Source organism: Danio aesculapii, chromosome 21 (genome assembly GCF_903798145.1).
Source record: "Danio aesculapii chromosome 21, fDanAes4.1, whole genome shotgun sequence".
Classification (NCBI taxonomy): Eukaryota; Metazoa; Chordata; class Actinopteri; order Cypriniformes; family Danionidae; genus Danio; species Danio aesculapii.
Window position 1 is genome coordinate 6,747,964 of NC_079455.1, and position 60,948 is coordinate 6,808,911.

General features: G+C 38.4%; 1 protein-coding gene across 1 annotated transcript; it reads right to left on the bottom strand.

Moving 5' to 3' along the window:
- Positions 1 to 19,304: 19,304 nt before the first annotated feature.
- Positions 19,305 to 55,377, bottom strand: slc34a1b (solute carrier family 34 member 1b). The gene is made up of 10 exons (XM_056447051.1): positions 55,257 to 55,377; positions 54,953 to 55,096; positions 51,814 to 51,925; positions 51,521 to 51,716; positions 45,551 to 45,643; positions 45,386 to 45,464; positions 44,454 to 44,621; positions 32,366 to 32,482; positions 27,982 to 28,106; positions 19,305 to 20,083 (listed from the first exon to the last, which is right to left on the bottom strand). The coding sequence occupies exons 1-10, from the start codon at positions 55,375 to 55,377 to the stop codon at positions 19,526 to 19,528; spliced, it is 1,713 nt and encodes a 570-aa protein (XP_056303026.1). The 3' UTR covers positions 19,305 to 19,525.
- Between the last annotated feature and the right edge of the window lie 5,571 nt (positions 55,378 to 60,948).

Sequence of the window (60,948 nt, forward strand, 5' to 3'; positions counted from 1 at the left end):
GACGTAGCTGCTCATCAGGTCCGGATGAATGACCTAAAGTAGGCATTAATGCAAAGCATGAGGGCGTGGCCTGTGAGTCTCATCACAGTTTGTTTTATTTTCTGATTGGCCCATTGTCCACCAGGGTTTTACACTTGTGGAATTCACATGAGAACGAAGAAACTGGTGACTGAGGCTCATGGTAAGTCCATTTATATATGATTTCTTATTATTCTAATAAGCCTTGGTATACCCAGATTTTCCTTATAAGGCACCTTTAAAATGTTTTTAATTGGCATCAAGTGTTTTGTGCATTGTTTATGTGCTTCACATGCATTCGCCTGCTGCGCTTCTCTCATTTTGAGGGAGTGCTGTGCGCCTACATTTGGAAAAAGCTAAGTGCAGAAAGTAGTGCCTGAGCTACAAGACTGTTGATAGAATGTGGTTACCAATAGCATTAACAATTGTGCAGCATGTGCTCTGTTGGACAGAAGAATGCAGTGTGTTGCACTAAAAGCATGTTCTAAAACTCTTTATCTTTGTTTTGTTTTGTTTTTTTGGTGCAATAATTATCTCTTTTTTGTTTATACTGTATTTGTCTTCTTATAATTTTCTCTAGACAAGTGCTGCTTTGCAGAAAGCTCTATATGGAGCTAGTCTGGGTGCAAATTATTAACCTTGTGTATGTGGGTGCTCTCTTAGAACACACCAAATTCACTAACAGAAGAACAAATTTAAGTACAATCTCACATGCGTACACACATGTGAGACCATCGCTATAAAAATAAAGATGTAAAGGAACAGTATAATGTTGGGATCACTTTTAGAATTTTTTTTTCTCAGCTAATAAATAATAAAACACCGACAGCCAGTCAGAATCCATTAAAATATAAAGAGCTTGTACAATAAAGCTGCAGACTACACAGAATATGATCACTTCATTTATTTGATTAGATGTATAAATAAAATAAAGATTAAGATTCACTGGTCAGATGATTTAGAAGCACACTGAGGACATCTGCTAGTTAGGAGTGAACCACATAAAATAATTTACCTAAAAATAAACAGATGTTTATTGAGAGTTTACTGTTACTTAAAGTGACATTTCTGTTATAATTTACTCACCTTTGTGTCCAAATCATCAAATCATGGTCTTCATTTTCTTTCATTTGTGAAACACAAAATAAGCTATTGTGAGAAATATCCAGTGTTGTTTATATCTATACAGTAGAGGTAACCAAACTACAAAATGTTCCTCTTGTATACAGTATTATCACTATTATGATCACTGAATTAATATATATATATTTATGCTGAAATTTAAGAGATTTTGAAGAATGTGCGTTAGGAAACCTTTTTTCAGACACCAAAAAAGTACACAGGGAAAGTACAAGGGAAAGTACAAGGGAAAGTACAAGGGAAAAGTTATTGGTTACAGATTCTAACATTTTTCAAAAAAATCTAGTTTTTTGTTTACAAAAATAAAACTTAAAACTGGTTTGGAACAAGTCAAGAGTGAGAAAATGGTGGTAGAATTTTCCTTCTTGGGTGAACTATCCCATTATTTTTTTTTTTATTATTTTGTGTTCAACATAAGAAAGACATGTGATAGAGGACTAGAAGGCTTTTCCTTTCTGTGAACTCTTTAAGACTTTATTTTCAGCTATGAAATCTCAGATATGTTCATGGTTTATATTTAACATTAAGTTGTACTTTTGGAAGAAGGCTTTTCATAACATTGTTCATAACATCATTCTCTTAACAGGGAAAATTGTTTAGATCTGCTCTGATTCAGCAACTGTTGAATTATTGTATTCTGAATGAAATGACACATGAGCTACATTTGACACGGCAACTTTGAGACCAATTACTTGAAACAAGGGCATGACTGCTTACTGATATCTGAAAAACAAAGATGATTCTGCATCACTGAAGGCTTGATTAAAAGACACATAACCTCTTACATAACTGTGTACCTTTTGCTCCTCATGGTAAATGTTCTTAACCGTCACCTTACTTTTTGAGTTCACACCACAAGATATGATATATGCATAGTATTTTTTTTTATTAAAAATACACTGCAGGATGAAGCAAGGGGTTAAAGTGTCTAGAACATTATTTTAATCATGTCTCACCATAGGATGGCCATAAAAACAATTTCCCGGCTGTCACCTGAAAGCAGTGCTTTCAGCAAAACACAATCATTTTTGACACTTTAATCCTAAACTGAAATGAACCTCTACAGCAGAGACAAAGGGTACAACATGGCTAAAGCAACCCCTGAGGTAAAGGGTCTTCTTGATTTTAGTTTAAACCCCAGATATCTCCACAGGAATTCCCTAAACAACTCTGAAAACTGGACTGATACAGTTTCAATTTACTAGAACTTCTATGCTAAGCTGCTTTGACACAATCTACATTGTAAAAGTGCTATAGAAATAAAGATGAATTGAATTGAATAAACATCTGATTGTGGCTGTGTCATTCAAAAGATGAAATATGATGGATATTAAACTCTTGAAATTATAAGATTACAAAAAGACATGTTAACAGTGTCGGGGAAAGTAACTTTTGAAAGAAATGGATTACAATATTAAGTTACTTCCAAATAAAGTAACTAGTGGCAGTATTTAGTTCCTTTTTATAATAAATGATGTGTTACTTGGGGGAATCTATTATTCAGGGATTATGAGGGCATCTACTTTAATTTGAGGAGCTCTGCAATTAACGTTGCACTGTATAACTTACACCTTTGTTTACCTTTAAAAAAACACATACAATTTTTTTTTTAAATTCCAAAATGATTCCATAGCTATACATGCCGTATATACAGATTAATAAAAGTTTAAAGCAATGCGTTTGCTACTTTTGTACTTTTTGACTTAATCGTAAAATCACTGTCCATTGAGACAATCCCATTTTTCTTTTCTCCTTTTTCAAGTGCGGGATTCAACGTAGTTAAGCAGTTAAGCAGTCATTTTTCTAAAAGCTAATTAATCGAACTAAAAAGTAATTCACAAAACATTTTTTAAAAACTCACAATGTTTTTAACTTATATTAATATTATTACACAATGTTTTTTAAAATAATATGTTACTTTACTAATTACTCAAAAGTAATATTATTACTTAAAGGGCACCTATTTTAACCCTTTTTCAAGTTGTTTGTGTCTCCAGAATGTGTCTGTAAAGTTTCAGCTGAAAACGCCCATCAGATTATTTATTATACCTTTTAAAATCTGGGAAATTTGAGCTGTTATGGTATTGTAGTTTTTGTTGCCTTTAAAACTGGTTCTCCCCGCCCACCGTTCCCACATTCGTGTCAGAGTCATAGGCTTTTCGTAGATAAACAACACAGTGACAGACAAGAATGAAGCAGATCTCCCTTACTTCAGTAAAAACTACCAACAATTATTTGTTATATTTGTTGTAAAGTTAATTCAAGCCTTTCTTCAGTGATGAGTCACACACAATGTCGTTATAAAGTTAGCTTACGTGCACACACACACATTTAGCTTTGCGCTGTTTTTGCCCGGTAAATGTGACAGGATACACGTTAATATCCACTGCTGTATGGATATCCGTTATGTTGATGTACAAAATAAACCTGATTTAAGTCCACGAAGGGGAATTGAAGCGTCTTCTTTTATAATTGTACTGACCTTCGGCTGTGGTGATGAATTATGTAGCAATTTACTGTCTTTATTACAAACATGCACTGTTTTAAAAAAGGTTTTAAACTTGTAAAACTCATTCTTGATCACATTTGATGATGATTGATGATTGCGCATGTCCTGTCTTGTTGATATGGGTGGGGAAACCAAACTCCTATGTCACAGTGTGGTGGGCCTCAAAATGGCAAGGATTTAAATTCTATTTTAATGTCAGGAAATAAAAAAAGGGATACTTATTGTGTTTCTATCACCCCAATATGACTGTGAACACAGTTCTGTTCAAACTGCTTCCAAAAGATTATTTTCACCATAGATGCCCATTGACTCATGTTACTTGTAATGCATTGCCCCAAACACTGCATAATAATGTCTTTCAACAGGGTGAGTAATTAGTAAGAAGTGAAATTAAAATGTACCTGAAGATACAGAAGAAAAACACTTCATACTGTTACTGCAATTTGTATTTCCAAAAGAGAGAATGGAATGTTATTGAGGATGTAGAAAGTGGCCTCACTCTGGCTACTCCACTGACACAACTAATTCATTTCTGAAATATGCTTGAACTAATATTGTAGTTCTATGAGTTCTGATAAGATACTTGACAGCTTGTGAAGTAATTTTTCTGTTTGCTTTTGAGTTTATGTTCTCAAGCCATTTAGGAGGTTTCAGTCTTGAATTCGAATTGTTGGGGGCAATCTAAACATAAGCGGGTTAAAAGCAGGTTTCAAAGTGTCTGTTTTGTAAAGTTAAGATTTTCGATCAATTATTCAGTAGTCAGAGCACTGATCAGGGAGACAGCCTTTTTAAGTGCTGTCTCAATCGCAAAATTCTTCCAGTGCACTGAAACATTCCCTCCCTGACAATTCCCACAATGCATTATGAAAATCAGGAAACATTGATTACGTTTACATAGACCTCAGCAATCAAATTATTTGCCTTAATCTGAATAAAACAATAATATGATTAAGGTGTTTACATAAGTTGCTTTTTGAATCTTCCTTTTATGATTACGTTTTACATGTTATAGCGCAAAATTCGATTAACGTCATTGCGTCGACACGCTTGCCGCATTTCCTCTGGAGTTTCATGTAATTTCGGGTGTTTCATTTTTAATTTGTCAACTTTAACTGCTGTTTGGCACTTTCACTTTCTTTCAGGAACCTTTCATGCATGTCCCCATGACAAACAAGATATTGGATGTGAGTATGAACGGCTGGAAGAGTGTTGTTTTAATGGAATTTGATCCCGCAGGCTGTATTGGAAAAAAACCTTCGCATTTCGTGATGCAGGTGTCTGAGGTGAGATGACCTTCATCGGATTTAAAAAATAAATAAAAAAATAATCGCTGTTTACTTGGTTGACTTTTAATCACTATTGTATTGTCTTAATCGTATTAGAAATCGAATTATTGGTGTCCATGTCAGCATACTCATTGACGCACACTATGCTCCCTTAACGGATATTCAGAGGCGCAAAATATGAATCACATGAACCAAATCAAACATAATGAGACACACAAGAGACATTTTTCTAAAAAAAAGAAATGGTTATTGCTTATTATTTAACACAAACGAACATAGATAGACAGTTTAAGAACAATCTAGCAAACATTTATAATGGATTAATAGTGGAAATGTTGCTAGTAGTATAAAACAATTAAATTATTTAGCTAAACTTGTACTTTAAAAAAAAACTTTATAAAAAGTAATACATGAAAGTTCTGCTGTTGTTTTTAAATGATAGTTTTGGTGTTTTGTCACCTTAGAATTATAAGGTTCTATCTGACATTTTTGTCAAAATAGAGTTATTGACATATTTGTATTAAATGACAACCTATTTACATTATGGGATGTTTTTTTAAATAAATTGTTTACATTTTAAGAGCTTTCATTTAAAAAACAAATGTTACACACATACTGTTTTCTATATGGAATGCAAAAACTTTGAGGCTCAATATCTCAAAATTATTCAGAACGAAGATAGAACCTTATAAATCCAAAGTGACGGTTTTACAACTATGAGGACGTTTCATGTCACATCATAAACCAAGCTCATCGCTGTCCTTAACATTGCCTGAATTCATCTGTGACCTAGGGAGCTGATTGAGATGCACCATACATCATAATTATCCCCGTGTAAACTACAAAACATGTCATCGCCATCTACTGGCCTGGCATGCACAATGCAGCATTTTTAGTCGCTTTTGTGGATCTGTTGCAGCCTGTACACAAGATTTTTCAGAAATATAGAAAAACATTTCATTTTTACACTATCATTGTCTTGTAAAACACACAGATTAATGAAAAAATATTTCTAGCAAGGTGGCACGGTGGCTCAGTGGTTAGCACTGTCGCCTCAAAGCAAGAAGGTCACTGGGTCGAGCCCCAGCTAGGCCAGTTGGCATTTCTGTGTGGAGTTTGCATGTTCTACCTGTGTTCGCATGGGTTTCCTCTGGGTGCTCCTGTTTACACCACAGTTAAAAGACATGTGCTATAGGTGAATTGAATACGCTAAATTAGCTGTAGTGTATGTGTGCGAGAGTGTATGTGTATTTCTCTGTGCTGGGTTGCAGCTGGAAGGGCATACTCTGTGTAAAACATATGCTGGATAAGTTGCCGGTTCATTCTGCTGTGGTGACCCTTGATGAATAAAGGGACTAAGCCGAAGGAAAATGAATGAATGAATGAATAAATATTCCAAGTAACAACACTGGCAAACCTAAAAGCAGGAGCTACCAGAAGCTCTCCAAACACAATCAGGATGTGATGGATTAGATGGCGTACCAGAAATGAACGCTTCATCAGTTTTTATGAAAAATTTTCAACTCCATTACATTATCTCTTAAACATATGATTAATTCTGCTAACATCATTTAAATCTCCAAAGAATAAATGACCAAAAGGCAGAAGCACCCAATATTGAAACGTCAAAATAGCACAATCAAGAATATAGTTTTATTCTTCAGTCTCTGCTAATGCTTTAAACTAGATCCTTAGCCACTTAGCATTCAGAAAGCATGCCTTACATTGAATTAATCTGTCATTCGGCATGCAATTCTAACACAATGTTTTGACATGTTGGAGTGAGCCTCTGAGAGATGCAGCATATGGGTTTACACCAGCACAGCAGGACAGGCCAGAATTCATGCAGAGCTGCTAATCTTTTGCCCTCAAATACAGTGCTAAGACTGCTAATACTCATGTTATATAAAACTTCCCAGTGCCTTCACTGAATAAACAAGAGATACAGAAATGATAATTTCAAATTATTACTTAACTTTCAATAAATAAAAGATGAGTCATTAACACTTAATAAGGTTAACAGATCTTGGTCAAGGTAGTTGCAATTATGCACATTTTGAGATGGCAAGATATGTATGCATTTTTTAAATGTGCATGAATATGTATGCACTCAAGTCAGGTTGATATTCTTTTATAAAGTAAGAAGATGCATGAATAAAATATAATGGGAACACTTAACAAATGTAATGCACAACCAAATCTCTTTGCCTCAACAAATCATGTAAATCTCAGTGACAGGTCCCATTTAGACATGAGATAAGCATGTGTTTTTAAACTTAAATTTAAACCTTTTTATTGATATTTATTTATAATTAAATGAAAAAACATAGCTTAATAGTTTAAGAACAATCTAACAAACATTTACAGTGGGCATGGAAAGTATTTAGACCCCCTTAAATTTTTCACTCTTTGTTACATTGCAGCCATTTGCTAAAATCATTTAGGTTTTTCCTCATTTATGTACACACAGTACCCCATATTGACAGAAAAACACAGAATTGTTACAAGTTTTGCATATTTATTAAAAAGAAAAACTGAAATATCACATGTCTTAAGTATTCAGCCCTTTGCTCAGTGTTTAGTAGAAGAACCCTTTTGATCTAATACTGCCATGAGTCTTTTTGGGGAAAAATGCAACAAGTTTTTCATAACTGGGTTTTGGGGATTCTCTATGCCATTCTTCCTTGCAGGTCCTTCCTATTTTGTCAGGTTAGATGGTAAATGTTAGTGGACAGCCATTTTAGGTCTCTCTAGAGATGCTCAGTTGGGTTTAGCCATTCAAGAACAGTCATGGAGTTGTTGTGAAGCCACTCCTTTGTTTTTTTTTAGCTGTGTGCTTAGGGTCATCATCTTGTTGGAAGGTAAACCATCAGCCCAGTCTGAGATCCTGAGCACTCTGGAGAAGTTTTAGTCCAGAATATCCCTGTAATTGGCCGCATTCATCTTTCTCTTGATAGCAACCAGTTGTCCTGTCCCTGCAGCTGAAAAACACCCCCACAGCATGATGCTGCCACCATCATGCTTCACTGTTGAGACTGTATAAGACAGGTGATGAGCAGTGCCTGGTTTTATCCACGCATACTGCTTAGAATTAAGGCCAAAAAATCTATCTTGGTCTCATCAGACCAGTCAATCTTATTTCTCACCATCAGTCCTTCAGGTGTTTTTATGCAAACTCCATGTGAACTTTCATGTGTCAGGCCACTCTGCCATAAAGCACTGACCGGTGGAGGGTTGCAGTGATGGTTGACTTTCTAAAACTTTCTCCCATCTCCTAATTGCATCTCTGGAGCTCAGCCACATTGATCTTTGGGGTCTTCTTTACCTCTCTCACCAAGGCTATTCTCCCCCGATAGCTCAGTTTGGCTGGACAGCCAGCTCTTGGAAGGGTTCTGGTCATCCCAAATGTCTTCCATTTAATGGAGTTAACTTGTTAAAGGTTCGGCGGTGGAACCACGCCTCACTTTGTCTCCTTAACCAATCACCTACCCCCTAAAACTTAAGGCAGACCAGCCCTCTAGCACTGTTCTTCTAGTTCTTTCAAACCCACCCTCCCTCCCTCTATTTCCTCGCTTCCCAGTTACAATCCTATAACCCTCTCTTCACTCCTAGGATGAATCGGGGGGTCCAATCACTCTACCAAAATATTACAGAGACAGTACCCCCACTCTGAGTCTCTAGGCATCATCATAGGATGCCCGATAAACCTACCAACATGTTCACTGTTTAACACCTCTAACATCCCTACAATAAAGTCTAGCTCAAAGTGAGGTGTGGTCCACGCTGGTGAAAGGTTTATAGAGGCCATTGTGCTCATTTGGAACCGGTACAGCAGAATTTTTGCTCTTCAGGCAGTTGTTTTGCCCTCATGATTCTCATTTGCTCTGATATACATTGTGAGCTGTAAGGTCTTATATAGACAGGTGTGTGGCTTTCCTAATCAAGACCGATCAGTATAATCAAACACAGCTGGACTCAAATGAAGGAGTAGAACCATCTCAAGTGTGATCAGAAGAAATGGACAACACCTGAGTTAAGTACTGAATATAAGTGTCACAGCAAAGGGTCTGAGTACTTAGGACCTTGTCATATTTCAGTTTTTCGTTTTTAATAATCTGCAAACATGTCAACAATTCTGTATTCAAATTTAAGGGGGTCTGAATACTTTCCGTACACACTGTATAATTGATTAGTAGTTGAAATATTGCAAGAATATGAAACAATCAAATTATTTATTTATGTACTTTATGTACTTTCAAATAAAAGTAATATATTGAAAAAGTTCTGCTGCTGTTTTTAAATGACAGTTTTGATGTTGTTCAATTATGAGAATGTTTGAATCTCAATAACAGGTCCCATTTAGACATAATAAATGGGTATAAGCATGCATTTTTAAACTTAAATTTAAATGTTTCCATGTTTAGAAGTACTGTAGTTGAAAACACAAATTATCAAAAAGAGTTTGAGGTGTTGCCAATAATGTGGTCAATACAGACTGTAGTCTTTATGTTTTATTCATATGCTTTTAACTCAATTTGCTGTCTAACTTGAACAACATACTCAGGGCCAATAGAATCTGTTTAGTCTCTGTTTCAAACAACAGCCTGTTATCTAAAAAAATTATATCCACATATTTGGTCCCAAATAAGGCTGATGTTCATTACTGGGATGAATTTAACAATTGCCATTACATATATCTGACAAAAGTGAGTCCACGATATCTAGACTCCAAAATGTTCAAGGAGAGGGTTGAAAAGAGCTGCACTGTCAAAGCTTCATATTAATTAACTGCCGTGCTACTTGATCTTCTTCAATTTCTCCATGCCGTCTGGCCAATGGAACCTGCCCCAGACTGCCAGAGTCAGTTCCATGCCAGTCCCGCAAGGTCAATCAACTTAACTCCTCATCTAATGAAACTGCCAGGACCTGCCTGTTCCCATCAGACTGTTTCAACAGAGACTGTAGATTGCAAAGGCAGCTCAGCGAAAGTGAAACACATCTCAGAACATTGCACTGCTAAATTTCACAATCTGCACCTGAAGAAGCAATACAAATGGAGGTTCACACTTCAAAGATTTAGGTCCAGAATCATATATCAGCTAAACAAATACAGCAGTTCAAACACGAATTAAAAATTCAAGGCTCAAGTCTCTTCAGACCTCAACACATCCGTAGTCCTGTGATACATAGTGATCACTGCAGTGGACAGCTAATTAAAAGACTTTTTCTCCTAAATGCAATGTTTTCTTTGGGGGAACTGGAAATCAGCCTGTGGGGTGCTCTCTGCTGCACCACTCTATTGAGTTTTAGTGGTCATTTTAACTGCAAATTCGTTGAAAATTTGATTCCGCTGAATCCAAAGTGGCCACCAGACGGCCACACTTGTTGACTACTGCTGATATATCATTCCTTCTATTACAAAAGAACCCAAGAGACATTAAAACATGATGATGTACAGTATTGTAACACCTACTGTAAGTAATAATAATAATAAAAAATTTTGACATTAAAAAACTGTAAGTTATGATTGGGGCCAGACATTTTTTGGTATATCTGTGCACAGTTTTGAAAAATAAAAATCTGTGGATTTATGTGGAACGATTTTGGGAGTATAACAAACTTAATATAGGAAGTAAAAAATTAATAAACTTTTAACTTTACAATGCAAATCCAATTAGATCTACTTAATAGGCAAACAAAGCTATTCTTTTATATGATATATCTACTAAAAGACACAAAATATTACTTTGCAAACTGTATTGTACATAAATCATATGAACATTTTCATATTTGTCAATAATATTACTGAAATTAATTTGAAAACTGAATAAATATAAATTTACACACATTTACACAAGTAAATAAATAGACTCAATGACAGGCTAGAAATCTGCAGAAATCGTCACATGCAGATTCTGTGTGTGCTTAGCTATGATTAACGATGTGTCTATGGACATCATGCATTGCCATGCACCAAACTCATTCATTCATTTTCTTTTTGGCTTAGTCCTTTTATTAATCTGGGGTCACCACAGCTGAATGAACCGCCAACTTATCCAGCATATGTTTTACGCAACAGATGCCCTTCCAGCTGCAACTCATCACTGGGAAACATCCATACACTCTCATTCACACACATACACCACGGCCAATTTAGCTTGCCCAATTCACCTACACAAGTAAACTCCACACAGAAATGCCAACTGGTCCAGCCGGGACTCGAACCAGCAAACTTCTTGCTGTGAGGTGAAAGTGCTAACAACTAAGCCGCTGTGCCACCCAGTGCTGGATTAATCTAGAAAAGAGGGGAAGGAGTAGGGGTGGTTGGGGGGATTCTTCGAGGCTATGGGCGATTAAGCGGAGTAAATAAAAAGAAGAGACATCAAATGCTGGATGAAAACTTTGTGAACTGATCACTTTGTTTACATTCTCCGGCTCCCTACTTAAAGGCAAAAAACCACCCCGTCACTTACAGCTCAAAACTCCTAAAGGTGAAAAACATCAAGAACAACTCGTGAATTCTGTCACATGTATTAATGTTCCACGGGGCGAAGATGACTAAGGTAAGAAAATCTGCTTATTTATGTGCATTCGTCAGATTGGTAAATTATGATAGCTAATGCGGAACCAGCCAAGGTCAATCATAATCAAGTGACTCTCTCGAAAATTAGTTTATAAATAAACTTCACTTATTGCTCAGGCACATGTGCACTGGATTGGACATTTCTAAACTATAAATATATACATAAATATATATTTTTGAAAAATATCTGAAGGTTTTTTCATGCCCTAGAAAAGTACAAACACTTAGGAATTTTTTGATTCCATCATAATTCATGCATCAGAGGGCTAGACACACTTTGCATATTTTTAAATTTCACATCAGAAACTGCAGGTGCAGACACAAAAACATTTTCAGTGGGAAGCTCATGGCTTCACATCAAACAGCAGTTTCTGACCGTAGGTATGGTATGTTTACATGACAACAGTACTTTTTTTTTTTTTAAATAAGTTCCTTTCATGAAAAAAAAGAAGTACCTCTGAATTCACTGTACTCCTAAAAAAGACAAAAGATACTAAGATGACCCGCCACCTCAGACTAGATTTTGAAGTGAGCATATGATAAACATTATCCCACGAGACCACAGAGGAGGTCTCATGTCAGTGAATTGACCACACCATTAGATGGAGACATATTAGTATGTTTTATCTGTTTTGAGAGATTGTAGGGTACACAATACCACAGATATTACATCTACAGTACTGTATGTCATGAATTCCAAACAGTTTTCCAGATGTTCATTTTGAACGTTATCAAAAAGAAATGTACACTTACAGTCCACTTTATTAGGTACACCAGTCCAACTGATTGTTAACGCAAATGTCTAATCAGCCAATCACATGGCAGCTACTCAATACATTTATGCATGTAGACATGGTCAAGATGGTGTGCTGCAGTTCAAATCGAGCATCAAAATGGGAAGAAATGTGATTTAAGTGACTTTGACGGACTAGTCTGAGTATTTCAGAATCTGCTGATCTACTGGTATTTTCACGCACAACCATCTCTAGGGTTTACATAGAAGAGTCTAAAAAAGAGAAAATATCCAGTGAGCGGCAGTTCTGTGGGCCCAAATGTTGATGCCAGAGGTCAGAGGAGAACAGCCAGACTGGTTACTTGAACATGACAATGAGTTCGCTGTACTCAAATGGCCTCCACAGTCACCAGATCTCAATCCAACAGACCTTTGGGATGTGGTGGAATGGGAGATTCGCATCATGGATGTCCAGCTGACAAATCTGCAGCAACTGTGTGATGCTGTCAATATGGACCAAAGTCTCTGAGGAATATTTCCAGTACCTTTTTGAATCTATGCCACGGAGGATTAAGGCAGTTTTGGAGACAAACGGTGGTCCAATCCGGTACTAGTAAGGTGTACCTAATAAATAGTATATCAAGTATTAGTAATTTATTATTCTTAGCACCTGTATTAAATAAATAGCCCTGTATAAAGCAGAGGCTGAAATTAATCACATTTTTGTTACAGTAAAAGTCCTGGCCTTTTCTTTCCTCCAGCAACCTTTTAATCACAATAATTGGAGAGAAATATACTAAGGTCCTCAATCAAACTTTAATTGCACCGAAATCAAGTAGTTTAAAATGCTTTTTCCAGCATCTTGTTTGTGTGGGTGGTCCTCAAAGCCCACATACGTGCTGTTCCTGGAAATACTCACTGTGGAACGTGTCACAGACGCAAGGTCACATCTTAAACTTCTGCAGCTATGAAGAATGATGAAAAAAATTAATGAATACTGTCACAGAAACTATTACTATTTATGCATTTACAGTAGAGTTTTGAGTTATATATTGTTGTATTTCTCACACACAAATATATAATACTAATATTGCCATTCACCTGATCATTAGCATATTTGTTTTATGAGTTATGTATTTGAATAAATATGTTATCTAAAACAAAAAAATACCTCTTTTATGCATCAAGAACTCGTAGGAAAATCAATCTATGTAATATCATGTGAAAATGGCCATTACTGTTTTAAAAAGCATAACTTAGTCAGCCATTTATGTGCTTGACTATGCGTGTCATTGCTTCTCCGGACTCATTCGCTGCATTTTGAAATTGACTTGTCAGTGGAAGCCACAGGGGCCACTCGAGGAAGTCATTTTAAAAGTCTTCATCTAGTCAGACTGAGCTTGACTGAAAAACGGAGACTCTTTCTTGAATGAGTTCATGACAGGCCATTACTTCAGTCATATTCATAATTTCGGTGATACAATTCTGCACCTCATGCAGGCAAAAAGTGGTGTTCCCATCAGACCAATAACACTTGCATGAATACGCTACACATGTTGCCTCATTATTCCTTTCTTTGTTGAGTCACCTAATGTTGTTGATTGTTCTTTTATTGTGTGAAAATTAGAAGTTTTCTGATCAAATTCAGCATATTGTTACACTTGTATGGAGAAAAATCATAATGAAGTTGAGCAAATATTAGTAAAGGAATGACCTCAAGCACTGCAATGTAGCAAAATTAGCTCAATTTATGAATATTAATGATTAATAATAACAAGTATTATTATTATTAATTTTGAATATTCAGAAATTACTTAAAGTTAATTGAACAAAATAAATATAATAATGGCTTTGCCCGCCCATCTGAGCAGACTCTGTAATTATTTATTTATTTAGAAAGAGAATTATAACTACTTCTTGTGAATAGTTTAAAAGTTTTATCAAATTTTAATAAACTGGTGGCAAGGATCTTTACCGTTAAAGTGACCTTTTCTGTGGAAAAAACAAAGACAATCCAACATTGTTATAGCGTTATTTATTGACTAGTCTAACAAATAACGAACAAATGTACATAACATAACAACAAAAACATAGAAAAGTGAGGAAAATAGAGAGATTTAGATAAAATAATGGCAAATCTAACTCAGTTCCACACAACTATTAAGAAGCCAAGACTATAAAGAACACCTTTTTGATAAAGAGGCACAGCACAAACGCACGACTAAATTCCTTTCAACTGAGTTTAATTATGGAATCAGAAAAGACTTCAAAGAAATTCATGCGAAAGTCACGATGTAAACATGCATAGCCAAATTCAAATGCTTAAACTAAATTTATGTGCGCAAAATATTTATTCATATTCACAAAACAATTCACGTGCACAAAATAAAACTGCATATTTATAAAAAACGTTACACAAATGCAAAACACCATTGTGGATTATGAAATACAGTCCACTGAATGTGGATCATTATTACTGCAGTGGTTTCCTTTAGTTTAATTGCAAATAAGTTTACTACAGCCCATGATAAGCAAATAAACACGTTTATGTTGTCATATTTTCATTGTCAATTTTTTTTATTTCTAGCTTAATGAAGAAAAAATGAACTCATTATAAGAATTATTGAAAAATCCTTATGTTTATATATTTATTACTGAATGATAGAGTCTATTTTTCATATTAGACAACTAAAGCACAAAAACAACCTGTTTACATTCATTAGATTTAATGTAAATTAAGTTTTTAGTCCGTGAAAGTGAGGGAATTTCATAGTTTTGGCTAGAAGTCAGCGCATCACTTTCTCTGTTCGCTATTCTGTAGAGGAGCAGACAAAAGTAGTGCAGAGTGGGTTACATCGAATACGGCTCTCATCTGATTGGCTGAAAGATACGAGTTACCTGCTGCTTCCAGGAGAGTCTTAAAAATACACACACACACACACGTATCCAGGGGAGTCATACGCGAAAAAGTATTTGCACATACTTTTGCTATAGGGCAGCGTATATAGATTGTAAACAAACACGATATAAACTATTTAAAGTAAGTTTTGAGTTCCACTACTTCTGTTCTTTAAATCTGCTGGGGGGTTTAGAATGTGTTTGGGTTGAAAACATGGGAGGTTTCTCCCTTTCATCATCTGCAACATAGATTGAGCAGCAAGGAATGGGTCCCAATTTCCGATTAGGACACCTGGTAAAAACAAGGTGTCACACACAGCGAATTTTGGCACCAGACTTTGTGGCACCTGTGGTCATAAACATGTTACAGCTTTAAATAAAAGTTAATGCATATATATATATATATATATATATATTTATATATATATATATATATATATATATATATATATATATATATATATATATATATATATATATATATATATATATATATATATATATATATATATATATATATATATGCATTAACTTTTATATATAGCTAAATGCTTTTCTGTATATGTTTATTTATTGTTGCTGACTAAGTTTTGCAAATCGAGACTTGGCTTTCCTGGGTATGATTTTTATGTGTTAAGTTTTTGTTTACTGGCTTTTTGATATATAAATGAGACATGACAGATTTTCAAGACATTGCACTGTCTCATTCAACAAACCTTTTGGCATTCTTTTATGTTTTTATCATGTTATCTTGCTTTCTCTTCTTCTCTGTTTTGTATCACTGACAGTGACAATGACACCGGATGCTTCAGTTCCTGCCTTCACTTATGCTACTGCAATGAGGCAGGAGTGCCCAAACTTTTTCTTATGAAGGGCCAAAAACCAAACTTGATCAAGGGTGGTGGACCAAAGCTAAATATACCCAACTGTATTACATTAAAGTTGCCATGAGTAACTTCCTAATTTAAAAATATTTTAAAATAAATAGGAAAAAAATTATTCAATCGTATTTATAATGACAAAATCTTTTTGTTTTTCATTTACTTATAATACAATACAACATTAACAATCTCATTTATAACACAATGGAGCTTTTTTATTTACAAAAATAACCATTTTTCATTTGAAATGCATGTGTCCTATGAGTGTGATTTTAGCAACATGCCACGCACATATATTGCATATGTCAACATCTAAAAAAAATTAGTTTAAGGGTGTAATGATCCTTTAAAAAAATCTGATTAATTGACAAATTTTAATTGAAACATTTAATTTTAGTTTGCTTTTTTGTAGTTCATCACTTAAACAAGCAAATATAAGATTATGTTAAATTAGAAATGACAATCTCTGTTGAAGGCATTCGCCCCAACCCTCACCATTATTCTTCCTCCCTTCTCAGATGGGATGGTCAGCCAAATTAAATGTTACCATGTGCCAACTTTTGAGCATGGGCCTAGTGTGAGCATCTCTGCAATAAGGAAATGTGATTGGTTGGTGTGTTTGTTCTTCAAAATTTAAAATGATTATGATTTGCCATTATTGATTTGGTTATTTGCACGAAACATAAGCCTACTTCTGGATCTCAGTAATAAATATATTTTGGGACAACTAAAAAAGACTAAAAACAATATATTGAGAGGAAAACCTAAGATCAAAAATAAATTTCAGTGGCTGACAAATTTTAAAGTCAGCCATTTTTAAAACACCTCTTTAGAGAAGTCTAATTTGTATTCCATTGTATCAACAAATTTGTGTCAGGTAAGCAATATTGGCTTCAAAAACACTCACAACAAAGTAAATACAGAGCATGTTTGGAATTGATGCTTGTGATTTATGACTTTGCTTATGCATAGGATGTTTATGATTTAGAATGTTTATAAAACAGGCCTTTAAAAGATATTCATCAGATATTTGCACTTAGCAGATATGAAAAGCTGTCATGATCATGGATTTGAGAGGTGATTATTTGAGTGGTCTTAGATTTTCCAGTGAGCATGTGCAGTTCATGCATGGATAAGTAGCTATGTGTACATGAGCAGAATATCCATAGAACAGAAAATTGAACTTTGACCATGATCCGTGCAAAGCTAGTCGATGGTGTGCTCCGCTTCTCTTGTGCTTTGGTTTGCACAGCAAAAGGCCATTAAACTAATGGCTTTCATAGTGCAGCACTTTTCGAGTCTAGTATGAACGTTTTTTACACCTCACAATGACTATGGCTGGAGGGAGAGAGAAACCAGTGCACTGATAACTGCAGTGTCTGGGGTAGGGTCTTTTTTTTGGCTCATATTTTCAGCTGTTCTCTTTAGGACAAAAAAAGTCTTACATACTGTATCCACTACCCAGAATAGCAAAATCCACTAAAGGAGGTCGAGCCTCTCATATATGGCACCTACACACTGGAATATCCTTCCTAATAAATTTCCATGGCACAGTCACACGCTGTTAGTTCAAAACAAGATTAAAGACCTATGCATATGCCTTATTAAGAATTTTGAATGATATTTATCTCCTTACTGATGCCAGTAATCATGTGGCCTTAATTCTGCTGCATTTATCTGCAGCCTTCGATACCATTGACCACTCTGCGTTATTATATCTGCTAGAGTCCTGGGTTGGGTCGAAGGGTACAGTGCTGAAATGGTTTACATCATTCCTTTCTGACAGAAATTTTTTTGTCAAGATTGGTAACTTTTGCTCCTCTATAGCACCGTTAGGATGTGGTCTTCTGGGCTCGAGCTTTGCACTTTCTCTCTTCTCTCTCTATATGCTCCCATTAGGGTTTTTTTTTCAGTAAATATGGCCTGCACTTTCATCTTTATGCAGACGATACACAAATTTATGTCAATCACAAAGGAAAATGAGTCCTCTGTTGTGAAATCTCTGTCACTGTGCTTGGAGGAGGTAAAAGCATGGCTTTCCGAGAATCTTTTTTTTTTAAATGAGGAGAAAACAGAGGGTGTCATGGTGACGCAGTGGGTAGCATGATCGCCTCACAGCAAGAAGGTTGCTGGTTCGAGCCTCGGCTGGGTCAACTGGCATTTCTGTGTAGAGTTTGCATGTTCTCCCCGCATTCATGTTTCTTCCGACCTCAGATTAATAAAGTGACCAACACGAAAAGAAAATGAATGAAACCTAATAAGGAGATGAAGTGTGCTGTGATGGGATAAAAAACATTGATTGCTATTGGTAGAATTGAGAAACTCTACATCTTCTGAATGCAAGTTTTCGAATTGTTTAATCCAATCAGACTGTGTTAAGACTAACATGTGGATGTTTATAAAAACTTTCAACTTTGATTTCAGGGGGACTTCAATTTTGAAATATTTTATTTTTGAGCCTCATAGAGAGGATATACAGTTAAAGTCAGAATTATTAGCCCTCCTGAATTATTAGCCACCCTGTATTTTTTCCCCAATTTCTGTTTAGCGGAAAGATTTATTTTTTTTCAACACATTTCTAAACATAATAGTTTTAATAACTAATTTCTTATAACTGATTTATTTTATTTTTGTCATGATGACAGTACATAATATTTGACTAGATATTTTTCGAGATGCTGGTAGTGAAATTTAAAGACTTAACTAGGTTACTTAGTGTAATTAGGCAAGTCATTGTATAACAATGGTTTGTTCTGTAGACAATCGAAAAACATATTGCTTAAGGGACCTAATAATTACTTAAAAATGGTATTAAAATTAAAAACAGATTTTTTTCTAGCTGAAATAAAACTAAAATCAAACTGAATTAAGACTTTCTCCAGTAAAAAATTATATTATTGGAAATACGAAATAAAATTTAAAAATCACATAATTTCAACAGAGTATATACAGGAATCAGAGAGTAAAATTCAATACCTTTTAAGACCTTTTTTAAGCCCTTTTTAAGACCTTTTAACCACTTTTCAACTGAAAAACACTGGCAAGATTTTAAGTTACAGTATATTTACTAAATATTAATGTAAGAAACGAATCCAAAACTGAAACATTATTCATATGCTGAATACAAATCCACTAAATCAGCAGGTTGGTTTCTATAGAACAGCAGAAATAATGGTGTTGCCTTGATTACTGCAGTAAACAAAGCAGCATGATGTCAAATCTAGCAGGATTTTATTAATTTTATGAACTACACAGCATTCTGATATTTGCAGATTTAATTCAAGCAAACTTTAGCATACAACTATACATTGCATAATCAAAAATCATAAAATTTAATACCTTGCAAAATATCATTTAAGACTTTTTTAATACTTTTTAAGGGCCTATAATTTCTCTACATTTATTTAATCAACTTTTAATACTTTTTAAGACCCAGCGGACACCCTGTTACCAAAAATTTGAATCACCATATATAGTCTAAAGCTTGCTGCACTTGCCATTCATTGAGTCAAAAACAGCCCCAGCCTCAGTCTCATGATCATAAATCAAACATGGGCCATTTTGTGCCAAAGGTGCATGATTTTTCTCGGCTTCATAGTCTGTCAGATCCTCAGGAGACGTGCGGCTGTGATCTGGGGTCTGGGCTTCCCTGCAGCACAGTGTGGCTCTTGTGATGATGGCATCCATTGGTTTGAGTGAGTGCATCCAGAGAGGCAGGTGGTCCCACGTTTGTAGCCACCGAGGCAGGAGGTGAGGCTTGTGTGATTGCAGTTTATTCACGATAACAATGCAAAGCAGGACAGCAACAACCGGGACACATATTCCCATCAGAATCAGCCATCCAGCCATAGAGAGCGCAAAGACAATGGATGGCAAAAGGAGGAAGCACAGAATCAGGTACAGCACTGCAAACCAGCGATATTTTGCAGTCCGCTCTCCTAGAAAGCATGCCATGCGGATGGGGAGTCGGGTGAGAGGAACTGGATACCACAGTAATATGCCCAGAATGTTGAAGATGAAATGACACAGAGCAACCTGAGGTGCACAATGTGCAAAGCAGAATGAGCAACAGATTTATATGGGTTTATTGGCTTTAAAAACTAATAATAGGAGTAATCTAGGACTGTTTCCCAACCCTGTTCCTGAAGCGGTGTTAATTTTGTTGACGAAAAAATTTGTCCTAATTTTCATGACGAACAAATTTCTACCAAGGAAAACTAGACGAAAACTAACAGAAAATGAAGTGATGATGATGACAACTATAATACAAGTATGCTGCCATTTTCATTGAATATTAAAAACGAGACGAGAAAGTGATTGAGGGATGTTTTTGGAAAATATTCAGTCAGAATTGATGTGTTATGCATGACACAGTTGCTTGAACAAGCAGCAAAAGTAATTTGAGTGTAAACCCATAGCATTTTAAAACATAAAACGCCATAGTCCTCATAAAACAGCATGCGATGCCATACTACAGTATAATACTTGAATTGACAACATCTGCTCTATATCAATATGTGATCTAGGATGGTTTACTAATATTTGTTGGAACTAACTATCAAAATTCAAAGCCTACACAAGCTATTTGACACGATCACCAGCGATCTACCAGCGATCTACACATCTGCCACCACATGAACTACAACTATGAGGCCATGCGCCAATCAACACCTGCTTCAGCTGACAATAATCCAGACACTCACACAAACATAGCTAAAACTCCTGATCAATGATTACATGGAGAAAAATTTTCGTCATAATTTTCATGTCGAACAAGTTTCTACCAACGAAAACTAGACGACATGTTGTTATGACGACAACTATAATACAAATGAACTGACATTTTCATTGACTAATAAAAACGATACGAAAATGGGATTGAGGAATGTATATTAGTAAATATACAATCAGAATTAATCTTACATTTGAAAAGTAAATGGCCCACGGACGCAGGATGCAATTAAATAATCATCCAAAGGGATGTCTGTCTGATTAAACTATAATGAAATGGTAACAACTGAGAGAAAAAAAAAGATTCATGTTTGATGTCAAGACAAAAAAACGTAAACCATACAGGGAGGAAAAAGCTGATAAAAACAACAAATATAGAATAAGTTTCAAAATGTTTTAAAACAGTGCACTTGTGTAGTGAATTACAGCGATTTACTTCAGCTTTACTTCATCAGCACAGCCACGTGTCAGAACAATTAAAAAAGAAGACGCTTCAATCCTGGTTTGTGGACGTTAAATCAGGTTTATTTTGTACATTAACATAACAGATATCCATACAGCAGTGGATATTAACCTGTATCCTGTCACATTTGCGTGCAAAAAGAGTGCAAAGCTAAACGTGTGCTCTGTCTGTCTGTGTGTGTGTGTCTGCTGTGGTGTGTGTGTGCGTGTGTATCTGTGTGTGTGTGCACGTGAACTTTGTAACGACATTGTGTGTGACTCATCGATGCAACTGCACAACAAATAATCATTGGTAAAGTTCTTACTGTAGTATTTCTCACAAACGCTACGAGAGATCTGCTTCCTTTAAGTCTGTCTGTTGCCTGACGCAGCCGAGGGAGGAGATTAAGGTACACAGAAAAGCACATAGAAATGGTGGGCGGGGAGGACTAGCCTTAAAGGCGCAGTATGACAAAACAGCCCCTAGTGCAAAAATGCATAAAATAGAATCTTGCAAAAGGTATAGTGAAAAATCTGATGGGTGTTTTGAGCTGAAAATTAACAGACACATTCTGGAGACGCAAAACACATATTAAATCTGAAAAAAGGGCTAACATAGGTGCCCTTTAATTAGTTTGATCAGCTGTGTTTAATTAGTGTTGGAACTAAACTGCAGGGCTGCGTCCGTCCAGGAATTGAGTTTGACATCCAACATGTAAATCACTCACGCTTGAGGCTTCTTCCACGCAAGACTAAAACTAAATAAATAATTGCTGTCAAAATCAACACTTTCCTGAAGGCACACCAACAGTACACATTTTCAACATCTTGCTGCTCGAACACACCTAAAACAAATCATTAGAATATTAGAAGAGACTCGAAAACCTGAAATGAATGGTTCAGATAAGGGAGACATCTAAATTATGTACTGTTGGTGTGCCTCCTGGGTTGGAAAACACTGCTCTAGGAATGGGTGATGCAACCTTTTTTTTCAGTAGCCTACTGAAAAAACTCAAGTTATTATTTTGAGACCTATATTACATATGTGACAGATAGAGGGAAATTATTCTACATAATGTGTCAAAAAGGAAAAGTTAATCGCCCCCTCACCCTTTACTTCATTTTTTTGTTTTATTCCTGTTCTAGTTCTTAAGAGTAAATAAAATGATTCATGTATTTCACCACCACACCTGCAGAGGGCAGTGTGGTGTGTTAGTGGGTTACCTAGGACAGTGTTTCCCAACCCTGTTCCTGGAGGCACACCAACAGTACAAATTTTGTATGTCTCCCTTATCTGACCCATTCGTGTCAGGTTTTGGGGTCTTTTCTAATGTTCTGCTAAGTTGATTTAAGTGTGTTTGATTAGGGAGAGGTTGAAAATGTGTACTGTTGGTGTGCCTTCAGGAACAGGGTTGGGAAACACTGACCTAGGAGACCGGCAACTCGAGGTCATATTAAACTGCACTCGAGCAATGCTATGACATGTCTGTCTCCTTTATCATTCACAGGTATGGATAAGCACCCATTTAAAGTGGTCTGTGTGAAATATTTGTCATCTTTACTCTAAAAAAATATTTGGAAAAGATGTTAGAATTTGTTAGTTGTATAAATACATTCGTTTTTGGTTTATTTAGATGGTAAACAGCCACTCGTGGTTAGCAAAAGCAACCGAAGCTAATGATTAATGGTTAACTGAAGTGATGTAAAAGGAGCATGTAGTGATGTATGCATTTAGAAATATGCATTAGGTCATTTTTTAAACACCTTCATGTTAACTAATTGTTGTAATTACATTTGTTATGAATGTCAGCCAGATTCAGTTCATATGGTGTATATTTCTGTTGTGATTCTCTTCTCAATTGTTTGTGAAAGCATAACACTGTCCCATAAAATATTAAATTTGAATAGTAATAAGTGATAGTAAGAGTTTAATGTTTTAATCCTGGATTTTTGGTTTTGAAACGTGATAATTTGCTTTCTCAATAACTTGAGGTTATCAAATGAGTAACAGGCAAATGTATTTAATTCTATATTGTTTGTATTTCTCCTAAATATATTAACAGGTGTTAATATAAATGTTGATGTAACGTAATTTGGAAATGGTGTGAAAGAGAATGTTGTTATAATGATTAGCATCAGTTTTTCATTTATACAAGTAGTTATAGATGGGGTAAGAAATGCATTCTTTTAATAATTCATGTAATATTACTTCAGTATCTAAAGTAGGACCAATACTGTATTCTAAGAAGGGTATTCAAGTGTATTGAGTATTTTTGTTTAACGTATTAATGCCTTTTGTTTACATAGAAAATCTAGTTACGTTGCATTAAGGAATATGTGCATTGATATAAGTGACACATTTAAATTTTATATTATTGAGATAAGTTTGGTTTTATTCTGGAACACTGTGTACAATGTGTTAGCTTTTAAAAAAAGTAATTATCTTTGTTATATTAAACTGCACTCGAGCAATGCTATAACATGTCTGTCACCTTATCATTCACAGTTTTGTGCGTGGTTTGGCTTGTGCCGGTCCAGATTCCACTAGGTCTGGAGAGAGTAACACATACGTTTCATTCATTCATTCATTTTCTTTTTAGCTCAGTTCCTTTATTAATCAGGGGTTGCCACAGCGGTATGAACCGCTAAATTCTCCAGCATATTTTTTTACGCAGCGGACGCCCTTCCAGCCGCAATCCAACACTAGGAAACACCCATACACACACACACACACACTACGGCCGATTTAACTTATTCAATTCACCTATACCGCATGTTTTTGGACTATGGGGACTACTGGAGCATTTGGAGGAAACCCACATGAACACGAGGAGAACATGCAAACTCCACACAGAAATGCCAACTGACCCAGCCGGGGCTTGAACCAGCGACCTTCTTGCTGTGAGGCGATCCCACTGCACCACTTCTAAAGCAAGAGATAGCTTTTTGTCCATCAAGAATTGACCAAATCGTTGTTTGCTGATTGCTGTGATCTCATATGACAGGTTGCTGAAGGGAAGAGGCACCGTTCCGTTCTCACACCAGTAAACAGAAAAGTCATTACAAGGCGAAAGGGAATGTGATTTTAATTAAAGATTATGAGAACTAACTAATTTAAAAGAAACAATAAGGTCCACTGATGAATAATTAGTCATTTAGAATTATTATTGCAATCATTCATAATCCTAATTATTGCAATATTCTATTTTATTGAGGGGGAATCGTTTCTTTAAATTATTCATAATAAAATGTTTTACTGTATTAATAGTTACATTCTGAAAGGATTTACTGTCGCTATTCCTTTTTGTAATATAAGCAATTATCAACTTCATTCATTTTTTACAGACATTGCAGTCTGTACATTTTGCCTCTTCACCATGGCTGTTCATCTGCTCCACAGTGCTGATGATTCTAAAGGTTTTGAGTTTTAAAAGTCTGATCTAGGGGCATCACAGTGGCTTAGTGGTTAGCACTGTTGCCTCACAGCAAGAAAGTTGCTGGTTCGAGTCCTGGGTCAGTTGGAATGTCTGTGTGGAGTTTGCATGTTCTTCCCGTGTTTGTGTGGGTTTACTCCGGGTGCTCTGGTTGCCCCCACAGTCCAAAGATATGCGCTATAGGTGACTTGAATAAACTAAACTGGCCGTAGTCTATGTGTGTGCATATGAGTGTATGGTGTTTCCCAGTACTGGGTTGCAGCTGGAAGGGCATCCACTGTGTAAAACATCCGCTGTGGTGACCCCTGATGAATAAAGAGACTAAGCCGAAGGAAAATGAATGAAGTCTGATCTAAATAAGACCCACACCTAAGGATCATATCTAAACAAGATAGCAACATGAGAACCGATGACAAACAATAATCACCAATAAAAATGGTGATTAGGCCTAATCCCAATTCTATTATTGTACCCCTACCCCTTCCCCTTGGCCCTTGAAACACTGCAGCCAAATGTGGCCCGAACCAGATTTTTTTGCCCACATGTGACTCAGGTAATGATTGTGTGAACAGCCCAAACCACATGGAATCTGATCTTTTCAGGTCAGATCTGTTCCACTTTCATTTGTAGTCTTAAATCAGACACAGATTGATGTTTTGCAATGCGACCGCAGTGTGAACGGTTATGTCTGATTTCATGTGACTTTTACATAATCTTTAAGTTCACACTTAGCTGATGATTGGTAATAAGCTAGTTTGGCATGCTGTCCCAGGAGAGAGCCCTGAGCTCATGAGATCTTCGAGCCCGGGGCTCCCTCCCATTTGCAGGGAGAGAGGGGAGTTTGAGCTCAGGTAGATCTCGAGGAACCCCCCCCCCCCCTGCTGCTTAAGGATTGCTAAGGTGGTGTTTTGCTGGGGGAATTTGAATATGGTGCTGATTTGGTTTAGTCAATTTACTTATGTCTCATGTTTTTGGACTGTGGGAGGAAACCGGAGGACCCGGGGAAAACCCACGCAAGCACGGGGAGAAGCATCCAAACCCCCCTTCTGTACGTGTCTGCTGTTTATAACAAAGTAAAATGAAATAACTCTGAAAAATCTCAAGCTAAAGAGAATTGGGACACCCCTACCCCTTCACGGGAATGCCCAAAACGATGGGTAGGGGTAAGGGAAAGGGCTAAGGGGTAGAATTGGGATTAAACCAAAATCTAATGGCTGCTTGCAGCATATATCCCATAAAATCGTATGATAACAAATTATTATAATTGCCATGCTTTGTTCTCAAATTGTTAATGTTAAAAACATCATCATTGCATGACTTTGTGTAATAGGGTGTATTAATGTTACATTTCAGTTGAAATTTCTCTACAGTTTAATTCAGAAAAAGGCACAATTATCGATTCCTGTTCCTCATGTGTGCTATAATGTACTAGCCAGAGTTCACACTGTATACAGATGTGATGTGATGATGAAAAGATAAATGACGGAAGCTCATAATTCCCTGAAAACCTGCCAGCGCTATTCTAAATAGAAAACATTATTATAAGCTTAACATTGTTATTTAGGTAAGAAGAAACACGTGTGTTATCTACTTGTGCAAAAAAAAAAAGTAATGGATCTTTTTCTTTTAAATTATAGACTGCAACTGTGGCAACATGGTGGCTCAGTGGTTAGCACTGTCACCTCACAGCAAGAAGGTTGCTGGTTTGAGTCCCGGCTGAGTCAGTTGGCATTTATGTGTTGAAGAATCTAAGGATCTGAGAATCCTTGTAGCAAACTTATGTGTGTTGTTTCAAGAAAGCAACCATTCATTTGTGTTGTGTTTTATTTAGATTTTTTATTCATTTATTCTTCATTTAATTATTTTATTTAGTCATATGGTCATTAGTCATTTATATAAATATCATTATATCATTTTATTGATCATTAGTTAATGATTTGATTATTATTATTGATTATTATTTGCCATTTTATTATGTTTTTATATTTTATTATTACTATTTTCCTATAATTATTGCTTTATTATCATTTCCATTTTTCCGTATTGTTCTAATCTTATCACTGTGGATTCAAGCGAAATTAGTTTTTATGAGTAAGAGATAAAAAAAGTCTCTATTTCAAGGCCTTTATTGTCTCTGGACAATGTTGTGAAGCAGTAAATTTCCATTGCTGTTGCTTGTGGTATAATAACACTTATTGGATTTATCCTGGTCAGACGAAGTCTGAGCATTGAATCATACGCAACTAAGAATATTCAATAAACTCTGCTCTTTTTTTATCATCATTACTAGGAGTTTCTCAGTCAACTCCTATATTGATAGGAGACTGTTAATTCAGTTGAATACTGGTTAACAGGTTTGGGTATTGGAAACTCTGCTGGCTTGCTGTCCATATACCTGAAGAAACTGACATTTTCTGACAAGATCTGGCGTCCAGGGCTGAATCATATTTATCTGGCATGGAGATGGTGAGCTAACAGTGTGGAGCTTGCTCCGGGTGCTCCAGTTTCCCGCACAGTCCAAAGACACACCCTTTATGTGAATTGGATGAGCTAAATTGGCCATAGTGTAGAAGTGTGTGTGTGTGTGTGTGTGCGCGCGTGCGTGCGTGTGTGAATGGGTGTATGGGTGTTTCCCAGAATACCAGTACAACTGGGTTGCAGGTATAAGGGCATCCACTGCGTAAAACATATGCTGGAATAGTTGGTGGTTCATTCTGCTGTGGTGACCCCTCATAAATAAGGGACTAAGCCAAGGGAAAATTAATAAACGAATGGACTGCAACTTTAACAAATATTAAAATGACTAGTCAAAAAATTTAGGATGTATATTTTTAAGAGGACCAATCCTTTCAGCATTACAGAACATATTATCCAATTTGTTAAGTCTAATGTCACGCATCGCAGTTTCTGGAAAAGCTAAAAGCTTTATCAGAATCCAATAATCAAACAACAAATGGCACCAATACACACTCCCACTGTGCTGTAACACCATTGAAAATCTATGTTTATATCAATCTTTATATCTATGGCTAATCAAAGGTGATCAGACATAGATTCGTCTTTATAAATAGCTATAGTATTAGTGTCTGGAATACAAGTTCAGAAACTACAGTTTACACCATGATTTTAGAATTGCTCTTTGGTGTGATGTGATTAAAAAGTGTTCATAAATGGCTTTTGAATTTCTCTGTTTGTACAAGTAGAGGCTTGGTGGTCTGTATATCACAAAGTAACAAGTGAATTGAAAGCATTGGTATTTTAGGATCAGCATTCGTTGGGTGTTCAAACTCATTCACTGTTTAATTAGTTCAAGTCTCAGAGTCTCACCTGAAAGGCCGCTGCTAGCTTGTCTCCAGGGCTGGCTAATGCAGCTAAAATAGCTGTAGTGGTGGTGCCTATATTAGATCCGAGGGTCAGAGGGTAGGCCCGCTCGATACTTATCACACCGATACCTGAAAGCAAAATGAACGTGAGAGTTCTCCAGAGCAGATCATTTCGGTTACTAATGAGACCTTCTCATGAGGTGAATCTGGGCTTGTTAAAAGCAAATTGGATGAACATGTATAACCACTATAGAGCTGGCATTTACCTTATGAAAATGACCCAATGAAATTGTTCCAAAGGGCACACTCACTCATCAGTGTCTACTTTATGCTGGGTTGTACCAATCTTGCCTTCAAAACTCCCCTAATCCTTCATGGCATAGATTTAACAAGGTACTGGACATATTCCTCAGAGATTTTGGTCCTTATTGACATGACAGTATCACGCAGTTGCTACAGATTTATCCTGCACATCCATGATGCGAATCTCTCGTTCCACCACATCCCAAATGTGCTCTGTTGGATTAAGATCTGGTGACTGTGGAGGCTATTTGAGTACAGTAAACTCATTGTCATGTTCAAGAAACCAGTCTGAGATGATTCACACTTTTATTATACATTATCCTGCAGGAAGTAGAAGATGGGTACAACTGTGGTCATAAAGGGATGGACATGGTCAGCAACAACACTCAGGTAGGCTGTGACGTTGACACCATGCTCGATTGGTATTTTGGTACCCAAAGTGTGTCATAAAAATATCCCCCACACCATTACACCACCACCAGCAGCCAGAACCGTTGATACAAGGCAGGATGGATCCGTGCTTTCATGTTGTTGGTGCCAAATTCTGACCCTACCATCCAAATGTCGCAGCAGAAATTAACTCATCAGACCAGGCAACGTTTTCCAATCTTTGTTCAATTTTGGTGAGTCTGTGCAAATAGTAGCTTCAGTTTCCTATTCTTCGCTGAGAAGAGTGGCACCTGGTGTGGTCTTCTGCTGCTGTAGCCCATCCGCCTTAAGGTTGAGATGTTGTGTGTTCAGAGATGCTCTTCTGCATACCTTGGTTGTAACGAGTTATTTGTGTTACTGTAGCTTTGATTTCAGCTGGGACCAGTCTGGCCATTTTCCTTTGACCTCTGGCATCAACAAGGCATTTGCACCCACTGCCACTCACTGTATATTTTCTCGTTTTCTGACCATTCTCTGTAAACCTTATAGATAGTTGTGTGTGAAAATCCCAGCAGATTACATTTACATTTATATTTAGTCATTTAGCAGACGCTTTTATCCAAAGTGACTTACAAATGAGGACAAGGAAGCAATTTACACAACTATAAGAGCAGCAGTGAACAAGTGCTATAGACAAGTTTCAGGTGTGTAATGTCTAAGAAGCAAAGCATTAGTAAAATTTTTTTATTTTTTTTTTATTAATTTTTTTTTTGGAGAGAGAGAGAGAGAGAGAGAGAGGGCACAGTTAGTGGTATAGCCAGAGAGGCAGTTGCAGATTAGGAAGGAAAGTGGAGACTAAATAGTTGCGTTTTTAGTCGTTTCTTGAAGACAGCAAGTGACTCTGCTGTTCTGATGTAGTTAGGGAGTTCATTCCACCAACTGGGCAGATTGAATGTGAGAGTTCGGGAAAGTGATTTCTTCTCTCTTTGGGATGGAACAATGAGGCGACGTTCATTCACAGAACGCAAGTTTCTGGAGGGCACATATATCTGCAGAAGTGAGAGCAGATATGAAGGAGCCAAGCTAACGGTCACTTTGTAAGCAAACATCAGAGCTTTGAATTTGATGCGGGCAGCAACTGGAAGCCAGTGCAAACGGGTGAGTAGCGGAGTGACATGTGCTCTTTTGGGTTCATCAAAGACCACTCGTGCTGCTGCGTTCTGAAGCAGCTGAAGAGGTTTGATAGAACTAGCTGGTAGCCCGGCTAGCAGAGAGTTGCAATAGTCCAGTTTGGAGAGAACAAGAGCTTGAACAATGAGTTGAGCTGTATGTTCAGATAGGAAGGGTCGGACCTTTCTGATGTTGTAGAGTGCGAATCTGCAAGATCGAGCAGTTCTAGAAATGTGGTCAGAGAAGTTCAGTTGGTCATCAATCGTAACTCCAAGGCTTTTTACCATTTTGGATGCAGTGATGGTTGCTCCATCCATCTGGATTGAAAAGTTATGGTGAAGAGTCGGGTTGGCAGAAACTTCAAGCATTTCCGTTTTCATGAGGTTAAGCTGGAGATGATGATTACAGATTAGCAGTTTCTGAAGTACTCAGACCAACCCGTCTGGTTTGAACTGCAGCAGATTGTCTTGACCGTCGCTGCGTCCGAAACCGCATACTTCCATACTATACAGTATGCTAAAATCAGTATGCAAAAATCATCCCATGCACGCTGCGCCATCCCATGATGCCCCGCGAGAGAATTTATGGATGGGAGTGAAGCGACGCAACTGACGCAGGTAGGTCATGTCCGATTTCCATTCATACTTTTCACATTTATACTGTATAGAACGTACTTTTCCAACGGCCGAGTAGTACGTTTAAATTCAAATGCAGTACCTACTGAGTAGTAGGCGGTTTTGGACGCAGCCCATGTCTACATGCCTAAATGCATTGAGTTGCTGCCATGTGATTGGCTGATTAGAAATTTGCGTTAACTAGCAGTTGGACAGGTGCAAGTAGTAAAGTGGCTTGTGAGTGTATACGTAACATATACAATATATAGGATTTTAGCGATTGATACATCACATGAAGCACTAAGCAATATTGGCTTAGCAATATTGGAGTTTGAGCTCAGGTAGATCTCGAGAACTCCCTTGCTGTAGTAGCTAATGAACAGATAGTGATTGCTCTAACTAGGTGCATGTTTATGGTGCCAATTTGGATTAGTCAATTAACTAAAGTTGCATGTTTTCGGACGGTGGGAGGAAACCGGGGAACCCAGTGGAAAACCCACGTGAGCACGGGGAGAACGTGTAAACTCCGCACAGAAACATCGGCTGGCTTGGTAAGGACTAGAACCAGTGACGTTCTTGTTGTGAGGCAACGGTGCTAACCGCTGGGCCATCGTGCCACCCATCTAGGAAAGGAGGAGGAGTAGGGGTGGAAGGGGGATTCTTCAAAACAAATATGGCTGTTAAATGGAATTTAAGGTATTTATAGTGGCTTAGGAATCGTCTGGTGAATCATAAATATAATAATGTGAAACCAGCCGCAAGAAATCATAAGCACAGGATCCTTTCGAAATTAGACTATAAATAAACTACTTATTTGTTACAGGTGGTTTGATCATCTTTGGCTTGAACTGCATAGTAAAACTGTAACAAATAAAATACCTTTTCTCTTCTCAATTGTGAATGCAATCGTTTGTCATTAAACAGTAAATTCCATCAGCTGCTAATAAGACCACCTGCATTTTTCTCTTTAAAAGGAAAGAAAATCATGTTTGAAAAAAATGCAGTCTCACAAATTGAGGCTTCTGTGGCGGCTCTAAAACTGCTGGGATTAGTGGTCTCTCAGGCAGTGTAATTAGGATGCCGGGGATCCATAATCTAGCTGTCATGCCTCACTAGAAAGTCTAATCACTGTGTAGCTAATTACAATAAATCCAGGAGCAATGTTCGACCATCACTCGTCTATCCGTCAGAGAGGCAGGTGGATTAGAGGGCATCAAGACAACATCTTGCTTCGCTTGGCACTGCTTCTCTCTATTTCATTTCTCATGCCATTGCTCTTACTCACGGATGCTCAACAACGTACGTCTGCCATTTCTCTGGGAAATCGAGAGCATGACTTACGGTATTGAGGAAAACTTTCACATTATTCACAGAACAGACCATTGATTCCCAGAGCCCAGAGCTCATAGACTAGTGAATACGAATGAGTAGAAGTCAACAGTCAATGCTGTGAGGGCTAAAGATTAACTCCTCCGAGGCTCAGTGGTGTCTAAATGCAAATATTAGTGCATTACTCTGAGCTGCTCTTGGGTGTAATGAATTTCTCCAGTCATTTTGAGGAACAGTTAAATTATACAAGAGAAAATCAAACATTTTGTTGACTTTTTTTTACCCATAGGTACATCTACTTTGGCAGCACAGTGGCTCGGTGGGTAGCGCTGTCGCCTCACAGCAAGACGTTTGCTGATTCGAGCCCCGGCTGGGTCAGTTGGTATGTCTGTGTGGAGTTTGTGCTCCAGTCCAAGACATGCGCTATAGGTAAATTGGGTAAGCTAAATTGTCCATAGTAATTGTGTGTATGTCCTCGTCCTCCAGCTTGGGGGTTGAGCGTTGGGCTAACGACCCACCTCATTACAAATCACCAACATGGTGCGGCTAAATATCAACTTCAATATAAACGGCCGTGGGAGTAAGCAAGTTACATCTACTCACCTATCAAAGGAGTGATGGCAGAAGTGAACACTGAACTGCTCTGAACCACGAAGGTCATCCCAGCACCAATCAGAATGGCCAGATAGCCAGTCAACCAGCCGAACGGAAAAGGAAAATCTGCAGGAAAATATTTTGTTTTTATGAAATGCTGCAAAGTGATGATATACAGACTGCCTTTGGGGATCCTCAGACAGAAACACTGGATGAACTCTTTTTAAAAAGCAGCACTCTTAGAAAGTGGGTAAGAGGAAGTGCTAGAACATCAAAAAGCATCATGAGGAAAATATTAAAATAAGGCAATTAAGTTAAGAGGTGGTTCCTTTCTAAGAATACTGAGTGTTTATTTTGAGTTGATACACCTTATAACTTTAGAAGTTGATGGGGTATAAGCTGAATATTCTGTCATCATTTACTCTCCTTTTACTTGTTCCAAACCTGTTTGATTTACTTTCTTCTGTTGTACATACCAGAAGATATTTTGAAGAAAATCTGTTAACCAAGAGTAAATATTGAGTACAAGATTACAAAGATTTGCAAACTTCTATCGCTGTTTCATCTATCACTTCAGTGACATGACTGTTCCGTTAACATTGATAATCAAACCTAATGCTCTGTCCTGGTCTTCTAAAGCCTTCTGATGAACACAATATTAGACACTTTGAAGATTAGTAACCATAAAATTAGTCAAAATACTAGTCAATGAGGACCAACAATCCATGCAAACAAGCCTACACTAGGCTTGTGTACTCACTTAGGGATAGGCTAAAGACAATGTAAAACATGATGGGTTCCACAAAACAACTTTATCTTGTCCCAACTCAAATTGATCAAGTTAACTTAATGGGTTTTTTTATGGTGGCCGAGAGAGTTTAATTGTCATGGATTGGTCAGGCTCTCACGACCCCCACTCACGAAGATCACCATCACCTGACTTCTAATGAGCACACAGCTGCATCACATTCACGAGCACCAGATAAAAGCACAGCACTCCAGTCGCTCATTGTCCGGGCTCGTCTCGACGAAAGCGGACAACTGAGCGACCACTCAGCGTAGTCATCCTCAGCTAAAACAAACGATTTACTTACCTGTTCTCTTTGTATTCCTCCTAGTCTTCCTGGTCCTCCCGAATCGTCCTGTCTTCCAGTCCTTCCAAGTCTGTGTCATCCTCTGTCAGCTGTATCTGGTGTGTGCTGTCCATCCTCGTGTATTCCTGTTACCCAGCCACGGAGGAAAAGACCCCAACATCATTCCTGATCCTCCTGGCTATCCTTCATGTGCTCCTTGTTGTCATTTAATAAACACCCTAACGTTTCCTTACCTCTGTCTCCTGTCCGCTTCATAACAGAAGCCCGGACCCATAACGACGACAACATGAGCACCCCCGATCACCTTCAAGAGCTGGTGGACCAGTTGAAGCGGATTCTACAGCCACCAGCTCCACTTTCCAACGCACCACCAGCACCGAGCACTTCCGCCTCCACAGTTTCTTCTTCGGCCCTTCCTTCCAGTCCCATGGCCCGACCAGCGCCCTACTCAGGCGGAGCGGGGGAGTGCAATGGTTTTCTGTTACAATGTTCCCTCATATTCGAAATGCAACCTTCTCTATATCCCACAGATAAGTCGAAGATCGCCTACATCGTATCTCTACTCTCTGGACCTGCACTTAAATGGGCTGAGACGATCTGGAACCAAGCCGGGCCGGTCATGAATTCCATCACTACCTTCACGGAGTATTTCAAAGAGGTGTTTGGACGTTCTGATGGGGAAGTAGCCGCTGGAGAGCAGCTGTATCATCTAAAGCAAGGTACTCTATCTACACAGGAATATGCTCTCCGGTTTCGCACTCTAGCAGCTGCAAGTGGATGGAATGAGAGATCGTTGTTGACCACGTACCGGCTCGGCTTGGAACCCACTCTCCGAATCCAACTGGCCACATTAGATGATACAATGGGTCTGGAGAGATTCATCCAACATTCTCTCCGATGTTCCGATCGTCTCCGTTCCTATCAACAGGACACCATCACCCCCTCGTCTGCACTCCTCCAATCGCCTGAGTCAACAGCCTCTCCAGAACCAGAACCCATGATAATAGAGTCTGGAAGACTGACATCAGCGGAACGACAGAGGAGGCTGACCCGGGGTCTGTGTCTATACTGCGGTGTCAGTGGACACACCCGTATGGAGTGTCCCCTTCGTCCCATTCGGACTTCAGTGAGTGTATTCAGTACGAATATTGAACAATGTAAACCACTTACTACCACCGTACAAATAACTACTGCCTCTATTTCTCTCCTTGTCACAGCCCTCATCGACTCCGGGTCAGCAGGGAACTTCATCTCCCAATCCCTCTGTCGTCAACTCCACCTCCGTACTGAGGCGTCCTCGCATATATACCAGATACAACCGATAACCCAGTGCACTCGATCTTCGACCCGTATCCATCGACAATGCGAAGACATCCTTCTTCAAGTGGGGTTGTTACATCAAGAGAGGATTCAATTTCTGGTTCTGGAGGGTGCAAATATGGACATCATTCTAGGGCGCCCGTGGCTGGTGAAGCACGATCCCATCATCTCTTGGGGCACAGGAGAGATAAAGAAATGGGGATCTGGATGTACACCTGCCTGTTTTCCAAATCTCCCTCTTCAAGGTCGGAACCCCATTTCTTTGTTTGCAACATCGGTCGAGAGCCCTCCTGAGAAGCAGTCTATCCACATTCCTAAGGAGTACAGCTCCTTTCATGATGTCTTCTGCCCCAAGAGAGCTTCCCAGCTACCGCCGCATCGGCCATGGGACTGCGCGATCGACCTAGTTCCAGATGCCCAGTTGCCAAGAGGTAGGATCTACCCGCTCTCGCTTCCAGAGAATCAGGCAATGGAAGATTACATAAGGGAGGCTCTGAGTCAGGGGTACATACGTCACTCAAAATCACCAGCCGCCTCAAGCTTCTTCTTTGTGGCCAAGAAGGACGGAGGGCTGCGTCCATGCATCGACTACAGGGTCCTAAATAACGGTACAGTAAAATACCGATATCCCCTTCCTCTGGTACCAGCCGCTTTGGAACAGCTCCGAGAAGCTAAAGTCTTCACTAAATTGGACCTCCGCAGCGCGTATAATCTGATAAGAATACGTGAGGGGGACCAATGGAAGACAGCATTCGTGACCCCTACTGGCCACTATGAATATGAGGTCATGCCTTACGGTCTGGTCAACGCCCCCTCCGTATTCCAAAACTTCATTCATGAAGTCCTCCGGGAGTTTCTTCACCACTGTGTAATAGTGTACATAGATGACATCCTCATTTACTCCCGGAGTGAGGCCGAACATCGCCAACACGTTGCGGAGGTCCTACACACATTGAGAGAACATCACCTCTACCTCAAAGCGGAGAAATGCTCATTCCACCAGAAGTCGATTCATTTCTTGGGATACATCATTGACCAAACCGGTATACGTATGGATGGGAAGAAAATTGAGGCTGTTCTATCCTGGTCAGAACCCACTTCCATTAAGGAGCTCCAGAGGTTTCTTGGGTTTGCTAACTTTTATAGACGGTTTATCAAGGACTACAGCAGGATTACATCACCTCTCACTAATCTCCTCAAGGGTAAACCCAAAGGACTGGAGTGGACCAAAGAAGCAGCCGCAGCCTTCCGCCTTCTTAAGAAGGAGTTCACAAGGGCCCCACTCCTGACTCATCCTGACCCAAATCTTCCTTTCGTGGTGGAAGTGGACGCATCCACCACCGGCGTCGGGGCAGTATTATCTCAACATCATGATACACCGCCCCGACTGCATCCCTGTGCCTATTTCTCTCGGAAGTTGAGCCCGGCGGAGCAGAATTACAGCATAGGAGACAGGGAGCTTCTAGCAATCAAGCTAGCCTTGGAGGAGTGGCGTCACTGGTTGGAGGGAGCCAAACATCCGTTCCAGGTGATCACAGATCACAAAAACCTCCAATACATCAAAGAGGCCAAGAGACTATGTCCACGTCAAGCCAGATGGTCACTTTTCTTCTCACGTTTTGATTTCTCCATTTCCTATCGTCCAGGACCCAAGAATCTAAGAGCAGACGCTCTCTCTCGTTTACACGAGCATCACGATCATGAAGAACTCCCAACGAAGATTCTTCCCGAACACATCTCCATTTGTCCGATCACCTGGAACGCTCCTCCAGTCGTTGCCACTCCGGAAGCCCCTGCTCCGCCGGGATGCCCTCCTCATCGGCAGTTCATACCACCTGAACACCGGGTAGATCTGATCCACTCCTTACATACCTCGCTAGGCACTGGACATCCAGGGATCAACAATACTCTCTCGCTAGTATCCCAACGATTCTGGTGGCCAAACATGGCAAGGGATGTGAGGCAATATGTTCAGGGCTGTAAGGACTGTGCCCAATCCAAGAGCCCACGTCCTCTACCCGCTGGAAAGCTCCATCCCTTGCCGATTCCGAACCGTCCCTGGTCACACCTAGGAGTGGACTTTATCACTGACCTCCCTTCGTCAGAAGGTAATACCTGTATTCTAGTCATAGTAGATAGATTCTCAAAGTTTGTCAAACTAATCCCTCTGAAAGGTCTTCCCACAGCCTTTGAAACTGCCGACAATATCTTTAATCAAGTCTTCAGGTCATTTGGTATTCCAGAAGATATTGTGTCGGACAGAGGTCCACAGTTCATCTCACGTCTATGGAAAGCCTTCTTCAAGCTCCTAGGTGTGGCCGTCAGCCTCTCTTCTGGATATCATCCCCAAACCAACGGGCAGACAGAGAGGAAGATTCAGGAGGTGGGACGGTTCCTGAGGACCTTCTGCAGTGGTCACCAGAACTCCTGGAGCCAGTATTTGGGCTGGGCAGAATATGCCCAAAATTCACTGCGGCAACCCTCCACCGGACTCACGCCATTCCAGTGCGTCCTGGGCTTCCAACCACCGCTCTTTCCCTGGGATGGCGAACCATCTGATGTCCCCGCAGTGGATCACTGGTTCCGGGAGAGCGAGAGAGTCTGGGACGAGGCTCATCAACATCTGCAGAGGGCAGTCCGTCGAAGCAAGGTAACCGCCGATAGGAGAAGGTCTGAAGAACCCAGATACACACCCGGACAAAAGGTGTGGCTATCCACCCGGGACATACGCATGCGACTGCCCTCTCGCAAGTTAAGTCCCCGATTTGTTGGTCCCTTCACCATCGTGGAACAGGTTAACCCCGTCACCTACAAACTACAATTACCCTCTCACTACCGTATTCACCCTACATTCCACGTATCACTCCTGAAACCCTATCACGATCCTGTTCTTCCCTCCACAGAGCCTGACCACGAAGAGGAACCCCCTCCTCCACTGCTCCTAGAAGAAGGAGCCGTCTACGCAGTGAAGGAGATCTTGCGTTCCCGACGTCGTGGTGGCCAGTTGGAGTACCTGGTGGACTGGGAAGGGTACGGCCCCGAAGAAAGGACATGGGTTCCCAGAGCTGATATTCTCGATCCTAGTCTCATGGTGGAGTTTCATGAGAGCCACCCTGAGTTCCCAGCGCCTAGAGGCAGAGGGAGACCACCACGGCGTCGGAGGTGTCGGCCCTCAGGAGCGGGCCCTGGGGAGGGGGGTACTGTCATGGATTGGTCAGGCTCTCACGACCCCCACTCACGAAGATCACCATCACCTGACTTCTAATGAGCACACAGCTGCATCACATTCACGAGCACCAGATAAAAGCACAGCACTCCAGTCGCTCATTGTCCGGGCTCGTCTCGACGAAAGCGGACAACTGAGCGACCACTCAGCGTAGTCATCCTCAGCTAAAACAAACGATTTACTTACCTGTTCTCTTTGTATTCCTCCTAGTCTTCCTGGTCCTCCCGAATCGTCCTGTCTTCCAGTCCTTCCAAGTCTGTGTCATCCTCTGTCAGCTGTATCTGGTGTGTGCTGTCCATCCTCGTGTATTCCTGTTACCCAGCCACGGAGGAAAAGACCCCAACATCATTCCTGATCCTCCTGGCTATCCTTCATGTGCTCCTTGTTGTCATTTAATAAACACCCTAACGTTTCCTTACCTCTGTCTCCTGTCCGCTTCATAACATTAATGTGCTGCAATTTAAGAAAAAAAAACAGCAAATTGAGAAAAGATCTCCATCCGTTTGACAGCACACATGCTGCAAATCCTCACAATGTAAACACTTATAAAAGTGTGCTGCATTTTCTCACAACACAAAAAGAACAGAACACAATGGAAATGTTTCAATGGGACCCAAAACGTGACGGACGCCACTGTGCAGTGAATTGCTGAACATTGCTGATTACATCCTGATTCCCTTGTCTTTAGTATTTATTACCATAATGTTACAATGGTGACGCTGACAAGGGGGTGCGGATCCAAATGCAGGTTTATTAGAGAGGTCAGGTAAGCAATGGTTAACATAGGGGCAAACAGATGTACACAGGCAATCCAGAGTCGTTGTCAAATACACAGGCAGATGGTCAGAAGGCAGGCAGCAGACAGGGACAAACAGATAAACAAAGGCGAAGATCAAAACATGGCAAAGCAAGACAAAGGAAACGCGTTGTAATGTCACTAAACAGTAAACAAGACTCAGCAACTTGTGCGAGAAAAAGGGGTTTAAATTGTAGTATCAGCTGTGTGTGTGTGTGTGTCCAAATGACTGTCAGCTGTGGCAGGAGTTATTGGGGCAAAGACTTCTGGGATATGTAGTTCAGTAGGAAGTGATTTCCAATGGAGAAAACACTGCTGATGATTACAACAAACTACAGGAAGTAATCTCCAGCAGAGAACACACTGCTGGAGCTCACAACAGAGTACCCCCCCTCCCTCAAAGAGCAGCTTCCAGATGCTCTTAATACACTACAGGAGGGAGGTGGAGTGGAGGGGGAACAGGGGGAGGGACGGAGGTGGAGGGCCAGGCCCAAGCAGCAGAGGTGTATCTGGAGCATGGAGCTGAGGAGGGCTTGGAGCGTGGAGCTGAAGTAGATCTGGGAGTTCGGATTAAGCAGGCAAAGGTGGGTTACACCCACAGTGGGTCATGAGGCTCTGGTTCAGAAAGCACTGGTAGTTTATTTAACCCCACTGGGTCAGGAGGCTTAGGTTCAGGAGACACTGGCAGTTCATTCAACCCCAGTGTGTCTGGAGGCTTAGGTTCAGGAGGCACTGGCAGTTCATTCAACCCCAGTGGGTCAGGAGGCTTTGGTTCAGGAGACACTGGCAGTTCATATAACCCCAGTGGGTCAGAAGGCCTTGGTTCAGGAAGCACTAAAGGGTCATGCAGCTCTGGCAGCTCTGTGAAGTCACATGGCTCTGGCAAGTCACATGGCTCTGGCAGCCATTTGTGGAACTCAGGTGGTGGCTCTGGCCTTACATGGAACTCAGGTGGTGGCTGTGGCCTTTCGTGGAATTCAGGGAGATCTGCACCCCTGACCATTCGGGAGGATCTGGCGCCCTCTCCAGGGACTCACTAAAGGGATCTGGCAACTCTGGAGAATCTGGCAGTGATGGAGGATCTGGCAACTGTAGCAGTGACATGGAATCTGGCAGTTCTGGAGGTGGCAGCTGTTATGGTGGAAGCAGCTCTGGCAACTCAGGTGGTGGAGGCCATTCTGGTGGCTCAGGTGATAGCATTTCAGGAAAACGGATTTGGACTGGAACTATGATAGGAACTGACTTGGAACATGAAGCCATCTTGAGAGCTGGTGGCAGATTGCCAGTAACCCTCGTGTGAGCTGTAGGGCTGATGGCAGCCATCTTGTGAGCTGGAGCACTGGAGGCAGCCATTTTGTAAGCTGGTGGACTGAAGGTGGCCATCTTCTTACTGGGTTGACCAGCAAGCCCCGGCGTCAGCAGGTCTTGCAGTCTATTGCCCCCCCATCATGAGGCATAACTCACTCATTGTTGTTAGATGTGCCAGTTGTATAAAGTCCTCCACATATTCCTCAACAGACCAGTCTTCCTGACGGAGATGCGTAATTAGAGTCTTCAGTAACTAGATATGATGCTGACAACAGGGAGTGGGGATCCAAACGCAGGGTTTATTAAATGGAATGGTCGGGCAAGCAACTGTCAACAGAGGAGCAAACGGATGTATATAGGCAATCCAGAGTGGTGGTCAGTAAACAGGCAGATGGTCAAAAGGCAGGTAGCATACAGGAATAAACAAACAAAACAAACTGCACATGCTGGATTGCTGGTGATTGTGACACCTAAATAACCATAACCTAAATAACTGGTCCATCACATTTTAGGGTCTCCTTGAAATCGTTTGCATTGTGAGAAAATGCAGCATGTTTCATTAATTTGTTTGCATTGTGTGAAAATGTAGTGCATTTTTTAAAAATGTGTATGCGTTGTGAGGATTTGCAGCATGTGTCCTGTCAAACTGATAAAGATCTTTCCTCAATGTGCTGGCGTTTTTTTGTAATTGCATGTGTTTTCTTAAATTGCAGCACGTTAAGCACTCTCAGCCACTATATTTTTACAATTTTAAGTTGATTGAACATAAAACATAAATTGTGCCTAAATAAACTCAAGAACTGTGTTGTTTTAGCTAATTTGAAATAAGTAGTTTTAACAAGCAGCAAGAAAAAAAAAACGTTTTGAGTGGACACCCATTGGGCTGCAAGAGTTTGCGCATCAGTAAGATGTTGGCCGCTTAGTGCTGACACTGACACCCTGAAAGGGACTACAAAATATCTAATCAAACATAATTAACATACATACTAACATCAAAACTAAAAAGTACCAAACATTTAAAACCTCTTTAACCTCTGTGGAGATTTTGGAGTACTAAAGTATTCTTTGGCATAAGGCTGGGCGATAAAATCAGCATCAATATTTGACCAAACACTACTGTCAATATCAATTTAAAAAAAATAAATTAAGTTTGAAGTCGATATGAAGTTTCGGTATAAAGCTCTATAGTTTTATTGAAATGTGGCTGCTGAGCGCACACCTTAGAAGGAATGCCAATACGCTTAGGATGTAAGTTTGTGATTTCCAATGGAAATGCACTACTTGCACGACGTGCACATTGGAGCGACATCCACGTTGTTGTCACACTGGTAGACAAGGATGGTTATCTTTTTATGGGTTTTATTCAAAACAAGTCACTGAATCAAAGTGAGGAAGCAGGAGAGTGGTTGTTACGACGGTTAGCCGATCTTCATCAACAGCTCATAAGGTAAGCATCTGATATTAGTGATCTCACACACAGTTCATTCTTGGGAACATCAGAAGGTGAATATACAGGCACACGGTTCATCAGGTAAATGGTAAATCTTCAAGTAAACACCATATGAGAATAATCACTTCCCTTGATCAGTAGATTAAGGATTCGAAGGCACATAAGGAACATCCATGGAAGAAGAGGAGAAGACGAAGGTGAGGACTACCATCCGACTTCGATACCGGCCGATGAGTGGAAGAATGAGGTAGGTATTACTAGTGTCCTTTGATGCATGGGAACAGGTGCAGGTGATTAGAAGGCTGGTGATGGTTCGCGGGATTGGAAAGAGGTGGTTTGTGAGGGAGAGTGGTGATTGGTAGAGCAGGAACGAGACAAGAGTGTGACAGTTGTGGTTGTGCAAACGGTGCACATGTGACGTGTGTGTATCTTCCAGGCCCACCTAGTTAAAAACATCTGAACTTTTCTGAACGCTGTGAGTGCACTGTGATTCATGTTAGTAGAAATAATCAATCTGCATCACATTATGTATAGAATATACACATTTCAGTAATAACGGTAGACCAATTACCCCAGACAAACACAGCACCCAAACACTGCAGCACTTTTTACTTTTCTCTATAAACTTGGATAAGAGATGCAGCAATGGTTTGTTCATTTGTCATCCTCTGAGAAAAAGCCACTAGCTCCCCATTTGAAAGAGTTTTCAGCATCAACTTCACAATTTTTAATGTTGCAATATGTATTTGTATAATGATGGTTAGTTCCTTTACTTGAAAGCTCAGATTTGATTATCATAATTTGTTTTGTTTACTGCATCATTATTATTGACACCTTACAAATGTTTAAGTTTAAGAGTCTCTTTAACACTTATGTTTATTTTATTTTAAAGAGATAAGATATTTTCTTAAAATATTTTCGTTTTTGATATATGAAAACAATTTGCCTTAGTAATGTTGGTAAATTAAAATAAAGTGTTTAAATAAAATTTAAATTTAAATCCTAAAACTCCTAAATGTATTGTTAAAAAATATTTAATAATTATCAAAATATAGAATAATATGAAACATGAAATTGTAATATTTTTTTTGCAATATCGCCCAGCCCTACTTTGGCAAAGCTCATTCTTGCCTTGAGGTCTCTCAACAAGTTGGCAGATGGTGGTAGCTCTTTTTATCAAATGGGAAACAGAGCATAGGAAACAAATGGAGGGTTGACTACACAAAACCTGCATGGGCCCAGAAAACAAAAGAAAACAAAACAAAAAAAAGCGAAAGGGCTGACCCACAACAAGCCATAATTGGATTAACCCTCCTGTCGTGTTCACATCCTGCCCCTTACTTTAGTTTTCCCGGTCAAAACTGACCGGTCTGTTTTAACAGCTCTTATATTAGCACAAAAATAATTTTTCTTCACCAAATTTTTATTCAACTTTCTTTAGCTGTGAACAATGTCTCAAAGTAGTGTTTAACATGAATTTTCAGAATTAAACGTAAAATAACTGCAATGAAAATAAAAATAGGCACTGAAAATATATTACAAAATGAACAATAGATGACAGAAATCAAAATACTTTGTTTCATTACTAATAGAGAACTCGCTAAAATAACTATCACAGGGTCTGACCAAAGAAATTGACATTTTAATCCATCTGAATGATTTATCAACCAGCAAAGCACAAACAAAATATCCTTTCCTGTGTTCTGAGTGATCGAATTTTCAGTCCTTCAAGTCATAGTGACTGAGGGTATTTACGGTGAGCATGGACACAGAACTAGCACTAGTTATACTTTGGTTATTTTTTTATCAAGATAATAAGGGTCTAATATAATAAAATAATTGTTGCTAAGCTATGCTAAAAGGGCTCCTGCTAGACTCAGAGATTGGCTGAACGGAGATTGGCAGAAAGAAAGAAAGAGAACAAGATTCTTTCTCTGTGCTTCTTTACAGAGAGAGAGAAATAAATAAACAAAAAAAGAAAGACACACAGATGGATTCAAATAACAGACACCTAGTCTGTGTGAAGTTATGATACACTGTTTTATCAGGAAGTTGATTCACTTTGGAGGATCCAACACTTTCATGGCAATTCATTACTTATTGGTTTAGTAGCTAATCTATATGACTTTGTACGATCTCACTCATACAGTTTTGTACAATTTGCTTATCCCAATGACGATTGGGTTTAGGGGTGGGGTTGGGTACGACGCCTCCTTTTAAAAATCGCACAATTTTGTACGACTGAACTCATATGAATTAGCCACTCAGCTGACAAAATGTAAAATAGTTATGTTTCCTTGTGAGATCAGGCTGGAGGATCACACATAAGCGCGTAAAAGAGATGTCTACCGGCAAAAGACATTGTTCAGTCTGAAATGAGTGAGTGAGTGAGTGAGTGAGTGAGTGAGTTGAAATGGTGTGAGTGGAGATGTTTTCTGTCTGATGAATGAATAGCCTGGATACCCATTCATTTCCTATGGCGGTCACTATTGACCGGGAACACCACAGGTGTAACAAGGTTGATTAAAACACTCAAAATTCAATGAAAGAGATGATAATCACCTTTATATGTTCAAATGCATAGTGTGGAGGATATCATAAGGCCTTGAGGCAATCAGATGTAAAACACAATATTTATGAGTGATTTAAGTTGTACATCGGTCAGATTTGACCCGAACACGACAGGAAGGTTAATGTAGGCAGCAAGCCCGCACTGGGCCTGATTGGATTTTGTGTGGTTTTTGTGTTCATCGAAAGAAATACATACAGGTGCAGAACATGTAAAGGGTGAGTAAATATCTCTAAAATTATCTCAAATATCCTTTAAAGATTGAGAGGTAAATAGTATTGTACATCTAAAAGTTGATGTGGCCCCATTAACAGTCAAAAGTAAGTAGTTCCACCTGTGTTGATGACTTTTTGGATGGCCTTGGCCACTTGTCCCTGAAGGAGGGAGTTGAGGAGCTTAACCAGCAGCAGGAGGCAGGTGCACAGGACCAGCAGCGAGCAAACCAGCAGAATCAACCCCACAGCCAGATCAGACAATCTTGTCTCCACAAATAGATGAGTGCCTGCTCCAAATCACACACACACACACACACACACACGCATGCATTTACATTTCCAGTCTCCTGTGGAAATGTGCCCGTCAGTCAAGCGTTGACAGGCATGTGTTCATTATTAACAGTGATAAGCCCATCAGGTGATGATTATGGGATGTGTTTGTAGGGGTTTAACCAATATTTATGCATCCTAAAAAGAAATGAGGTTATAATTGGGGCTTTAGCAACAGACTGTCCCTTGATAAATGGACGTGTATTACCTTTTTTTCTCTCAACATGATGGCTCTTGGGCTCAAAGGATAATAAAAATATGCCTCATAGTCATTATATGAGGCAGGATGACTCAAAAGCTTATTGAAAGTTAAAAACATCTAGCTTCTTAATGCAGCCTGTTTGTTACTGTGTAGTTAGACTTATAAGCAAGCATATGACTCAGTGGCCGTCTCTATCACAGGATGTTCTAATACAGAATAAATGACAGTTATTAGCCTTAGACGGAGCTTCAAGTAAATGAAGAACCAAACTGTCGGCACTGAGGGACTGAAAAATGAGAGTTTCTTCACAGCAAAAAGGGTGCATTGTTTGAATATGGCTTTTCTTGGTTTTTAAGTATCTTGCCATTCAAAGGCATGATAGAATAGTTAACAATACAGTGTTATTCAAAAGCGCATGCATGGAATAACTAAACGACGATCAATCAAAGGAAGGCTCTTTGCCGTGACTGTCCGTTTCGTTGTGTTTTGCTTTGAAATATGATTAGAGTTTCGACTCACATTTTTCAGCATTCATGTGGAGGGATGTGGTTAGCACTGTTGAGTTTTCTGAAGGCGCAAAAGAAGCATTCTCTTGGATCTGTTGATAATAAATTTAGATAGCGTCACGCACTGCAAGAGCACATCAAAGATCTTCATCTGTAGGCAAACAGAGACGTTGCTCACCGCGATCCGTGTCTGGCACCAAACTTTTATCAGGCTCTTATTGCGCAGCACCTCTTGCCCTGTTGCTATGCCTACTATTACAGTCTTATCCAGCTGAAAGGGAATACATAACATTCATTGTCTTTTAACTCTAAACTCGGATTAATGAGAGACAGGAGAGTGCTGAAGGGCAAACAGTGTGATATTTAATTAGGCTACATGACTTTTAACAAGCTCCAAAGCATTTAACAAGAAAACTAATGGCTGGTTTTCATTTATTTATAACGACACTCAAATGGCTTCATGCTTTAAGAGATAAATCATCCTCAATATATTCTTACTTATGTAATTTCATTTTTTTTTTTTTTGAAAACGTTCGTAATGCTTGGTTCTTTTGGTTCAAGATTACAAATGATTAAAAAGCACATACAAAGGTATTGCATAGGACTTGTATGTTACATTTCTAAAGGTGCTGTCACTCCAATAGTATCTGACTGCAGACTTGCAAGATATGCAGGCTGAGGAATGCTGTCTCAGACATGCAATATCAAACACAATGCACTCAATAGCAGCGTTTCCACTATCGCGCCTAAAGCGAGCGAGCCAGGGCGAGCCAAGGCCAGTCGCGTTTCCACTATCACTTCCGGAGCGTAATCAGGCCAAAGTGGGGCTTCCTTGGGGCCAGCGTCCGGCCTTTTTCGGCCCGCCGAATACCTTGGGCCAAGGAGGGCCAACTGGGGCTTTGGGGCGGGGTTACGTACAAAGGCGGAGTTTTCCTGTCAGGTAAAGAGGAGACAAGATGCTTTCTTCCCTTACATTTGTTTTGCTATCGCGCTTGATCAACTCACTCGCCTTGCAGCCAAAATCTGTGTTCGAAGTAAATGCCGCCGAACTCGAATGTCCTTATCCAGGGATCGCTGTCTGGCCTTACACCAACAGACCACAAACAGTAAAAAAGCAATCGCTTCGGTGTTCTCCATCTTCCAGCTCTCGTAGTGATGCCAGGTTGTGTTTGTGGTTGTAATTTGAGTTTTTTGTTCCCGCTGAAGTGGGCGGGTTGTGTGACAGGTTGTGTGACGTTTGATTCGGGGGACGTTCTGGGGGTGGTGTTTGCGTGACGGGCTGCAAGCAACTAGCCCGACAGTGGAAACGCGACATGATTTTGGCCTCATTTCTCAACCTCCCGGGCTATTGGCCCGGCCTGGCCCGATTAAAGCCCTGGCTCGCACTGGCCCGATAGTGGAAATGCGGCTAATGGAGCTAGTGACGTCACTTTGTGGGGTAGGGTTGGGGTAGTGCATTAAAAGCATTGCATACACCTCAGCTTGCATCTACACCCTTCCTTCTCATCACTATAGCAATTTCCTGTACAAATCTGGACTGTATATGCAAAATGGATGAATCAATGAGATTAACCAAAAAAATTATGGGCACAAACTCTCAAAGACCCTGAAACCAGAACATTATCAACAAGTGTACTAGCAGAGTTGCGGAAAAATGGATTGAGCTTGTTGGTCCAGCACACCCCACTGATGCACAATGTTTAGTTTTGAATGTGTCAAATTTATGTCCATGCTGAAAAAATAACTACTCATGAAAGTAGTCAGACTGCTGTCTTTCATTTAAAGTACATTTTTGTATTGGGTTAAGTGGAAAATTATGCTTTCTGATTATAACATTTTTAATTAAATTTGAATTTTATCAAATTTGATAGAAAAAAACAAGACCCCTATTCATTCATTCATTCATTTATTCTTCCATTCATTTATTCTTTCATTCATTTTCTTTTAGGCTTAGTCCCTTTATTAATCGGTGGTCACCACAGCGGAATGAACTGCCAATTTGTCTAGCATATGTTTTACACACCGAATGCCTTTTCAGCCACAAACAAACACTGGGAAACAACCATACACTTTTGCGTTCACACACATACTCTACGGTTAATTTAGCTTATCCAATTCACCTATATTGCATGTCATTGGACTGTGGGGGAAACCGGAGCACCACGAGGAAACCCGCGCGAACACAGGGAGAACATGCAAACTCCACACAGAAATGCCAATTGACCCAGCCAGGGATTGAATCAGCAACCTTCTTGCTTGACGTAGGAGTGCGGTCCCCCCGCCCACCGAATTGATTGACAGGCACGCATTACCATATAATCAGTTTGTTGATTCACGTCCACCATTTTCAGCGTGAGTCAAAGCAATATCACTAAAGGAACACCCTTGCTCTATTTTAGATGCAAGGCTCATTGGGCTCAACACAAGATCAATATTCTCCACATTATCGCTCTAATCGGAATTATTGGTTGTATCTTTAGGTAGGTTTGCAAACATGTGTACTTTTCATTGCGTCTACCTTATACTTCAGCCGTTTGCATTTCTCGCAATCACAGAAGCTCCCTGTGATCTTAACTAGGTGCAGCTGGAAAAGTGCAAGCGCATTGCCTCATGTGCGCATCTCTCCATTGGAAATAAAATAACAAACTTGCCTGCAGGTCACACACCAGAAGCGCCACTCTGCGTGGCGCGACGCTGATGCAGCGCCATGCATTTAAGGATTCTAAACATAGGTTTCTATCAGGGTACACACAACGGTGCTTCCGCGGCGCCCAGCCACCGACTAGAAGCACTGTTGTGTGTACCCTGATAGAAACCAATCTTTAGAATTCTAAAATGCGTGGCGCGATGATTCGGGACACTTTCTGCCGCACCACAGGGAGTGTCTGGTGTGCCGTGTCACGGCTTCGAGTGGCGCATCCGGTGCCTCAGTCAAAGTTAATTCAGTGTGCGTGGTTATTAGTCTCGGTGTACTAGCTCGGCACTTGAAACTAGCACACAGTTGGCTGTAAAAATATACAAAGACACAAATGATTTACTCTCTGCTTTGTCTGTGTCCGAGTCGTACATGTATGGCTGAATGCTGATCCTCTCACTCCTGCTCCTTCTCTCAGTCTGCCTGTCTGACAAACACTGAGAGGGTGAGCTCTTGGCTCCGCCCCCTTCTTACGTCGGGCGGGAAGCCGAAACTAATTTTCATGTCAAGCAATACACACCTAAAACGGCGAGCTGTGTACACGCCCCCAAAATAACACTTTTAACATATTATAATAAAACAATCTGAACTGAACCATAATATTAATATTAAATCATAAAAAGGGGTAAACTATGTGCCCTTTAAACTTAAAAGCATAAGTTTTCTCAAAGTAGTATTTTTACATTAAAGGGCACCTATTTTACCCCTTTTTCATGATTTAACAAACATCTTTTGTGTCTCCAGAACGTGTATGTAAAGTTTTAGCTCAAAACATCCATCAGATGTTTCCCAGTGAAGGGTTGCAGCTGGAAAGGCATCCGCTGCGTAGAACATGTGCTGGATAAGTTGGCGGTTCATTCCGCTGTGGCAACCCCAGATTAATAAAGGGACTGAGCTGAAAAGAAAGAAACATCCATCAGATTATTTATTATACCTTTTTAAATCTGGGAAATTTGAGCTGTTAAGACATTGTAGGTGTTTTTGTTGCCTGTGCCTTTAATGCAAATGAGCTGGTTCTTCCTGCACATGTGCGTGTCAGAGCTGTAGCTTTCACGTAGATAAACAGCTCAGTGACAGACAAGAATGAAGCAGGTCTCCCTTACTACAGTAAGAACTTTATCAACAGTTATTTGATATGTTTGTTTGTTGAGTTGTTCAAGCCTTTCTGCAATGATGAGGTCGTTATAAACCAGGATTGAAGCATCTTCTTTCAGAATTCTACTGGCACTGCGGCTGTGGTGTTAAATAACATAGCAAGTTTACTGTTTTTAATACATACATGCACCGTTTTAAAATGGTTTTAAACTTGTTAAACTCATTCTTAATCACGTTTGATGATAAATGATGATCACAACTAGCTGAACAGATCTTTTAATCCCAGTTGCTTTGATCACGTCCTGTCTTGTGTATATGACAACCCAGACTCATTTGGAAAATGTACAGCTATATACATTTCTGGAGAGCACCAAATATTTTCCAGGAGCTACATTTTTTTGTAGTTTTTGTTTTTTCGTGAGTCAACTAGAGGCCGCTGTGTATGCTTTTTGGTATGTCAAATTTATCTCGCGAGTGCCATCCACGCCGCACCTGCGCTTCTTGCGTAAATGTGTATTTTTTTAATGTATATATAGCGCATTTATCATGTATGGCCATACACCCAAAGCGCTTTACAATCATGAGGGGGGGGGTCTCTCCACATCCCTACCAGTGTGCAGCATCCACTTAGATGATGCGACGGCTGCCACAGGACAACGGCGCCAGTGCGCTCACTACACACCAGCTATTGGTGGAGTAGAGAGACAGTGCCAATTCGGTGGACGGGGATGATTGAGAGGCCGAGATAGTAAGGGCCGATAGAGGGACATTGGCCAGGAGAAGTGCCATGGGATTTTTAGTGACCACAGAGAGTCAGGACCTTTAACGTCTCATCCGAAAGATAGCGCCCACTGACAGTATAGTGTCCCCTTAACTTTTACTGGGCATTAGGACTCACACAGACCACAGGTTGAGCGCCCCCCTACTGGCCTCACTAACACCACTTCCAACAGCAACCTAGTTTTTTCCAAGTGGTCTCCCATCCAGATATTGACCAGGCTCAGCCCTGCTCAGCTTCAGTGAGTAACTGGTCTTGGGCTGCAGGGTGACATGGCTATGGCATGACTGATAAATGACTGACTGACTGACCGATTGACTGACCCACCCTCCTCCTTTCCTACACCAAACCAACAGTGTTTTCAAAAGCACCAATTGACCAGCACCCATCCACTTCCCTAAACCCAACAAACAATTTTAAAAAGCAATCTAGAAAAAAGCCCTTGCCTGATTTTTACCACGTTCTCAGATTTTACCATATTCTCACCCTGTTATTTACTTGTTTATTTAATTTTTTGGCTTCTGTTTTTGTCTTACTTTCTGGAACTGTTCTGTGCTAGGATCAACTTCTCTTTGCATCTTAAGTCTGCCAACGTACATGGCGAGCTACTGGACAAACTGGTAACAGTGGAAAAGTTATCCACATGCAGGTAAGCTGTCAGCTGGTAAGTGTGAAAAGGAATAGCATCATACCGTGGCGTAGCTTTTGTTTTAAAGATGAAATGCAGCCATATGTACCTCTAGCTACATAATTCACAATCTCCAAAAATGTATCTAGAGCTATGTTTTCAGAATGAGCCTATGTTGGGATATGATTATATGTATTACTATTGAGACATGTTAATATGTGTCTGTCAATCAATTCGGTGGGCAGGGAAACCGCACACCTACTTCACATTGTGATGAACCTCAAAATGAGAGGGATTTGAATCCTATTTTAACATCAGGACATTTAAAAAAAATTGTCTTATTGTCTTTATATCACTCCAATATGACCGTGGACCAACTATACTGTACCTACACACAGTTCTGTCCAAACAGCTAACAAAAGTTGATTTTCAACATAGGTGCCCTTTAAACCAACAGTTTTCGTGTCATGTGACCACATACACTGAACCAAATAAAAATAACTATAGGATAGCCTAACATTATTTGTATTTATTATAGTTTAGTCCAAAGTACAACTTTACTTGGATTTTGATTTTGAGCCAAAAGTAATTTAATTAATTAATTAATTATAGTCTACAAAAAATGACATTTTACTTTTGAGCCACTGTTTTTTTTCCCTTGATCAGAATAAACATTTTTGATTTAGACTGAATTACATTTTATTGGTTTAAAGTGAGTGTCATGGTGGTGCAGTGAGCAGCATGATCGTCTCACAGCTAGAAGGTCGCTGGTTCGAGCCTCGGCTGGGTACGTTGGCATTTCTGTGTGGAGTTTCAATGTTAGCCTGACAGGTCATCTGACAGGTCCATTTGCGATAGTTTTTCAGAAGAACATTGCCTCCTATTTTTTAAATATTGATAACTATGTAAAAGACTAATTTAATTTTCTCACACAAGAATAATAACATTTTACCTGTATTATACGTTTGGTGAGAGGTTCTGTGATGACTTTCAGCAGCTCTGGACCCTCCTCTCCAGTCACGATGTTGAAACTTTCAACAATTGCCTCCGACATTAACCTCATCATGCCAGTGATGGCTTCCAGCGGCAGCAGCACCAGCACTGACAGCCAGTTAAAGCAGTCGTGCACTGTGGCACCAGCAAAAGCTCTGAAAAGACCCACACAGTAAGTATCATTAAAAAGCTCCAAACTTTTTTATTGATGGTTGAATGCTGACAGCGTGAGGTACAGTGTGCTCTCTGTACCGTTTGAACTCCTCTCTCTCCCCTGCCTGCATCAGAGCCACGATGGTGTTGGTGACAGATGTGCCAATGTTTGAGCCCATGATGATGGGGATGGCGGATCCCACATCCAGCACTGCATGAAAGAAACACAGAAGCCCGATCGATAGATGTGAGTCATGCTTCATTTGGGCAGTTATGAAAAGCCCTGGGGGGCATCTTAAAGAGAAAAATAGTCACTGCAATATATAAAACAAACAGCATAGCAACGAGACCGTGTTATTAAAACTTGTAATGTCAGTGTTACTGCAATCGATAACTGGAATTAGATGACGCCACATGTGTTTACATGCACCATAAATGTTATGACATCATTTTTTTTAAAAGAACTTTAGCATTAATGGTAAGCAACAATGTTTGTTATTCTGAGAGATTTTTTCTAGAGGATCGGAGAATGTTCCTTTTTAGCTGGATGTTAAGTACTCCAAATTCTTTGTGTCTGCTGTTTTATATTTGTTTTTATACAACAGTTCTGTCTGGTCCTTGAATCAGAATGGCTGATAGCTGTGCAATATTCTGCAAATAACAGCACTCGTCCAGTCTCTAAACCCTTCATCCTTGTGTATTACTGCACCCACATACTGTGACAAGCAGAGGACATTCTGGAGTTTGACAAATATTGCTGCTGTTGGAAAACATAATGTACTTTTGAGGCTATGCCATTTATTTATAAGGATAGTGCCTATTTAAAAAATATTTATAAGTTCGGAGCATCAGATTCAGTGCATCTGATAAGACCAAAGAAAGTGACGGTTGACGTTCCGCCACAAGATAGTGACAGAGGCCGAAGTCTACAGCTGAACAAATCATTATGAATCAGGTAAGTGACATTCTAAGTCGATATTTCTCCAATGTATTTTGTATTGTTGTATTTATACCACAGAAACTGGTAGTGTTTGCTTTGCTCTGGGGTTAATTTGCTTTGCTTTTTTTGGGTTAATTGTTGTGAAATGCCGATTGCAACAGAGAAATACTTCGAAATCTCTGGAGATTGATGGCATTTCATGCCGGTCAGCCTTATAATCTTAAAATGTTATCAAAAATCACCTGTTTTGTCATCACTTTAGACATTACGCTAGAGAATCAAATATATGCTAGCTCTAAAGTGATGTTGGTGAAGTAGCAACGGTTTCTGCTCTTCTGACCATCAACTGCAGACGTGAATGAATGGCAGAAGAACGTAGTTCCTTGTACAAAAGGGTTTTTGAGACTCTCCCTGTTTGACTTTCTTTTTTATACCCAGGATTATGCCGTCAAACTGTTGTATAAAGGCAATATAACACTCGTAGCATTGCGATGTGGCTGTATATTGTCACTGGTGGGGGCACTAAGGCCTGCAGCCTTTGGCCAACGCATGCCTCCCACCAGTGACGATATACAGCAGTTAAACAATTTCTAAAATGATCAGTGCAGTTGTCTTGTAACAAAACAAAGACACAGAATGTATTTTTTCCACTAGAGGGTGCATATTTACAACAAACAAAGTATGATGCAGTGACTGTGAGTTTAGAGTCGTGGGAGTTGTGGTCTTCAGTACACCCTGAGTGCCTTCTGCAGAAATTATATTCATGGATGAAGTATTCAAAACTTATTATCAGAGTAGTAATAGTAGTAGTATTATGCAGAGTAAAGCTGAAAGTCAAAGTAAAACAAGAGCACTGAAGCTATTGCTGATGAGAGATGAATGTTATTTTTGTTTCCCTGTTTTCTATAAAAACCAAACTGGAAATCGAGGGTGTGACATCCTTGGCATGTGTGTCATCAGTGTCACTATTTAAAATTGCGGTAACACTTTACAATAATAGTACATGAATAATTATATATTAATATGTTAACTAAACATTACTTTATTATGAATTAAGGATGAGTTAATGCATGTGCTAATCATGAACTAACTTTAACTACAACATGAGTCACATGAGTTCATGAGTAAATAATGGATACCTTAATTACTTGTTAGAACATGTTGTTAATTAATGTATTAATACACATTTAAGCTAAATGTGACCAACACCAACTCATGAGCTATTAATTTATAATTATGTTATGACTTTACTTTGGAGGGGCACGTCATCATCAACTCATCCTTAACTACTCATGACCTCCTGTGTTTAAACAGATTGTTCACTTTTCTGTTGTTATTCAGTGTAAACGCACTAGAGAAACGTGCATAAGGAGTTCATAAGTAGTTAAGAATAGGTTAATGATGATGTGCCCCTCCAAGTAAAGTCATGATATAACAACACAATCTCACGGCAATTCGTAACATTTTGATTCAGTGGCTAATTCATATGAATTCGTATGATCTAATTCGTACAAATTTGTACGATTTGCTCATCACCCAATACTGGTTGGGTTTAGGGACGGGGCTGGGTGCCATGCCTACTTTTTAAAAGCTAGTCGAAAAATTTGTCGAAAACGTACGAATTAGCTACTAAACTGACAAAACGTAAAATACGTTTTCTCATGGGATCAGGCTGGATATAATTATACATTAACATCATGAGTTCATGATGGTTAAAAGAACCATAAACTAATGTGGCAATTAATTTATTCATTAACAAACAATTATGTACTAACAAGCAACTAAGGGAGTCATTATTCACACATGAACTGATGTGACACGTTGTAGTTAAAGTTAGTTTGTGATTATTGCATGCATTAACTCATCGTTAGTTCATATTAAAGTTAGGTTTAGTTTACATATTATTATTACTATTATTATTCTTATGTAATTACATATTATTTACATCATTATTCATGTACTGTTATTGTAAAGTCTTACCAAAATTGCTAATTTCTCTATATTTTAACAATCTTCGAAACATTTGGGATGATGGACGTACTCAAGTCAGCAAATATAAAACACTATTCTAGTAGTTTTGGGATATTTTAATGACAGAAATTTGACATATTGTGACTTTAAATTATCTTTCTTCCACAATATTCTGCTTGGTTTAACCTCACACTGAATTGCTATCATGTCATTGGCTGATTATATATTAGTGTTGAACAGAAATACTAGATAAAAGTGACTAGTAAATGTACAGTATTCTGCAGTGGTCTAACAGAGTAATGCTGTGTTTGTAAAAATCTGACTTACATCCAGAGGAAACCAGACTGACAACAATGGAGGTGGAAGTGCTGGAACTTTGCACGAGGACAGTAACCAGTATTCCCACCACCAGTCCCGCCACAGGGTTAGAAAGAACCGCATTATCCTTGAAAATATCCCCAGCGACCTTACCTGTCCAAAGACAAAACATCTGAAGTTTTATTTCCACTCTGAGGATATGATGTTACAATGTAACCATGTTTTCACGATGGCCTTGGAAACAGATATTTTAAAAAGTTACTGTATCAATGAACATTGGAAACAGGGACAAAAAAGGGGTGTTAAAGTTTACCTCCAGCTAACTGAAAGGCTGAGCTCAGGATATCCAGAGAACAGATGAACATGTACAGAAAGAGAACAAGAAGAGGTATCTTGCAAATATTGATGAATATATGTTTTCCCATAGCCTCCATCATATGCTTCTGAATAAAAAGTATTTTTAGATCATTTGGATACGAATTATATTAAATAAAACATTTTTATTAGAATTACTGATTTAAGTTTTTGTGTATTTACAATGTATAGTTTTTTGTTTGAGAAAACCCTTTTGCTTTATTCATTATACAATAGATTTCTTTCCTATTTGAAATAAAAAGGTTGTTTTTTTATTTGTTTTCAGGCATAAATTTATATTGATTTTAAGACAACACAACACAGTATCAGCATTTTCAATTTAAAGCACATAAGGAAACGATAATTGCTGGAATAACCCTGAAGAGAAGAAAAGGAAGAGACCATTTAAAAAAAATATCATTAACTGGATTGAGAAATGCTCTGAATGACAATATTTTGTATATGAAATTTAAAAGAAATGTTATAAAGCATTAATTCACTGTTAACAATACACTGTATTTAATTGTAATATGGACAGTATTTTACTGTAGGACAGTTATGCAGTATGTTACTGTATTTTAACGTTGCATTGTGAAAATTACTGTATATTTTACAGTAAAGATATAGAATACTGTAAACACATATACAGTAAGATAAATGGCTCTGTAAATGTATATAAATACATTATTTAAACTGTGATTAATGAGTTACAGTAAGTTACTGGTGAACTGCTGCAAGTTATTGTAGATTCTAAGGGAATCGTTAACAGTGTTGAATTAAACATTTTTTACTCAAATCCATACCTAATAAATCCACAAACTGAACTTTTTAAAATGGTCTCTTCATTTTTTCCCATACCTCTATACAGCCGTTGTCTGTAAACTTTATATATTTCCCAAAAATCATTTCTTTTTGAATTAACAAAATTTATTAAGAGTCATCATAATTTGACTTCAGTATTAACAATGTATTTTAAGTTTAATTTCTCCCTTCTCTGCAAGATCCACTTATCCAGGACTTGAAAAGACAGAAACACATTTGATTCAATTCTCATAATTAATACAGCCACTGATACTTACTGCAGTTTAACTTCATTGCAAAGAAATGAGTTTTCAATGTCTCATTTATTAAATGTTTATTACAGTTCTAAAGAATTGTATCACTATTGAATATGCTGTTATTTATGTATTTAAATATAGATTTATTCACTCGACAATATGACTTCTTAAAAACTAAGTTATACAGTTACAAATTAAACTCCTGTCATCATTTATTCACCGTCCACTTGTTGAAAAAAAAAACTCTGAGATTCTTTCACAAAAGAAGATATTTTGAAGAATGCAGAATAAACAAAATCATAAAGGTCTGCAGTCATTTGAGGGTGAATAAAGAGTAAGAATTTTTTATTTTTTGGGGTGGATTATTTCTTTACTACCTATAAAGCTCTTGCCAGTAAGTCATATAATGATTCATGGTTTTGTGTGTGTGTGTATTGTTTTAAATGTTAATAACAGCTTTAATAGTTTCATATTTTTTGGCAACTGTAAATTGTGCAATACATTGTAATTCAATTTTATGACTTTCAAAAGGTGTTGAAAAAGTCTAGAAATTAAATATTTTATTCAGGATACATTTCATTCATCAAAGTGACATTTACTGTACACTTTTACCAGAGAATTCTGTTACAGATTAATCTGCACATTGTACTTTATAGTTCATTTATTTGTTTTCCTTCAGCTTAGTCTCTATTTCAGAGTTCGCCACAGCGGAATGAACTGCCAACTACTGCCCCTTCCGGCAGCAACCCAGTATTAGAAAACAGTTATTTGATGTTTATAATAAAACTTTTATTGATAATTGAGTACCAGTGCAATTCGAACCTATTTGTTTTGAAAGAAAGTACCAAAAATGTATTAGATGAAAGGAGAATGTAAAAATAATACACATTTTTACATATAATTTTAAATTATATTATGTTTTATACATATTATTTTATATAGAAATCCAACATGTCATTTACATGGGAAAAGTTATTATAAAAGGCTAAGACATGCATTTATTTTATTATTATTTTACTATTATTCACTTTTTTTGATTCTGTGATTTAATCCAAATGTAATCCAAACTGAATAACAAATCTAGAAATGTTCCTTGGCAACTGCCTTCAATTTAAACATTTAAATAACTCATTCTGCTCTGAAATGCTATTCTCTCTCTCTCTTTTAGGCTTTTTGTTATTAATGATTATATTGACAATCACAGTCTTGATTATGAAGCTATTAAACAAAACACAAGTTTCCAAGACAGCAGCATGATCAATACATACCTCCTCGCTCCTGATATAATGATGCACAGTTTGTGTTTGCATCTATCAGCCGTCGTTATCCCTGCCGTCTCAGTAAGGGACAAAGTCGCTCATTATACAATGCCTAGTTATAATGTAAATACAAAAGCATCTGGAAATAAAGGTCATTTATTTACTAAAATCTTCAAATGATATCATTCCGACTGTTTAACATGTGACAGCATGCACTGTGATCCTACAAGGTAATGCATTCATTCATTTTCCTTTAGTTCCTTCATTTATTAGGGGTCGCCACAGCAGAATGAACCGCCAACTTTTCCAGCATATGTTTTACACAGCGGATGCCTTTATAGCTGCAACCCAGTACTGGGAAACATCTATACATGCTCGCATTCACTCACATACACTTCGGGCAATTTAGTTTATTCAATTCACTTATACTGCATATCTTTGGACTGTAGGGGAAACCGAAGCACAGGGAGAACAAACTCACTCTGAAATGCCAACTCATGCAGCAGGGCTTGAATCAGTGACCATCTTGCTGTGCTAATCACTGAGCCATCGTGCAGCCCACAAGATATATATATATATATATATATATATATATATATATATATATATATATATATATATATATAAAAGGGGGGCTATATATACACTAGCAGTCAAAAGTTTGGGGTCAATTTTTATTATTTATTTTATTTAATAATTTTGATACAATTATTTTTTTTATCAAGGCGGCATTAAATGTAAAAAAAAAAAAAGTTAAATTGTTATATTTCTTTATTAAATATTTATTTATTACATGTTGTATGTAGTTTCAAATGAAATGATTACTCCAGTTATTATTGCTTTTATTACTATTACTATCAATAATAATAATAACAATAATAATTAATATTAGAGTGATTTCTGAAGGGTCGTGTGACTCTGTGACATTACGGACATTACATTACTGAAGTAATGAAGCTTAAAATTCACTATTAAAATGACTGGAATAAATTATTAAATTAAATTATAAACTACTTTTGAACAGTTACAGTATTTTATAGTGCAATAACGTTTCAGTTTTACAATTTGTACTGTATTTTTGATCAAATAAATGCAGCCTTGGTGGGCAGGAGAAGCTTATTTTAAAACATTTAAAAATCCTACTGACTCCAAACTTTTGACCAGTAGTGTATATATGCATCTTGAAATACCAAATATATTATATATATATAGTTAAATGTATTTCAAAATGTATTTCAGAAAGTGGACAGACATCCAAGTATCAAAGTTATTTCTTTTGAAGAAACTATGAACTAATATAGCTGACATTGTTGTTTGCTATGATGGCAGTGAAGGAGAATTTTCTTATTTTTTAAATATTATTGTTAGTTTGTCATTCAAAGTGTGTTCTTTGCTTAAGATGGTTTATAGACATAAAGATTTTCTTCAAATCTTACTTTTTTGCACAGTTCAGGAGTGAAATAACTGGAACGATGACCCAATCACAAGACCAAAAGTGTTTTATTTCTAAAAAAAAAAAAAAAAAAAAAAGAACAATAAAAACAATACATTACTGTATAAAAATATTTTGTACATGTAAATGCAAATACATATTTAAAAAAAAATATTTTAACAAATATACACTACCGGTCAAAATTTTGGGGTCAGTTTTTTATTATTATTATTATTATTATTCATTTTATTTAATAGTTTAAATAAAATTATAAGTGGCATTTATTAAATGTAAAAAAATAATTATTAAATTATAAATAAAATATTTATTTATTACTTATTGTATGTAGTTTCAAATGAAATTATTACTCCATTCATTATTGCTTTTATTATTATCTCTAATAATAATAATAATAATTACTATTAGAGTGATTTCTGAAGGATTGTGTGACTGAAGACTAGAATAATGAAGCTGAAAATTCATCTTTAAAATCACTGGAATTGATGAATTTAAACTAAATTATAAGCTACTTTTGTACAGTCATTTTATTGTGCAATAACATTTCAGTTGCATTTTTGATTAAATAAATGCAGCTTTGGTGAGCAGGAGAAGCTTATTTTAAAACATTTTAAAATCCTGCTGACCCCAAACTTTTGACCGGTAGTGTATATATTTTGTAACATTTTGCATGTTTGTATATTGAAATCCTGTACATTTAAAGTGTTATAGGCTCAGTGCTGAAACATATTTCAAATATTATCTCAACATTGTCTCTTAATGTCCAGAGAGTGGACAGTGGGACACCAGGTGGTGAGATTTCTTCAAAACATTGAAGAATGGTTTGTAAACAGATCTGCTTAGCCTTTCAGTCATATTGTTCACAGAATGTGCATAATGAGAGATATTATTGCTATTTAGATTTATAGAAGGAGGCGTGCAGAGTTATGAGTTAATTCACTGCGTACTGTAAGATGCGTGAATGAACAACATGCTTTCACCTTCTCCTGAACTGGTGATAAATTCTTTTCTGTATTCTGTGAGTATTCAGGAATGAGAGACTCCTGCGGTTAAATGATCTCAGAAGAGCTCTATTATTCCAAACCAGTCGTCATTGCGAAGGGTTTATATAAATTATACATTAGGGGTCAAAGTTTTTTCATTTAAATTATTAATTATTTAGTTTTTTTAAGAGGGTTAGCCAAGTCAAAGTGTGTGACCACAAAATACAGGAAAAGGGAATACTTAAAACTTTCTTTGGTAACACTTTATAATATCTACACACTGTGAATCATTTATTAAGCATTAGCAAATAGTTAATTCATTATTTGTTAAGCATTTACTCCACATTAATAGACGTTAGTAAGCAGTTTATACTAACTCATGTCTAAATTAAGCATTGCATTATTTACAAACCATTTGTATTTAAGAGTATTTGGAAGTTTTTCAGATTATTCAGAATGAGTTAGTATTATTCTATTCAGTAGTACTATTCAAATCAACATTTTGTCACCTTAGAATCATAAGGTTCTCTCTGAAATTTTTGTAAAAATTTAGTTATTTACATATTCTTATTAAATGACAACTTATTAACATTATGGGATGTTTTTTTTTAGAAGTTGTTTATATTTTAAGACTTTTTATTAAAAAAATAAATAAATAATGTTACACATACTGTTTGCTATGGAATGCAAAAACTTTGAAGCTCAATATCTCAAAATCATTCAGAACGCAGATAGAACCTTATAATTCCTAGGTGACGATTTACAAATCTTATTATTCAGGCATATACTAATAGTTAATTTGCATGTTATTAAATGCTTTATTAACTCAACTTCATCCAGTTTTGTGGCCTAATCTAAAGTGAGGACTTTATGCTTTATAAATCCCTAATAAATGACAATT

Excerpts from the sequence above, each read along its gene's own strand:
- slc34a1b (XM_056447051.1), bottom strand. The coding sequence starts at position 55,377 with ATGGAGGCTATGGGAAAACATATATTCATCAATATTTGCAAGATACCT. Across the intron at positions 55,097-55,256 it reads AGCCTTTCAGTTAGCTGGAG|GTAAGGTCGCTGGGGATATT; the intron begins GTAAACTTTAAC and ends GTCTTTGGACAG. Across the intron at positions 28,107-32,365 it reads TGCCATCACTCCTTTGATAG|GTATCGGTGTGATAAGTATC; the intron begins GTGAGTAGATGT and ends TTTTGCTTTCAG.